This window comes from Nicotiana sylvestris, chromosome 8 (genome assembly GCF_000393655.2).
Source record: "Nicotiana sylvestris chromosome 8, ASM39365v2, whole genome shotgun sequence".
Taxonomy (NCBI): domain Eukaryota; kingdom Viridiplantae; phylum Streptophyta; class Magnoliopsida; order Solanales; family Solanaceae; genus Nicotiana; species Nicotiana sylvestris.
Genome location: NC_091064.1, coordinates 16012889 through 16084977, shown reverse-complemented (window position 1 = coordinate 16084977; position 72089 = coordinate 16012889). Strand labels below are relative to the sequence as shown.

General features: G+C 36.9%; 1 protein-coding gene, 2 long non-coding RNA genes and 2 other non-coding genes across 5 annotated transcripts; 1 reads left to right on the top strand and 4 right to left on the bottom strand.

Annotated features, from left to right (window-relative positions):
- Positions 1 to 2829: 2829 nt before the first annotated feature.
- LOC104246228 (uncharacterized) lies at positions 2830 to 3615 on the top strand. The gene is made up of 2 exons (XR_715912.2): positions 2830 to 3135; positions 3245 to 3615. It is a non-coding gene; the product is annotated as an uncharacterized lncRNA (long non-coding RNA).
- Positions 3616 to 5413: 1798 nt separating this feature from the next.
- On the bottom strand, positions 5414 to 6559 carry LOC138876466 (uncharacterized). The gene is made up of 3 exons (XR_011401753.1): positions 6147 to 6559; positions 5639 to 6003; positions 5414 to 5560 (listed from the first exon to the last, which is right to left on the bottom strand). It is a non-coding gene; the product is annotated as an uncharacterized lncRNA (long non-coding RNA).
- A 26570-nt stretch (positions 6560 to 33129) lies between these two features.
- LOC138876620 (small nucleolar RNA R71) lies at positions 33130 to 33236 on the bottom strand. The gene has a single exon (XR_011401965.1). It is a non-coding gene; the product is annotated as a small nucleolar RNA R71 (small nucleolar RNA).
- A 12030-nt stretch (positions 33237 to 45266) lies between these two features.
- On the bottom strand, positions 45267 to 56494 carry LOC104248198 (uncharacterized). The gene is made up of 14 exons (XM_009804410.2): positions 56166 to 56494; positions 53375 to 53536; positions 53034 to 53099; positions 52743 to 52886; positions 52547 to 52660; positions 52226 to 52327; positions 51921 to 52106; positions 50122 to 50211; positions 49922 to 50056; positions 48411 to 48533; positions 48224 to 48309; positions 47536 to 48148; positions 47311 to 47388; positions 45267 to 46747 (listed from the first exon to the last, which is right to left on the bottom strand). Exons 1-14 carry the CDS (start codon positions 56430 to 56432, stop codon positions 45704 to 45706), a joined length of 3210 nt encoding a protein of 1069 aa, XP_009802712.1. The 5' UTR covers positions 56433 to 56494; the 3' UTR covers positions 45267 to 45703.
- LOC138876593 (U6 spliceosomal RNA) lies at positions 54699 to 54803 on the bottom strand. The gene has a single exon (XR_011401939.1). It is a non-coding gene; the product is annotated as a U6 spliceosomal RNA (small nuclear RNA).
- Positions 56495 to 72089: the final 15595 nt, after the last annotated feature.

The window sequence follows — 72089 nt, the reverse complement described above, 5'->3', positions numbered from 1 at the left end:
ATATGATCGCATAAGGGGGGAGGGACGATACTGAGAATTAAACACACACCTCTTAAGTGCTAGATTATAACAGAAAGATTATTTTGCAGGATGATCAATAAGGAAAAGACTATTATGCAGTGATTAATATTGAAAAGTTTGTTATATATAAATTATTATTTTTGAGTCACGCTGGAGGGAAGTGTGAAAAGATCCCCAAATTTAATTTGGGAGGGTTTAAAAAAAATGATAAAAGGGTATTTTTATCTTTGAACCGTGTAATATTTGTCCTCATTGCTAATACACGAGTGTTATTTTACATTTTATGTCGCATCCTAGATTCTGCATCATGAGATTCTTTTCGGAAGTTGGGGCTCAACACCTTTTCTCTATTTGGGCTTTCGGAATTATACTGCTAACAATTAGTTCTGGAATCGTAATTTTGAGTAAAAATGGCGTGTGGTAGTCACTATTGAATGTGATATTTATTTTTTATCCAGCAATTTTAATGTTAAGCAAAAATAGCTACTACTCTATTAAAATTAATATGAAAAGATATTTTTACCTTTTCTTCCATTGCTTTTCTTCTCAAACCCTCGCTTCTCTCTGAACTTGGAATTCCGGTTGAGATGACTTCGTCGTCGGCAACAAAATTCGAAAGCTTTTCTCAAAGTTGAAATTCTCAGTTCTCAGTTTTATCCTCGGAGCCCCTGTGCTCTCATTTCATTTGCAGGGGCGAAACTTCTGTAGAATCTCGCTCAACTGCTACTGGAGAAGAGGAGCATTACTAAAGCTATTTGCTTGAGAGTTCATAACGGGCATCCAAAGAAGCATCTAGACTACGCATTGTGTTATTTTACAAATTATAAGTTCCTAACATGAGTTAACTGCAACTGCAACTATGACTAATTTGACTAATTATGAATAATAAACATCCATGTGGAATCACGTGTCAAAGAGTCAGATGAAAATGTTACAAGAATAGAAATTAAGGACATGTAGTCCTTAACTTAGAGTTCCAAGTTCAAAAGTTAAGGACACTTGGTCCTGAACTTTGAGTCCCAAGTTCAAAAGTTAAGGACAATAGGTCCTGAAGTCCTGAACTTAGACTAACAAGCCCAAAAGTTAAGGACAATAGGTCCTGAACTTAGGCTAAGAAGCCCAAAAGTTAAGGACAATAGGTCCTGAACTTACAGTTACAAGTTCAAAAGTTAAGGACAATAGGTCCTGAAAACTTAGACTAACAAGCTCAAAAGTTAAGGACAATAGGTCATGAACTTAGGCTAGGAATAAACCCAAAAGTTAAGGACAATAGGTCCTGAACATAGACTAACAAGCTCAAAAGTTAAGGACACTTGGTCCTAAACTTACAGTTACAAGTTCAAAAGTTAAGGACATGTAGTCCCGAAGTCCTGAAGTTAAGTTCAAAAGTTAAGGGCATGTAGTCCTGAACTTAGAGTTCCAAGTTCAAAAGTTAAGGACATGTAGTCCTGAAGTCCTGAACTTAGAGTTACAAGTTCAAAAGTTAAGGACATGTAGTCCCGAAGTTATGTTCAAAAGTTAAGGACATGAGCAGAAAGGTATTTTCGTCCGGGCAGTTAAGGACATTTTAAACAATGGCTTAAAAGTAAATATATGTATTAGTAGCTAACCGTGCACTTCCCCCTAATTTTGAGGGTATGATCTGGATAAATTGGATTAGGCCATATAGTGACTTTTAGCTTAAGCCTTTTGGGTGAGGGTCCAAATTACGTGAGAAATGTATATTTTTGGTCATTTTTCAAAAGAAAAAATTTCACTTTATACCCATTAATTCCAAACTATTTACCATTTAATGTCCAGGTCCAAACTATTTACTACTCCTACTCATGCGGCCCAAACTATTTACCCGATTATTCATTTGGATTTTAGGATTTTGGGAAAATCATAGTATAGCAATTTGGGTGCGCTAGAAACTAATTTTTACATCTGGGTGTTGTCCAAACCGGTTTGTTTCAAGAAATTGAGGACTAAATCGGGATTTTTTAAGGATTTCCATAAAGTTACCTTGGAAGATGTAGAGGTTGCTTCTTCTTTTGAGAATCCTAGAGAATTAACCAGGTATTTTACCAAGAAATGTGTCGGGGGAGGAGCTGGGGTTGCACTTGTTGAGTAGAAATATTGAGATACAACTATTGCTTTGCCTCTGAGTCTGACGAGCATATCATTTATCTATTGTTGTTAAGGATTTTGCAAGAGTAGAAAATACTTCTACCATTAACAGAAGAGTTGATGGGTTTAACTGTTTAGATATTTATTAGTTTGAAAAAAATGGGTCTTAAACTGCGAAATTTTTAGCTTAAAATCGAAGAAGAACACAACTACCCAATAGTATACTGCTATGATATATAATATGTTGTAGGAGTATATAGCTAGAATGCAACAGTATACTATTATAGTTTACAATATGCTATAACGGTATATTGTAATAATCGATGAATAACACATTTACCTAACGGTATACCGCTACAATATACAATGTACTATAGGAGTATATAGTTATACTGCAACAATATACTATTATAGTATACAATACATTATTATAGTATACTGTAATAATATATAATATACGAAAAAGGTCCAAATATGCCCGTGAACTATGCGAAATAGGACAAATATGTCCGTCGTTATTACTTTGGCCCAAATATGTCTAAATCGTCCAATAGTTGTGCAAATTTGCCATTATTAGACGGAAACCATATTTTCTTCTTTTTTAATCTACTGATACCAAACCCGACTTAAAAACACCCGACCCGACCCACCCTAATTCTAAAAGACCCAAACATAATCCCCTAAAACAGACGCTCCCCAGCCCTAAAACAAATGCTCATATTCCTTCTGTCATCTTCTTCCTAAATCCCAACTAGGGTTCTTCTTCTTTCTCCTCTTTTTTTTTTTATCCTTTAATTTTTCAATCCAACCAGTTGTTTCCTTCTTGTTTGATCCACTCACTTTCCTCTCTTACTTCTTTCATTTGCTTTGAAATGTCGGAATGTTCGAGTTCTTCAAATAGCCGTCGAAGGATGTGTGGATGTGGAGTTGCTGCACTCCATCTCACATCGCGGACTGAAATGAATTTCGGAAGATGCTTTTTCAAGTGTCATAAACCTACATGATGTAAGTTTTCTATTTTTTTTCTAATTAATGCTTATTCCGACAGATTTGGATCAATGATTTTGGAATATTTGTAATCGATTTTTTTATGATGTTAATGTTTTATTTGCAGAAAACTGGATGTGGTTATTGGAAATGGGAAGACGATGAATTTCCACCAAGAGCTATTGTTGTCATCAACAAATTGAAAAGGGAAAAGGATGTTCTTCTTAAAGAAAGACTTGGAAACAGGGGGGATAAATTATTTCTTATGTTTCTGGGTTTCATTATTGGATTTGTGGTTAGCTTCATGTTTTGAGGGAAGACTTGAAAATATGGTTGTAATTATTTATGGTTGTTTTAGTTGTATAATTTATTTGCATTGTATTGTAATGGTTGGATGAAAATGATTGTAATATGCAGTTTATTATTTCTGATGTAATGGTTGAAAATATGGTTGTAATTTAAATGCATTGTAATGCTATGGTAGTAATTCGTTAGCAACATTTGTGTGAACATTCTGGTGTTATATAATTGCTCAATAACATTATGATCAGGTAGTAATATGTGATCCATATAATTGCAAAAGTTTGCCTCAACTATGAGGAGGATTGCAAAAGTTTGCCTTTCTCTCAGTGCCTCAACTAATGTTGACCAACTTCTATCTTTTGTATCATCTAGTCCTAACTGTCCATTTGCACCTTTTCCCCATGTGTAAACGTTTCCCCTTGATGTTAGCACAACAACATGATAAGATCCTGAGGATATCTCTGTAACAAATTCCTCTAAGTTTTCCTTGCACAAGCACTAATGATTTGTCTTTGGATTATGGATTTCCCAGTTGACCGTGCATTGCACTTCCCATGGTAAAAACTTTTTCTGCGCTAGATAGTGCAGTAGTTAGGGTGCTTGCGTAGGAAACAACTTCCTTTATCCCCATTGCCCCATGTAAACAGCTTCCTAGCTGGATTATTGAATTTAAGACGATCAACAATGATTTCCACTACTACAATTGTATACATACTGGAATAACCACATATTTACATAATACCAATACTGCTAAATGATTTCCACTACTGCAGCAATAATACCAATACTGCTGAATAACCACATGGTTATGGTAGCAACACTGCTGAATAACCACATATTTACATAGCCACATTGGAATATAGTTAAACAAACAAACATTCATATCCACCAAACCAAGATAACATGCATATCAGTTAAACCAACATAAAATTCACCAAAAATCAATCGTTTTGTGCATAATAGTTATCCATAAACTAAGTTCCTTAAATTTTTCACAAAAATAATTAGCCAACTTATGCTAAATTTCAGCATTTGGTACAGGGACTCCTTCCCCATTTGGCTTCATCTTCTTTTTCTTTTTTCTTACTTCAGCTTGGAGCTGGCTAAGTGTAACTGCAGCTTTCCCCTTCCAAGTTGCCTTAGTTGGTGAGTAAGGCAAGTTTGTCGGCATAGACACTCCATCTGCCCTCCTCCCCCCCCCCCAGTAAATTGAATCCTTCTACTCCCAGTTGGTAGTTTTGCTTTCAGCCTTCTTTCCTTAAGTATTGATTGTGACTCAAAGATGATTTGTGGCCTCAACACTGGATCTTCCTCATCACCAATATCTGGACCATAGGCTTGTGATTGTTGTATTGTGACTTGAGAAGAGTAATCAGATTGTTGTGTTGTGACTTGAGAAGAGTAATCAGATTGTTGTGTTTGTACTTCAGTTTTAGATTGTTTTGTTTCCTCATCGCCAATATCTGGACCATCTTTGCTCTGTCAACCAAAGAATGAGTTAATAAGAAATTGTCATACTTTAAATTTCCATTATAAATTTGTTTTACCTTGAAACAAGTCCTAGAATTGTGGTTCTCTCCACCATATTTGTTGCATGTCATCACAGTTCCTTTCCTTGAATAACTCCACTCCCTTGCTTGCTTCATCAGGTTCTCTATTTCTCTTTACCTTGGGTCTGCCCACAGTCTTGGCAATTTCAGGTGGATCCATTGCTTGGCTAAGTTCAATTTTCCAGAATTTTATACCCCTAACTGGTTGAAACGTGTGCTTGTAAGTCAAGGAATATGCTTCTTTGCTATAGTACCAATGTATTTGTTCCTTAGTATCACCCTTTCAAAAGTAAGAAATAACACTAATTAGATAACTTGGAAAATATGAGCTTAAGTGAGAAAACTAACTTAAAATATTGCATACCCTATCATATATTATAGCTTTGATAGCATGGGGGCAAGGGATACCAGAAAGTTACCATAATCTACAAGTGCATTTTTTATGTTCAAGATCCACAGTATGTCTATCATCACCTTCTGTGATTTCGTATCCAAAGTCACCATTAAACTCAACCTTGCAATAATGAGAAATTGCCCTATAGTCATTGTATAGAATCAAATCACTTGGACTATAGTCACCATTCCATTTTCTGACAAAATAGATATAAAGAGTCAAATACAAGGAGTGTAAAATAGAAGCAGAACAGTTCATTATAACTAGCCATTACCTAATTTTATCTTCATTGATAGCCAACAAATTCATAACCTTTATTCTAATCTCCTCGAGCATCTTGATAATTGGCATATGTCTAGCTTCAAGAATCTATGCATTAAACGACTCGGTAAAATTATTATCAACCATCATGTTTTTACATTGAGTGTCAAAATATGCTCTATACCAAGATTGTGGAGGATAATGTAGGAGATCTTTGGCAGCAGAGGCATCTTCATCCTCACATAGCTCTCCCATCGTTTTAGTTGATCTTTGAAATCTTCTTCATAAGTGCTCCAGGTACACCACCACAACAACTTCTTCATATGTCCACTTCTCCACTTCTTCTGCTAATTTTCCTCAATATGTCTTACGCAATACCTATGATGAGCTTTAGGAAGTATATTATGCACAACATCAATTAACCCCTATGATAAAACAGGAACAAACAATCATAAAAGGTAAAATATATAAGTGTATACAAGAGAATAATATAAATCAGAGATGAAAGTTGTAGTGTTTACCTTTTGCATATCTGAGATGAAAGTCACTCCTTGTCCATCATTTAGCTCCAGAGAAAGCTTCAAACACTCTAAAAACCAACCCCAACTCCTGGCAGTTTCCTTGTCTACCACAACCCATGCAAGAGGATAAAATTGGTTCATACAATCTTGACCAATAGCCACTACCAACTGACCCTTAAATCTACCCTTACGAAAGGTACCATCCAGCCCAATCAGTGGTCTTAAGTCACTTTTCCACCCATTTTTCAATGCATTGAAGCATATGTACATCCTTAAGAACTTTCTTTTCCCTTCTTCAAGAGCATTCTTTGATAAATTGATCACAAAATCACTGCGCGGATTAGATTGTCTTACTTTTTGTCCATAAGCCTCGAGTTTGTTATAGTCATCAACAAAACTGCTCTCCAACTTCTTAAGAGCCAAACCCTTGGCCCTTTTGAGCTTACTTTTGGACATATTTAAATCAAAACCACTCTCCAACTCAGCTTTCATATCCTATAACTTGTACTTAGAACTGTATTGCACCTTTCTCTTAAAAAATTGGGCCAAAGTATTTTGATCAGCCCAAGCATTTTTGAAAGATGGATCACATGTATGTTAATCTTTCAATGTTTTGATTCTAATGGTAGGACACTTCTTATCATTTGAAATATACAGTCTAAAAGGGCAGCCGTCAACACACTTGTAACTAACCCTAGTTGTATCAGTTTTGTGCAATTTCAACCCTTTTTTATTTACTAGTGCATAAAAGTTTACTGCCCTTCTAGCTTCTACAATATCCTTAAATGTCATACCTACCTCTAACTCCTTAAAATGTTCCAACTTATCAGTTACAACCATCTTCTTTTCTTTGACAATACCATCAAGTTCTATAGAATCATCCTCAAAACAATCTGATTCATCAAAGTCACTTCCCCCAAGACTATGTTCGCATTCAGAAGCTACATCAATGTCTATAGAATATGCCTCTGTATGATGAGTAATATTTTGAGCAAATACCTTTAAGTCAGATTCATCAACAACAAAGAAATTAATCACCTTGAAGTTTTTAGAAAACAAGCACTGAAGAGTCTTCACACCTTCGTCATCAGCTACCAAGTAGTACCTTCCCGAAGGTCCAGTCACTAAAAGTTATTCGACAGAGCTAAACCCTAACTTTTTTGTAAACTCTTCACAGATAAAATCATATTTAACAAGATAAGAGACATAACCAGACAAAGTGTGCACTGACATCTTGTTATATTCTATCTCAGGGGAAAAGACCCAGTTACCCCCATAGTGAAACACCAAATCCACTTTATCAATCATCTTCAATGGACTTCACATGTAAAGATATAGAAAAAGGGACCAAAAAGGGACCACATCAGTATATATAAATAGTCATATTCAAAACGCAGACCAAAAAACAAATAGCAAATCCTGTCCAAGATTTTTAAATTAATGTATTAAAATACAAAAGGCCCCAACCACCCGACAAAACCATCAATCCGCCCAAATTAACTGATTGTATTTTGTTCCTTAGTGTATTAAAATACAAAAAGATATCAGAAACAATATCTCTCTTTAATTGAGTCTAACAAAGCATAGTTTGTCCCTACATATGAAACACGTAAGAAAAAACTCGAAATCCCATATACAACACACAAAGAAAGAATAAAGTAGTCATACCTTAGTCAAAAGATGGAAAACCCTAGCTTGTCATACTCAAAGATGGAAACCCTAGACAGCCTGTTTAGGAAGAAGAAGACGGAAGGAAGAAAATGGGCGGTTTAGGAAGAAGATGGACGGTTTAGGAAGAAGAAGAGAGAAGATGGGTGCACCCGTCTATTTGGAAAGGGGCGATACAGTGCTGGTTGTGTTTGGGTCTTTTAGAATTAGGGTCGGTCAGGTCGGGTCGGTTGTTTTTAAGTCGGGTTTGGTATCAGTAAATTAAAAAAAAAATATGGTTTCCGTCTAATAATGGCAAATTTGCACAACTATTGGATGGTTTGGACATATTTGGGCCAAACTAATAATGACAGACATATTTGTCCTATTTCGCATAGTTCACGGGCATATTTGGACCTTTTTCGTATAATATATTGTAATAGTATGTTGTAATAGTATATAATATACTATAATAGTATACTTATTACCCGTAAATTCACTTACCATTTCTCTTTTAATTTGCTTTAAGCTTTTACTCAGCGTGAGGGGCAAATTGAAAATGCAAAAAATAAATAAATTATAGTACGCTATATAATGTAACGGTATACTCTTACAATTAGATCCTTTTAGAATTTTTTAAAATTTTTATTGACAACTGATATTATTTCAGTTTAATAATTGAATTAATTTTTTTTATCTCTTTGAGTACAATTGTATACCTTGTTGGTATAGCTATATACTATACTGGTATCATATATTAGTTAATATTTTTTTTATTGTATTAGCAACATTTAATTGGTACACAATTTGATTTTTCTTTAGTAATAATATAAAAAAAGAATAATAAAAAATAGTAAAAACAGTAAATGAAATTAGATTATGAAGAAAAAAAGAATATAAAAAAAGAAACTAAATAAAATTAGAAAAGGAAAAAAGACAAAAATAAGAAGAAAATGAGAAAAAAGAAAGGAGAAAAGAAAAAGAAAAGAAAAGAAGCATAGAAATAAAAAAGAATTGGAGAATAAAGAAAAAATTCCCCACAAAAACTACTATGGGTAGAAAATGTAATTAGTTTATGGGTAGAAAAATAATTGGGTAGACAAAGGTAAATAGTTCTATCAAAACTTTTGAGAATGGAGAAGGGTTGCAACTGCAGAGGCGAAGCAAGGATCTAAAACTTATAGATTCACTATTCTAATTCTTTTAAGTTATTGGGTTCAAATCAATTATAATTTGTGCATAATTTAATAATTTTTTAAGATAAATATAGAATTTGGACAAAAATTACTGAGTTCAGCCGAACCCGTATCGGAAGGGCTAGTTCCGCCCCTGGTTGCAAGCATGACAATCGCATAGCTAATTGATGTTCGCTAACGATTTCTTATTTTGCCATTTAAACGTTAACTTCGAATATAGTCACTTTATCCAGATATCGCTTGGGTTTTCTTCTTATTATTATTCTAGTTATTTATATCACGTGGCAAGAAGATAGAGGAATGGGATGCTTTATTAACGAGGCTTTCTTGTTTTGTCTATACTTTCCCCGTCTCAATTTATTTCCCCGTCTCAATTTATATGAACATATTACTATTTGGACGGTCAATATAAATAAAATTTGCTTTGCTTTTGCATTCAAAGCGGGACTGGTAAAATAAAGCTAGGAAAATATTGGACTTTGTAAAATGATGAACAGTAATATCTAATAAATGACATACTTTAACAAAAAAAAGTACAGTTGTTTTCTTTAGTTGTCAAATCAAGTATGAAAACTTTACAACAAGAAAATGCAAGGAAGAAAGATATATAGTCCAGAACGTCAATTCTGAACTACAGCGAAGAAAAAACCAAAAGAGACAGACTTATATAGAAGAGTATATACGAAATGAAATGATCAAATTAATAGGGTTGACCTTTAAGATTCATAGTATTGAACTAATTATACTTTTAAAATTATGAGTTGAAATTTATTGTTTATTAAAAAAATTGTGAGTTTTACGTAAAAAATCACATCCATGCATTAAGGTAAAACCCTAAAACCAAAACTTCCTCGTTAAGCTCTTGGATTACGTTTCTTCCCTGATAAGCTAATTCGTTTCGTTATTTGTAGTATATAACATGAACACCAATTTGAATAGACAACTAACAAAAAATATCCTAAACATGTCGGCTGGTACAAGGATTTATAATGTGAAAACCAAGAATTTTAATTTGTATTTTCAAGTCTCCCTCTCTTAATCCAGCAACTGCCAGCTTACGTAATAAATTCAAAATGAGTATGGTCTTACTGTTTATAAGAACAAAGATGATATCCAGAGTTGTAACAATTATAGGGGTATTAAATTACTGAGTCATACCATGAAAGTGTGAGAGAGGGTGGTTGAAGCGAGGGTAAGGATGACAGTGTCTATATCCGACAACCAGTTCAGATTTATGCCGGGTCGTTCAACTACAGAAGCTATACACCTTGTTCGGAGGTTGGTGGAACTGTATAGAGAGAGGAAGAAGGATCTGCACATGGTGTTTATTGACCTAGAGAAAGTGTATGACAATGTTCCTAGAGAAGTTCTCTGGAGGTGCTTGGAGGAAAAAGGTGTGTCTGTCCCGTACATTATGGCGATTAAGGACATGTACGATGGGGCTAAGACTCGGGTTAGGATAGTAGGAGGAGACTCTGACCATTTTCCGGTTGTAATGGGGTTACACCAAGGTTCTGCACTCGGTCTGTTCTTATTCGCCTTAGTGATGGACACGTTGACGCACCATATTCAAGGGGAGGTGCCATGGTGCATGCTATTCGCCGATGACATAGTTCTGATTGATGAGTTACGAGCCGGTCTTAACAAGAGGCTGGAGGTTTGGAGACAGGCTCTTGAGTCTAAGAGTTTCAAGCTGAGTAGGACGAAGACGGAATACCTACAGTGTAAGTTCAGCGCTGAGCCGGGAAAAGTGGGTGTGGATGTGAGGCTTGAATCACAGGTCATCCCAAGTAGAGGCAGCTTCAAGTACCTTAGGTCGATTATCCAGGAGGAAGAGAGATAGACGAGGATGTCACACAACGTATTGGGGTAGTATGGATGAAGTGGAGGTTAGCGTCTGGAGTTTTGTGTGATAAGAGAGTGCCATCGATTCTCAAAGGTAAGTTCTATAAAGCGGTGGTTAGACCGGCAATGCTGTAGGGGGCTGAGTGTTCGTCTGTTAAGAACTCACATATCCAGAAGATGAAAGTGGCAGAAATGAGGACGTTGAGGTGGATGTGCGGGCACACTAGGATGGATAAGATTAGGAATGATAACATTCGGGAGATGGTGCACGTAGCTCCCATTGATGACAAGATGCGGGAAGCGAGACTCAGATGGTTCGGGCATGTTCAGAGGAGAAGCCCAGATGCTCCAGTAAGGAGGTGTGAGCGGCTAGTTGTGGAGGGAACGAAAAGTGGTAGAGGGCGGCCTAAGAAGTATTGGGGAGAGGTGATCAGACATGATATGGCGAGGCTTCAAATTTTCGAGGACATGACACTTGATAAGAAATTGTGGAGGTCGAGTATTAAGGTTGTAGGTTAGGAGGTAGTTGAGTCTTGCCTTACTAATACCGCTGTGAGACTAGTCTGGTAGGGTTTTTGTCTAAGATAGCTAGTGGCAATGTTGTGTCTTACTATTTTTCAGTGCATGACCTATTTACTAGCTATCGATTTTGCTTTGCATCTTTCTTCCGTATTTCATGTTCTTATTTTTCTTATGACTTATGATTTTTGTGGTGATACTAATATTGTCTACATTTGTCTTTTGTTTTTCTGAGCCGAGAGTCTTTCGGAAACATCCTCTCTATCCCTTCGGGATAGGGGTAAGGTCTGCGTATTCACTACCCTCCCCAGACCCCATTAGTGAAATTTTACTGGATTGTTATTGTTTTAAAAATACCAAGTAGAGGTATGTTTTAAATAAGGTAGGGGTATGGTTCAGATGAGAATTCCACTCGAAGAAAACAGAGTAGAAAAATACAGAGTAGGTAGTAATTCACCGTTTGTTACTTTCACATTTGTTGGTACGTTTACATACACACCAAATCTCTTCCCGTATAGCTTTAATAGCACTCTAGTTTGACACTGCAGCTAAAGCTAGGGGCGAATATAGACTTTCGGCTGTAGGTTAAATACTCATAACTTTTAATACGGAGTATAAATTTATATGTAAAACCTATTAAAATTTCAACAAATATTAGAATCGATGTCATAATTTTAACATCATAATGAATGCAACGCTAAATATTAAAAGTTGAACCCATTAAATTTAAAATTTTGGATCTAACTATAGCTAAAGCCCTATATCTCCTCTTACTTATGTGGATCGTGGGCTAAAAAGAGGTGAAACGTCCTAAAAGAATCGGTCTTTGCCACTTCTCTACTCTAACCTTCTCTTCTTATTGCTACTTCATTTAGTAGTCTTTTGTTTACTTTGTTAAAATAGTGATGGATAAATACAAATTAAGTGTATTGATTGTTGAAATGAGACTACTTCATCTAAAAAATTGAATTGTTAGAAAAACATACTTTTATTCGTTTAATTATCTCTTCAACACGCACCTTACGTGTACCTATTTTTTCTTAATAGTCCAAGTAACGTTCAACCACGTATTTTTTTTTTTTTTGATAATTGGATGTTGATGAGATTCAAACCCAGCATATCTATCTTCTCTAATACCATATTGAAGTGTATGACCATTTCATCTAAAAAATTTAGTTGTTAGAGAGCTAGAGAACACTTTTAGTTACTTAATTATGTCTTCAAATTGATTGTGTAAAGAACATATTTTACACTATGATTGTCTAAAAATAAGTTACAAGTTTAACCGTTCATTAAAGGAATTAATAATATAAAAAATAATCAAGTTTATATATATATATAAATCTTAGTTGTTAGAGAGCTAGAGAATACTTTTAATTACTTAATTATGTCTTCAACATTGATTGTTTAAAGAACATATTTTACACTATCAGATTGTCTAAAAAATAGTTACAAGTTTAACCATTCATTAAAAGGCATTAATAATATATAAAACAATCAAGATACTTGTATCAAATAAGGCAATAATATCCAAGGTAAATGACTTATTGACAATTAGGATGACTCTCATGTGCCATTTTCTTATGGAAATTCGGGAGAGGTGGTTGCAAAAAACTTCTTGTTCAACTGGCTTAACTTCAGTTGGTTTGAACTAATTCTTTGAAAAAACCAAAGAAGGTCTTAGGGCTGCTAATGGCGGGAAACTAAGAATTAGCTTCAAACTCTCCAATGTTGAAGTTAGAACCTCCCTAGAAAATTCTCCATTGTTAGCCTCAAGTTCTTTCCTATTAGTAAAAGACCTTACTAATCCAGTTATATTAGGAACTACCTTTATCGAAGAGCTCATACCTTTTATGGTAGCAAAACAACGAATTCTAATCAAACGCATAGGAGGTAGAACCTTTCTTCCTTTCGATAGACCTCCAATGGAAAAGTTCTTGTCTACCATAAAAAGTAAAGAAGCCCAGATCAATTTTCTCAAAGAAGAAGTAGTGTTCCAAAGGTTACAACAGCAGTTTCAAAATTCTTCTCTCCAATCCAAGATAAAAATTTTAGAAACCAAAATCCAGGAAGAACTTTGTGCTGATTTACCTACAGCCTTTTGGAATCGCAAGAGACACATTGTTAGGCTCCCTTACGAACCTGATTTTTATGAAAAAACAATCCCCACAAAAGCTCGTCCTATTCAGATGAATCACGAGCTAACCATTCATTGTCAAAAAGAAATCAATGATCTTCTTGAAAAACGCATCATCTCTCCAAGTAAATCCCCTTGGAGTTGTGCTGCCTTTTACGTCAATAAAAACTCTGAAATAGAACGAGGTGTCCCTCGATTAGTCATCAATTATAAACCTTTGAACAAAGCACTTCACTGGATTAGATACCATATTCCAAACAAAAAGGATTTACTTCAAAGGCTTTATGCTGCAACTATTTTTTCAAAATTTGATCTAAAATCAGGATTTTGGCAAATTCAAATTAATCCCAAAGAAAGGTATAAAACCGCTTTTACAGTACCATTTGGACAATAAGAATGGAATGTAATGCCATTTGGTTTAAAAAATGCTCCTTAAGAATTTCAAAGGATAATGAATGATATTTTTAATCCTTTTTCAAATTTTATTATTATCTATATTGATGATGTTCTAGTATTTTCTACTAGCATAGATCAACATTTTAAACATCTAAAGGTTTTCTTTAATGTTATCAAAGAAAACGGATTAGTTTTATCAAAAACTAAATATAGACTTTTTCAAACCAACATCCGATTTCTTGGGCACAATATCGAGTAGGGAACCATTGTCCCTATTCAACGATCCATACAATTTGCTGATAAATTTTCTGACCAAATTTTAGATAAGACCCAGCTTCAAAGATTTTTAGGATGTATTAATTATGTATCAGATTTTATCCCAAGCCTTAGCAGTTTGCTAAAACCTCTCCATGATAGGTTGAAAAAACCTCCACCTCCGTGGACTTCAGTCCACACCAACGTTATCAAAGAAGTTGAAAGTCAAAGATCTTCCTTGCTTATCTCTCCCTGATCCTTCTGCATTTAAAATAGTTGAGACTGATGCATCAAACATTGGTTATGGTGGCATTTTAAAGCAGAAAAAAGATAACAAGGAACAAATTATTGCATTTGCATCAAAACATTGGAATAATTCCCAACAAAATTATCCTACAATTAAAAAAGAAATTTTAGCAATTGTTTTGTGCATTTCTAAATTTCAAGCTGATTTATTAAATCAAAATTTTTTGTTAAGAATATAATGTAAAGCTGCGAAATCTGTTTTACAAAAGGATGTACAAAATCTTGCTTCTAAATATATATTTGCTAGATGACAAGCTATTTTATCTATTTTTGATTTGATATAAAGTATATCAAAGGGAGCTCAAACTGTATTCCGGATTTTCTTACCAGAGAATTCTTGCAGGAAAGATAAAATGCCAAGAAAAAAGTAAGCCGACTTTTCAGATCCTCCAATACATTCTCTTCCTCCTCCGGAGAAAAATATTACTGAGACAATACCAAAACAGTCTGATACAAATGTTGTTTCAACACAACAAACAGTTTCAGTTGCCTCCAAGCAACTCCTAAAGGGCACAGCTGGACCAAACCAACCTAAATATAGAAAGCCATCAGACCATGCCATGAGCGGAGTCCCCCAAGTTTGTATAATAGAAAGTTCAGGACCAATCTCAATTTTCAGTCCAAAAAAATGGGCAGACCTAGTTGAAGAAGAAGAGTCTCAACAATTTCAAGCTCAACTAGCTCAAACCATGTCTTCTCCTTGGACAGAAGAAGAATTCATGCAATGGCAACAACTCATGGGCATTAAAAATCAAATGACCATGCCTTCCTTATTTAAAAAACAACTGAGAGATCAGTATCAATTGTATAAAAATTATTGTTCCAATGTGGCGGCACAAAGCCACGCATCTTCTTTCAACTCCGTGGCGGCCTAAAGTCACACGGCCTCTTCACTTCATGTGGTTGCCAGAAGCACCACACAAAAAATATTGGAAGCTAAAAGCCCCATTGCAGGTACAGGGTGTCCATCCAATATCCCAAAGACTGCAACCAATCAGGCACTTTCTTCATCAGTGCCATAACCTATTTCTGTACACAAGGGCTCCTCCTCCAAGGAACCCACTTATATTAAGAACAAAAGTGTTTACTCACTCATTCAAATTAAACCAGAATTCTGGCATTCCAACCCCCAAAAGGTAGCTAAGAAAATACTTAGCCCTTCAGCCAATTTCGTTCAAAACACCCACCAACATACCCAAAAATATTATGAGTTATTCTCACAGATACCAGATCTTGCTTGTTTAAGCCCCACAAAGAAAAACAAACCCAATCATATGTCACACATACTACGGTGTGGATTAACAAAATAATCTCACCAAAAGAATGGGGAACCCATCCAGCCAAAAAAAAGACTTTCTCAGCCCTTTGACCCATAATTTTACAATTACTATGACTACCAGGCAGCAATGCTTTCACCTTCCAAAACCAACTTGGAAAGCATTCATGGTTCATCCTCTGGAGTAAACAATTAATCTCTGAATTCCCTCAGTGGTTTATACATCAATGTTGGCCTATATATGGTCATAGAGCTGAAATCCTCCCAGTACCAGCAAAAGAAGGATATGATTATTTCTGTCTTAGGTTTTCTAGTGAATAGAAAATACCCATACTCCTCCAATATTTCCACCGATTTCATATCCCATGGATATACTCCCAGAAGTTTTCCTTCCACAAGCCAGAAGGACATAAAGGACTACCGTGGTTAGCCCTCCAAGGACATTGCAAATGGTATAAAATGTGGGATTCATCTGAAGCCTATGTACATGCGGTAGACAAGTGGTTTCTATCCCATCCGCAATATCTAGCTATAACATATGTTGCTCAAATTTTATTTTTACAACAAAAGTCCATTGCAAGTGCACAATTAGCCGGTTCCAGCAGCGGGCTTGATTTTATTCAGCAAATGGAGCAAATTCTTGATACCCTTAAGACACAAATTCCAGGTCAACAAAATCAAGCATCTTTGTCTGACAAATCATCAGAGGAAGAAGAAGAAGAAGACCTTGATTTAATGTTCTGAAAAATTAATCAGAAATTACATCAACATGACACCACAATGACATCACAGCTGACATCATCTATGACATCAGCTAGCACTTAGTCCTAATGACATCATGAATGACATTAGAAAATATTATGTAATTTTACTTTTTTTGCTATAAATAGCCTCCCATATCACTTGTAAGAAACTCACCTTACACTACCACTTGAGAAAGAATTCTCTCCCTCTCTCTAGAATTGGTTAGAGCTCTCTCTCTGGTTTATTAATATAAGTTTTTAACTTGTATTATCAATTTTTCAGTTTCAATAATAATCAAGTTTATATTTATTATACTCTTGTACAAATTTACATTTACATTACTCTGCATTATGGTCGGTTATACCACCTAATTTACTTTATCGCATTTTATTTACATGGTCGGCTCTGCCCCATAAATTTATTTACTTGCATTCTAACTATATCTTCTGCAAGTTTAATTATCATATTATTACTTGCTTCCTGTCCTTACATCTATTTTATTATTTTCCCCTAATATATATATATAACAATTGAATTTATACGCGGTTAAAGGATATGTGATTTAAGTTAACATGAATGAACTATGAACAATAAATAATTGAATTAAAAGAAATCGTAGCGATCAAACCAAATGTAATGGATGAACAAGTCTAGCTTTGGAATGGACGTTTGGAAATCGGTTCCGATTTAGCCCTCGGAATGAGCTTGGTTAAAACTTAATAAACAAGCAGCTGAAGAACACTTTGAACAATTGCTGAAGAACAAAAATTAACTTTATTGCCTTGATATGCGTGCCAACAGTGGTCTTAAAATGAAAATATTCTCCCCTTTATATAGTAGGGAGTTTCAATCCTAGTACCAGTCTAAATAAGGTAATAAAATCTTCTCCTTCTAGTAAACGTTGATATATAGTTGATGTCGGACGAGATTTGCACTGAACATTCGGTTGAGGGCAGATATTACGGCTCCCCGCTTATCGTGTCTAACCGTCTTTTCCCCTAGTCTCGGCTCTTCACTCTGCTCGAACCCGATGTTGGACCATGTCCGGTACCATGTGCACCATTCATCCTCCCTGGGATCTGAGACGTGGAACCCCTCGTCTTTACTCGAGGTCATGCCAGATCGTGCTTTCCTCTCGTTTCTTTACCGAAAAATTGAGGGTAATTTTATCGATAAATTTTACCCGTACACAGATAGTCCCCTCATTTTTCGGAGAGATGGTTTATCGAAATGACGAGAAGTGACTAACTGACCCCACTTCCTTCCACCGTACGCTACAAACGGGCTGATGAGTAAGTGAAACATCCCATCAATCGCGTCGTTCTGACTTCGGACATATGTCAGCTGACGGTTGACCGTCCTCGAATGCGAAATGGCATACATTAAATATTTCCCTCCTATAAAAGCTTCGATTTCATTTTTTCACTTTTTTACTTTCCGATTTTGAATTTTCTTGAGTTACTCTTGAAATTTTTACTTGATTATCATTCACCCAAATTTTTACGAATTGTTCTTTACATCTTCATTTCTTTATCCTCAATCTTTAAATCTTCATATTGAGCCTTAAAATCTTCAAGCCAAACCTACAAATCTTCATACCCATCTTCAAACCTTTATGCCCAGTCTTCAAATCTTCATAGTCCTGGATAACAATTGCAAAAACTTCAAAATCTGTGCATCTATCACACTGCCCCGGCCGCTAATGTCGAAGTGACTCTCCCATATGCAGCCCCAAAACCTCTTCTTAAGGATTTTATCCCTTGAGGCTGCTCCATAGACAACGATTTTAAGGTCGAAAAGGCCTCCAAACAAAGAGATTGGTGAAGAGGTATGGAGGTATATCCATTTCATCACCGAGGATACACTCTAGGCAGTTCGGCAGGACTGCAAGTGGGAAGGCAAGGAATCAGTCATCCCCGTCCCTGATGAGGACATCACCACACATGTGGAGGGTACTTAAGCGTCTATAAGTACCCCTTCATGCTTGGCCCGGTGAATATGATAGTCCTTGATTTCTACAAAATATATGAGGTCTGGCTTGGGCAGATCCATCCATCTTTTCGGAGGATTGTGATTCTCCTTCATCAGTTTGTCAACAACATGGAGGATCCCCACTTCACCATCGACCATCTGCTCCGTATATAGGACCCCGAATCTTCCGAGGAGGGGGGAGGGTTAATCAAGCTTGCCCGTCCGACAAAGAAGGCTCGATTCTCGAGCATTGATGAAGGCAGGGATCGAAGCTGGCAGAGGAGATTCATTTGGGTGAAGATCGAGGATCTCATTCCCACTAGTTCATGTCATTCCCTGAGAAGTGAAACCTAATACGTAAGTTTATCTCTACCCAAGTTACTAAAATAATTCTTTGAATTTATATTTTTTTTGCATCTCCCGGCTTTCCCGTTATGCAGCAGTCGCTCGAGTCCACAATACAGTCCCTTATTTCAAGGAGTGGGTTGAGTGGATCTGTAAACAATTGACATACTTCGAGCGCAAGTGGCATAAACTTTCAAAAGTTAAATGGGAAGCCTGTTCCCAGGATGAGTATTCCCCTTCTACCTTTTTGAATTTCCCATCCATTCCACTGTTGTTTTGACTAAGTCCTTTTCTTCCTTCCACAGGTTTGCCTAAGACCAGCGAGCTTCTAGCGGCGGATGAGGATGAGGCCTCATCCCCATCTATAAAACCCTCTGCTTCAAGACAGCTTGTCGTTGATGCTGCTGTAAAGAAGGAGGAGAAAAAGAGAAGAAAGATGCGGTCTTCTAGCTCCTCGGATGCTCCATCTGAGGCTAAGAAAAAGGGGGTCATGGGCAAGTCCAAAAGAGCACCAAGAAGATTACTCAGACCAGGGTACCAGACCCTGATTCTCTTTACCGGCTCAAGAATTACCCTAAACATGACAATATGGAGTTTTCCGCCCATGAACCGGCCATCGCTGCAGACAAGCAAGAAACACTGAAAGGAGGCGACCATAAGGCTAAACACTCTTCAGTTCGGGAGCCCGAGGGAAAAGCCGTGGCTACTGCTTCTTGAGAAGCTACTCTGGTTCCGAGAGAAGCCACTAACGTCATTGACATTCTGGAGTCCTGCCTAACACGGAGTCCCTATTTGGCGAGGCCCGGGCCATTAGAGAAAAGTCGACTGAGGCATCACGGGTTGTAGATGAGGCCCATAACCTATTTTTTGAAGGCATGTACGTCGGTGCGCTGGAGGACTACTCCGAGTTTCGCCACCTAGAAATCCCGAGAACAGACGTGCTGCTGGAGTTAAGTGGGCCGAGCTTAAGCCCAAAGCTTGTGAAGTAGTTCCCTGCCCTGAGCGAGACAATAAGAGAACGGCCAAGGTTATGATTTATGATACCGGCGGATACCAAGGTGCTAACCGGGCCGGTTGGCGTGGCCAACTACCTTCGTTGCTTGGTAACTGAAGAGGACCATGTGAAGATGAACGGAGTGGATGCGCCGAGCCTTTTCAACGAGGCAAAAAGGCGCTGAATAGGGTATGTTTCCCTTTCTTTATACCCTCAAAAGTTCATTTAGCCTTAGCATACTTTAATGATTTCATCATTTTTAATCCTTAGGCCTCAGTGCTTCATCTTGAGAGCTTCCATCGGTCTCGGATGGAGTTGGGTCATCTTGAGTTCGAGCTCAAGGATCAAGTTCAGCAGAAGGACACGTACAAAGCTCGTAGTGGGCAAAAGAATGAGGCCCTCAAGGACCTCCCTGTTCTCCAAACCGAGATGGAAAGAGCTCAAAAGGAGGCCTCGATGGTGAAACGGGAACATCCATTTTGGTCGAAAAGATAAGGGTGTTTGAGATTAATAACAAGAAGATAAATGGAACTGCTAACGCCACAACCTCGTAGCTCAAAGAGAAGATAGACCTAATCGACCAGCTTAGGGACGAAATGAACGAGGTCAAAGCCTCGGCCGAGAAGTTGAGGAGCAAAATGGATCTCCAGGCCTCAGAACGTGATGCCACTAAAGAGGATTTGGCATCGGCCAAGAATCAGCTCCGGGTGATGAAAGATAAAGTCAATAAATAGTCTCGGCTGAACGATGAGCTCCGAGCACAACTGGACTCGACCGTCATGAAACGGAATACCCTCGGCCAGAAGTACACCGCACTGAAGTCCAATTTGGAGGTGGCTTCAAACGAGTCCTCCGAAATTTAGGATATGCTGACCCAATATAAGAACGATGTGGAGGTGGCCAAGGCCCATATAATTATAAAGGCTAAGTACGTGAAATGGCTATCCCGGAGGGAAACTCTCGAGGAGATTCATGCCCCGGGGTTCGATCTAGCAGCCAAGATCGAAGAGGCAAAAAGGCTTGAGGCCGAGGCTAAAGAATGATATGAGCCTGAGGGTTTGGGCAGCGAGTCGGGATCCGGTGAAGACTAGGCGGGAAATGCCTTAGTTTATTTTTTGTTTTCTCTTGTACATTTTTTTTATTTGGGGCTGCTTCACAGTGCCTCTATAAATACTTTTTGGTACATATATAAAAATTTCCCTTAGGCTACATTGTGTCCTTTTCTTTTCAGTATTTTCTTTATGTTCGAGACTTATCACTTGTGTTTCAGTCTTCAAAATATGCTATTGATGCCTTAGCATAGAATTTGACATAACTTAGACTATTCGTTCCCCCAAAGCCCAGATGAGGCATGGGTTAAGTAATAACTCTGAGTTGCTCTGACTTCGGAGGATCCGATAAAAATGAAGTCTTTATTAAATATTTGAATATTTTAACATGACACGATTATTGTTTGCTGAAGGCGACTTTTTTCATGGCCGGATCGGAAGTAATCTTTTATAGATTAAAAAAAATATATAAGGACCTTACTTTTTATATACGAACTCAGACGTCTCCAAGCCGTTTTAAATCGGTCGTGGCCTTTCGTGTTTGGGCCCTGCCTTATAGGTTTGGTGCCTCCGAGGTTTGGTAGCCCAAATTTTCCAATCTTATTATCGGGTAGCAGTCCCCGGTTTGGGGAGGCCCATAAGCTTAAGGGTTTTGAACCCAATATTCACTTTAAGTAACTTAACGATAACATTGTTGGGGCAGATGTGAATTGATGAGACATAGAAGACAAACTTCATTTATTACTTTAAACGTAGTGTACACAATCGACGATACAAAAGCTATCTGCCATGGCGAGAATGAGCTATATGGGCACGATTCGTTCGGTCGTTTGACCCTTACAAATAATTATAATATTCAAACCTTGGATTTCAATATCAAATAAAAAAGAAAATGCCTTCTAAATTTCCGAACTCAGGACCTTGACTCATGGTGTGATGTGATAACTAGGGATTATAGCTCATTTTACACTCTGTCTTACTTGAGTTTTGATTAAAAATGTATACAAAATAGTCCCAAAGGCTTACATGTTGTACTTGTTTGCAGGGTTTGGACAAAAAGATGACAATTAGTCAAAACCAGCTCAAAAAGGATTGAAACATGCACAAGTACCAAGAACAAGTCCAAGCACAGTGCAACAGATCCACTGCGGCCGCATTTCATTTAGTGCGGTCCACAGTGAGGAGATTCAGAGAGGTGGATATTTTGGAAACTCAAGCACGGCGGCCGCAAAGCATTTTATGTGGACTGCAGCAGCCTCATCGCGGCCGTAATCGAGTTTGTGCGGTCCGCAAAGATGGGGGTTCAGAGAGTTGGGAGTTTGGAGGATTATGCCAATGCGGTCCGCGGTCCTTTTTATGTGGACCATAATTGAAGCCACCGCGGCTGCGGTGCAATTTATGCAGCCCACGGTGGCCATGTTCAGAGAGCAGAGACTTGAAGCCAAAATGCCTCACCGCGGCCGCACTCCATTTCTTGCGGTCCGCGGTACCCCCGTAGGGGTATTTTGTCCAGAAAATTTGGCCTAGTATAAATACTTTCTTTTCCCATTTTTAGGGCATTTTTTTTGTAATCAGCGAAAGACCAAAGCACGTGAACGGCTGTGTTAAGCCAGTTTGAGTAATATTTAGCTAGATTAACACTGATTCTTCTTTATCTTAGCTTGTAATTGAATCTTATGGGTTATTCTTCATCTATTTATTTGTTTTCTTCCATTATTTGAGTAGCTAGACCCATTAGCTAGGGTTGTGGCTCAACCCTAGTGTGGGTATTTGATGGGTCTTTTAATTTAAGGCTTAGATGTTTATGGGTAGTTGATATTTGGACTGATTTGTATTTTCCATGTTGAATTAGTGGTTGCAAACACTAATTTGTGTCTATTTGACTTGGGTTGTTCTTGAGAAAGAGAACTTGAGTCTAGGAAAATTAGTCCAACAAGGAATTGGGGTGTAATCAAGAGATTGATAGCCCCAATTAAAGGGTTAAACCTAGAGATAGTAATATCCTACTTGAGCCTATATTGCTTGCACAATTTGACACCCAATTGGTCTTGAGAAAGTCAATTAGGGCAAAGTCACTCAAGCTACCGAGAGGTATAGAGTGAGTAATTCCGTGCATTGGCTATATCACAATCCCCAACATAACGTCTTTTCCTTAGGCTTTAGATCCCGTCAAGTATTCACCTAGGAGAAAGTCACTTCCCTAGTGCTTCTTTAATTAATAGAAAACCCTACAAGCAATCATTCTTAGTTTAATTTAGCTTATCATTAGCCCAAATATTAGAAGTAATATTCAACCAAAAGATGATTGGAAGTGTAATTAAGAGCACTACGCATCTCTAGTTTAGATAGGAATCCAACTCCCACTTCTAGCTCCCTGTGGATTCGATCCCCACCATCTCGGGTAAAAGTTGCTTCGACCGCTCTTGCCACTCCATAGTGGTGTAGGGTTGGTTATGATCACTTTTTGGCGTCGTTGCCAGGGAGCTAACAATTTTAGCTATCTATCTAAATAGTTTTGTGTATTGTTCTTCTTTCCTTCTGCGTTACTAATTTGTGTGTGTTGCAACTTCAGGTACAAAATGGCAGCAAACAACGCACCTCTTGGAGATCTTCCGCCGGGGGAGGAGGTAGATGACAATATTGATGATGAGGTTCCTATTGTGCCTCAAGGAAAAAGGAGAGGCCGACAAGCCAATGATAATATTCCATACCCTCCCCCCGCAACTCCAAGAGTGGCTGCTCGAGTGCTCCCTAACCAAGGATTTGCTAGTGTAATTGTCCCACCCCGGATCCGGGTGGGCAATTTTCAAATTACAAAATGTGATTCTGACATTGTTGGAGCAGCGAGGGTATTTCACAGGTGCTCTCAATCAGAATGTTTACAAACATCTCAAGGTTTTCGTGGATGCATGTTGGGGGAATAAGCAAACTAATGTGTCAAAGGATGCACTTCGGTTGAGACTATTCCTTTTCTCACTTAGAGGGAAGGCATTGGATTGGCTTGAACAACTTCACAACCATTCCATCACTACTTGGGATGAGTTGGCGGATAAATTCATTGCAAAAATTTTCTCACCGGGGCACATGGCAGCATTGAGGGATGAGATCTTAGATTTCAAGCAGGAGCCCACCGAACCATTACATAAGATATGGGAGAGATACAGAACCATGATAAAGGAATGTCCCAACAATGATATGACTGAGGCAATGATACAACAGACATTTTACCGGGGCATTAACACAACAAATCAGTGCATAATGAACCAACTTGTTGGGGGTAATTTTATGAAGCTGTCTTATGATGAGGCTTGTGACATTCTTAACGAGATGGCTGACACATCCTCTGCTTGGCAAAGTAGAGCCAATGTGCCACAAGGTGACCCCACTGTCACTCACTTACACAAAGAGCTACATGATCATAGGCAGGCTATAGTAGAGCTGACAACAACAATGAACCAACTAGCAAAGGCACAATTACAATAGGTTCAAAATCCATGCCAAGTAAATGCTATGGAGGGTGTCAACATGCTAGTGAACAAAAGAAGACAAAGAGGTCAACAGAACCAAGGAAATTTGGATCAATATGACAATGATTGTGGTTGATTACAAGATGATGTTTATGATGGGCAGAATGAAAAAGTGTAATATGTGAACAATTATCAGGGCCAAAGGGGCAATTCTTCCAACCAACAACAATGGAGACCCCAAATAAATTGGGGCAATCAACAACAACAAGGGAATAGTAATTGGGGAAACAACAACCAAAGTTCCAATTGGAGCAACCAAAACAATCAGGGTAATTGGAATGGCAACTACAACAACTGGGGTGGTAACAACAATCAGGGTGGTTGGAACAATGGCAATCAAGAAAATCGGGGGCAAGGCTTTCAAAGGCCCCCAATGTATCAACAATCCACCCCCATTTCCATCCCAATGTCCTAGTTCTTCCAACAATGAAATTGGGAGAATTGAAATGATGTTTGAATAGATGATGAAAAAGAATGCAGACTCCGATGCTCAGTTGGCTTCCTACAATAATTCAATCCAAAACTTGGAGGTTCAATTAGGCCAAATCTCACAATCCTTGAATACAGGGGGCTCTACCAAGTGATACGGTAGTTAACCCGAAGGGTGGGAACAATCATATTATGGCGGTAACTACAGGAAGTGGATGAGGCGGTGATGTGAATACCTCCAAATAAAAAGAAATTTTGAGTGATGAAGTTGAGTTGCAAGAGAATGAGGTCTTGTTGGTGGTTGAAAATGTGATTGATGAGAACGTGAATGAGGAAGTGAGGATTGATATTCAAGATGCCGAGGTGGAGACTCAGAGTGACGTGAACCCGTCTAAGGAACACGTAATAGACATGACGGAAATGGTTGTGCCTAAAGCCAAGGCTTATTTGACAAGGCCACCTCCACCTTATCCTCAAAGGCTCGCGAAGCAGAAAAATTAGAATCGGTTTAAGAAGTTTATTGACATGATGAAGAGCTTATCCTTTAATGTGCCTCTAGTGGAGGCTCTAGAGCAAATGTCGGGTTATGCTAAATTCATAAAGGACTTGGTGATAAAGAAAAGTTCCATGGATTGTGAAACTATCAAAATGACCCACCAAGTTAGTGCAATAGTGCACTCAATGGCCCCGAAGCTTGAAAATCCCGGTGCTTTCACCATTCCTTGCACTATTAGGAGTGCGTACTTTGCAAAAGCTTTATGTGATTTGGGGGCAAGTATCAACTTGATGCCCTACTCAGTTTTCAAGACTTTGGATTTTGGACAACCGAGGCCGACTTCCATGAAATTGCAAATGGCGAATAGAACTATGAAGAGACCATTGGGTATTATTGATGATGTCCTTGTCCGGGTGGACAAATTTATCTTGCCTGCTAATTTTGTGATCTTGGATTGTAAGGTAGATTATGAGGTTCCAATCATATTGGGAAGACCTTTCCTTGCTACTGGGAAGGCTTTAGTTGATGTGGAAGCAGGGGAACTCACCTTCCAGGTGGGTGATGAGAATGTGGTCTTTCATGTGTGCAAGTCAATGAAGCAGCCCAACAGTTCTAAGGTGTGCTCCTTTGTGGACCTTGTCACGGCAGTGATAGTTGATGATACTCGTGCAATGATCAATATGGAGGACCCTCTAGAGGCAGTATTGTTGAATCTTGATATAAATGAGGATGAAGGCCGAGTGGAGTGCGTGAATGCTTTACATGGAATGGGCTCCTACTCCTATGAGCCTAGGAAACTCTCTTTGGATCTTGAGAATAGGAAGACTCCACCAACAAAACCTTCAATCAAGAAGCCTCCGGTGTTGGAGTTGAAGTCGTTGCCTCCACACCTCAGGTATGCGTTTTTAGGCCCTAGTTCAACTTTTCCAGTTATTCTTTCCTTTTGTCTTACTAACATGCAGGTTGATGCCACATTGGCGGTGCTTCAAAAGCGATAGAAGGCAATTGGATGGACCTTAGGTGATATTCTGGGGATAAGCCCCGCATTCTATATGCACAAGATTATTATGGAAGATGATGCAAAGACCTCCTTGGAACATCAAAGGAGGTCGAACGAGGCAATGCAAGAAGTTGTGAAAAATGAGGTGATCAAGTGGTTGGATGCCGGGGTTATGTACCCCATCTCCGATAGCACTTGGACTTCGCCGGTGCAATGGTGTGCCGAAGAAGGGTGATATAACCGTGGTTACAAATTTGCAAAATGAGTTGATTCCAACAAGGACTGTCACCGGGTGGAGGGTATGCATGGTCTACCACAAGTTGAATAAAGTGACCTGCAAGGATCACTTTCCATTGCCTTTTCTTGATCAAATGTTAGATTGACTTGTTGGGCGTGCCTTCTACTGTTTCTTGAATTGGTATTCTGGGTACAACCAAATCTTGATTGCTCCGGAAGATTAGGAGAAGACCACCTTCACTTGTCCATATGACACCTTTGCCTTTTCTAGGATGCCTTTTGAGTTATGTAATGCACCAGCTACATTTCAGCAGTGTAAGATGGTCATTTTCACCGATATGGTGGAAGAATTTTGGAGGTGTTCATGGATAACTTTAGTGTTGTGGGTGACTCGTTTGATAAATATTTGAAAAATCTTGATAAAGTGTTGGCCCGTTGTGAAGAAACTAATCTTGTTCTTAATTGGTTGAAATGCCACTTCATGGTTGAGGAGGACATAGTTTTTGGGAATAAAATCTCAAAGCATGGTATAGAGGTTGACAAAGCAAAAATTGATGTGATTTTGAAGGCTCCCTCCCCCTACTTCTGTCATGGGAGTTAGAAGCTTTCTTGGGCATGCGGGGTTCTACCAGAGATTTATCAAAGACTTTTCAAAGGTAGTGAATCCCTTATGCAAGTTATTGGAAAAAGATGCCAAGTTCGTGTTCGATGAAAGATATATGCAAGCCTTTGAACTTCTCAAGCACAAGTTGACCACAACTCCTATTATTACTGCACCCAATTGGAGCTTGCCTTTCGAGCTTATGTGTGATGCGAGTGATGTGGCAGTTGGGGCGGTCTTGGGTCAAAAAGAGAACAAAATATTTCATCCAGTGTACTATGCGAGCAAGACAATGAATGATGCTCAAGTGAACTACACGGTGACTGAGAAAGAGCTTTTGGCTATTGTGTTCGCGATGGAGAAATTTCGGTCATATCTCATGGGTGCCAAGGTCATAGTTCATACCGATCATGCCACACTCCGGTACTTGATGACGAAGAAGGATTCCAAAGCTAGACTGATGCGATATGTCTTGTTACTTCAAGAGTTTGATTTGGAGATTGTGGACCGGAAGGGTAGTAAAAACCAAGTGGCGGACCACTTGTCCGCTTGGAGGAGGAGGGGAGGCCTCGTGATGGCCTAGAGATCAATAATTCATTTCCTGATGAGCAACTCCTTTCTGTGTCGGTGAATGGTATGCCATGATTTGCGGATGTTGCTAATTTTCTTGTGACTGGTATAATCCCGTTAACCAAAGGAAGAAGGTAAAATAGGATAGTTTGGAATTTTATTGGGATGAGCCATACTTGTTCAAGATCTGCACGGATGGTGTGATCTGAAGGTGTGTCCTGGAGGAGGAGCAATTGAGTATTTTAGAGGCTTGTGATTCCTCTCCCTATGGTGGCCATCATGGCGGGGCAAGGATGGCTTCCAAATTTCTTAGTTGTGGGTTTTATTGGCCAACTTTGTACAAAGATACAAGTGAACTTGTGAAGAGATGCGACGAATGGCAAAGAGCGGGTGGAATTTCGAAGAAAGATGAGATGCCTCTCAATACCATTCTTGAAGTTGATATTTTTGATGTATGGGGCATTGATTTTATGGGCCCGTTTGTTAGTTCGTGTGGGAACACATACATTCTTGTGGCGGTTGACTATGTTTCAAAGTGGGTTGAAGCCATGGCTTTACCCAACAATGAGGCCCGGAGTGTTGTTATGTTTCTCAAGAAAAGCATTTTTACTAGGTTTGGCAGTCCTCGTGCAATCATAAGTGATGGGGAGTCTCATTTTTGTAATAGAGTTTTTGACACTTTACTTGCAAAGTATGGTGTCAATCACAAAGCTTCTACTCCTTATCATCCTCAAGCGAGTGGCCAAGTTGAAGTCTCAAACAGGGAAATCAAGAGTATATTGTCAAAGACGGTCAATGCAAATAGGACCGATTGGTCAAAGAAGTTGGATGATGCTCTATGGGCTTATAGGACTGCTTACAAGACTCCGATTGGTATGTCACTGTATCGGTTGGTGTATGGTAAAGCTTTTCATATACCGGTTGAGTTAGAGCACAAGGCCATATGGGATTTGAGTAAGTTGAATCTTGAATGGGATGTGGCAGCAAATCTTCGTGTGGAGCAGCTTAATGAACTTGATGAATTCCGATTCCATGCCTACTCCAGTTCGTCCTTGTACAAGGACAAGATGAATTACCTTCATGATAAACATGCTCGTGTCAAGGAGTTCAAAGTGGGTGATTTGGTTCTCTTATTCAATTCTCGGTTACGTCTGTTTCCGAGAAAGCATAAATCTAAATGGAGTAGACCTTTTGAAGTGGTGTTTGTGACTCCGTTTGGTGCACTTGACTTGAAGAACAAAAATGGGGAGGTTTTCAGAGTTAATGGGCACAGGGTCAAGCACTACTTATGTAAAATTAATGACAGCCACGTGGTGGCACTGCTCCATCTAAAGTGATTTGATGGTAACCTGCGTCGTGCCGCCACGTTAAATCACGCGCTTCTTCGGAGGCAAGTCATGTGTCTTTCTTTTCATTTTTCTTTGATTTTCTTTGTAGTATAGGATCTACTTTTGGACTAACTAGTTGTGAGATGTGTGTAGGATTGTTTTGATGCAGTGCAGGACCAATTAGGAAAAAAAACGTACACTCTCTGAAGTTTGCACTGCGGCCGCATTGCATTTTGTACAGCCGCAAAGGCCTTAGTGCGGGGGCAACATTTCAATGCGGTCCGCAGAGTTAATTGGTCAAGAATGGGGTTCTCTGAAGTTTGTCACCGCGGCCGCAATATATTTTGTGCAGTCTGCGGTGGACCACTGCGGCCGCATTGCATTTATTGCGGTCTGCAGTGGACGTCTCCTTAGTGATTCATATTTGTGAGCACCGCGGACTGCGGTGCCAATTTGTGCGGTCCACAGTGGGCAGGTGAAGTGGGCCCCGTGTCCTTTTTCTATAAATAGGGCCCGAGGCCTTCATTTTAAACTTTTCGCTCTTTTGCACACTGAATAGAAAAAATCATTGTTCATCACTCCTACCTGCTCCAATTCAACTGTTGTCTCATTAATCTACATTGCATCTCATATCCGGTACTTTTAATCTTTGCTTAGCTTTTAAATGTGTTTTATTTTCTTTTAAATGGGCAGTTCTACATTTATTCTCCCCTTTTTCGTTAATATTTTAGCTTAGGGTTTCATAAGTTGTTTAGATTAGGACTAAGTAGTTAAAAACAGTGATTGAACACCTAGGGGATCAATAATAGGTGAAAATTAGACTAAAAATGCGAAGAAAATTGAAACTCTAGGTTGGTGTTGCTAGGTATAACTCACCTCGGTTCGTAGTGGATTTATTGCGGTCCATATTGCTTCTCCGCGGTCCGCAATGCCATTTTGTACAGACCGCGGTGGTGAAACTTCAGAAAGTTGAGAATGGAGGACTGCGGCCGCAGTGAATTTTGTGCGGTCCACGGTGCCTTAATGCGAACCTCGGTACGATTTTAGAAATCAATGTTTAGTCTAAATTAGTGGAGATAGACATAAAGGGCAAGACTATGGACAAAAGATGAAGAATACTAAATGTAAATGATCATAAAGTTATCAATTTCAGAGAAGTCTCAAAAAGAAAGAAGGTACAATTTTTGTTGAATAAAAATAAAAATAAAAAAAGGTAAAGATTTGATGAATATAGAAAATTTATAAAGTTTGAAAGCATGATAGATTTTATTTGATTAAATTTTCATTTTACAAGAGTAGCCATAATTTTAAACAAAAAAATTAGTAATATATTTTTTTTTTTTTCAAAATTCTTTTCCTCGAGGACGAGCAAAAATTTAAGTGTAGGGGTATTGATAGATATATATTATTCTTATATTTTAATAAAAAATATAATATTTTAGATATACAATATGACCAATTTATATCCAATTCTCGCACATTTCTAACAATTCTTGCAGGAAAAAGAATACATAGAAAAAGGGAAAAAGAAAGAATCTACAGTTCAAGGAAGAAGGATATATCCGTGACAATTTCATCTAAGACTACACAAAGTTAAGAGATATAAAAGTTATGGCAAATTCTCACCAAAATTTCATGACAAATTGCCATGTCAATTTCTCATCATGGCCATATGATATATTGATATTATCAAGTAAATTCTCACCAAGGTCTTGTAGAAATTTTCCTATAAATAGGCATATGTTTGTAGAAGAAAGAACATCCCACTTTGTATCCAATTTCCTATTTAGTTTTTCTTAAGTTCTAAAGAGAAAGAGAAGAGTAATCTTGGTCTCTTTCTCTAGTCTCTCTTTGTAGTAAAAATATTCTTAGTCTTTTGAAAATATTTTTTAGCTTTTCTTACTTCATAATGGAGTAATTTCTTTTTGTTGGGATAGTTGATGAAGCTTGATATAATTATAATACTATTTTAGTTTCAATACATTCTTGGCCTGAAACTCTATTTACATTTTATATTGTGATGGTATGATGATTTTTTAATCATTATTATCACATCTACATATTTTATATCTAAGTTATTCTTATATTAATTTTGTAATTTTCACGAAGCAAAATTAATATATAATAACTGATGAATAGAATATTAGAGTGAAAGTAATTTTTAGTAAGATTATTATTTCAAGTCTGTAATCTTGCTTTCCTCAGTTTAAATTCTTACGGAGGAATTGTTGAAGGCAAGATTATTGATTTTTTAGTAAAAATATTCTCATAAAGTTTTTACTACACTTGAGCACATAATATTAGAGTCAAAGTAATTTTTAGTAAGATTATTGTTTCAAGTATGTAATCTTACTTTCCTCAGTTTTAATTCTCACGGAGAAATTGTTGAAGGCAAGATTATTGATTTTCTAGTAAAAATATTCTCACGAAGTTTTTATTATGCTTGAGCACAATTCAGACAAGATATTTCAGTTTAATCGTCACTAGTTTAAATCAATTAATTGACATAACCTCATGGAGTGTTAATTATTTATTTATTTCTTAGTATAAAAATATAATTATATTAGCTATAAGCAATTATTCTTTAGAGAAATACGTATGAAACTGAGATTTTATTGTAATGATACATTCAACGATTCCCAACTCTTTTTAAATATAAACTTTTCAGAAGAAATTTGTCTTAATTTATAATTTAAAACACACCTTTCATCAATTTGGTTCTCTCAAATAGGAGTCAAAATATTATAAGTTTGTAGCTTAGATTGTCCAATCTCTGTGAGACGATATCATAAACTATACTAGAATTTGACAGAGTACGAGCAGAAAATCCTATACACACAAGCTTCGTCAAATTTTTGGCGCTGTTGCCGGGGATTGGCACACATCAACTTCAGATTAAATATTTTATTACTAATTTGAGAATTTATTATTATTGTTAATTTTCCCTTCAAAATGTTATCTCCTACATAATGCTATCATAATTGTACTATTATTAGGAGCAATTCTATATAATATTGTAAAAAAGCATCTAAAAAAAAATCTCTCATAGTTAGTACTTCAACCTACTCTATTTTATATTTTATTATTATTGTTAGAACTAACATCTATATAATAGTATACTATATTAGTTTTGTGATCCACAATCTCATTTTTTTTATTTGTCATTTTTTAAGTATATTTTATTATTTTTATATTATTATAATTGTAAGTACTTGTTTTTACTATTCTAGTTCCAAAAGTATCTTTTGTACTATTCTATATTACTATTATAACTATTACTTTTACTATATTTCTATAAAATAATATTTTATTCAACTTTTTTTAAGTGATAGTACTTTAATCCTTCAACATACTTGATTTATTATTGATTTTTTTTCATATAATATAATTAGTATTATATTATTTCTTTGATGGTTAGTTACAATTTACTGATTTAGTTAACTATAATATTACCGTACTATTTTTTTAATTCATTTTTAAAACTATCTATTACTATTTTAGGAACTATCTTTATTTTACTTTAATTTCAGATAGTTTATGACCTGCTCTTCTGCAAAAGAGTTGGCCAATTACGATCCTGAAATTGAAAAAACTTTTGCGATTGTGCGGGAAAGGACAAATATCGTCTCAAAACATAACTTGTAACAGAATGGAGTACCAATTAGAAGATGATAGCAATCCACTACAAATTCCACCACCAGCTTATGTAGAGGAGCAGTTTGATGAAATGGCGCCAAGACAAGCAAATAGAATCCTAAGGGATTATGCTAGACCTGATCGCTTTAACTGTGAATCTAGTGTCAGGAAACCTCCAGTAGCAGCCAATAACTTTGAAATCAGGACAGGCCTGATTCAAACAATTCAACAATCTTGCATTTTCACTGGTGATCTAAGTGAAGATACACATAGTCATTTAATTGACTTTTTAGAATTGGTTGAAACTGCAAAATATAATGGAGTACCTCCTGAAGCAATTAAGTTAAGGCTATTTTCTTTTTCTTTAAAAGGAGAGGCCAAAACTTGGTTACGAAGTTTGCCGCAAGGGTCTATTACCACATGGGACCAAATGACTCAGAAAATTTTAAATAAATATTTTTTTCCCTGCTAAAACAACAAAGTTAAGACAGGATATATCTAACTTCTTGCAGACTGACACTGAGTCAGTTTATCAAGCTTGGGAAAGATTGAAAACAATGTTAAGGAAATGTCCACATCATGACATTCCTGAACATATGCAGTTGTACATTTTTTATCATGGTTTGAAACCATCTTCTAGAAATGTAATAGATGCAGCTGCAAGAGGTTCCATAATGGGAAAAACCACAGAAGAAGCATTGCAATTGCTTAATGAAATTTCTGAAAATGTCATACAGTGGCCATCTGAGAGTGTAATCATTAAGAAAGCTGCTACAGTAAATCAAGTGGATGCTTTAAATACACTAACACAACAGATTGTTTCTTTGGCAGAAAAATTTGAATCTTTTCAGGTAAACACACAACAACCAAGCCAGTCTGAGGCTTGTGACTTGTTTGGAGGAAGTCATCTAAACCACGAATATCAAGCAACCAATCAAAATGATGAACAGATCAATGTCATCGGATACAAGATGTATCAATTTGGAAGTCCATTAGCACAAAAACATCCAGGATTTCAATGGAGCAATGCAAATGGTGCTGAAAACTCTCAAAACTACCAAAAGCAACAGGTATAGAGTCCACCCGGATATCAAAATCAAAATCGTGGACAACAAAATTTCAGGCCTTATCAGCAAGCAACTCCATATCATCAAAGGCCTCAACAAGGCCATCCAAGTCTTGATAAACTTTTGTACAAGTACATTAAGGTTACTGATGAAAAAATGAAAAGCCAAAATTCAGTTCAAAAAAATCTTGAAATTCACTTAAGCCAATTGGCAACTCTTGTGTCTGAAAAGATTCAAGGTCCTTTACCAAGCAATACAGAGAAAAATCCAAAAGAACACCATAAGGCCATTGTCTTACGGTCAGGTATGACTCTTGATGAACCCTATGCAAACAAACAAGAAAAGAATCAATCAGAACAACAGGTAGGCAAGGGTGAGAATGTTGAGACACCCTCTCAACCATCAGAAGAGAAAGAAGCCAAGAAAAAAGAAGAAGAAAATACTAAAATTTTTACTTTTTTCCCTGTTACAATTCCCTTCCCACAAAAGATGAAAAGAGAAAAGTCGGATAATCAATTTGCAAAGTTTTTGGAGATTTTAAAACAAATTCACATTAACATTCCTTTTACTAATGCTTTATTGCAAATGCCTTCATACGCCAAATTTTTGAAAGAAATTTTATCAAGCAAAAGGAAATTGGAAGAAGTTTCTGTGGTAATGCTTACTGAAAAATGCAGTATTATACTTCAAAATAAGCTACCACAAAAACTCGGTGACCCAGGTAGTTTTACCATTCCATATACTCTGGGAGGAGTATACATTGAAAAAGCACTTTGTGATTCTGGAGCTTCAATAAATTTGATGTCATTTTCTATTTTTAAAAAATTAGATCTTGGTGAAATGAAAGACACAGGTATTTCACTTCAATTTGCTGATCAAAGTACTAAGAGACCAAAGGGAATAATTAGAAATGTGCTTGTAAGAGTAGATAAATTTGTTTTTCCTGTAGATTTCATAGTACTTGAAATGAAGGAGTGTCCTGATGAACCAATTATTTTGGGTAGACCATTTCTTGCAACAGGCAGGGCAATCATAGATGTCCATCAAGGACAACTAATTTTAAGAGTTGATGAAGAAAGAGTTATTTTTTATATGCAAAAGATACTAAGATTCTCAGAAGATGATACGTCATCTTCATGCTTTTCAATTGACATGATTAATAATCTTATAGATGAATTCAAAGATGATAAATTAATTTCTGACTCAATGGAAAGATATTTGGCAAAATCTGGCACCACACAGGATGAAGATCTGACTTTCAGAAGTGATGCAAAATTATTGGAAAAAGATTATGAGGAAAGGGACATGCAATTAGAAGAAGTTCAACCAAAAATTGAACTCAAGACTCTCCCTTCTCATTTGAAATATGTCTATCTTGAGCATGAGTTATTTCCAGTAATTATTTCATCTTCTCTAACTACAGAACAGGAAGAAAGATTGATTGAAGTATTTAAAGCACACAAAGGAGCCTTGGGATGGACTGTAGAAGATATCAAGGGGATTAATCCAACAATTTGTACGCACAGAATCCTCATGGAGGATATCTACAAACCGATAGTCCAACCCCAAAGGAGATTAAACCCAGCAATGCAGGAAGTGGTAAAAAAGGAGATTGTAAAGCTTTGGGCGGCAGGTATTATTTACCCTATTTCAGACAACCCTTGGGTAAGTCCTGTTCAGATAGTACCAAAAAAGGGAGGTATGACAGTAATAAAAAATAAAAATAATGAACTAATACCTACCAGGACCGTCACAGGATGGAGAGTTTGTATAGATTATAGACGTATTAATGATGCCACTAGAAAAGATCACTTTCCTTTGTCATTTATTGATCAAATGTTAGAAAGAATTGCAGGATATGGGTTTTATTGTTTTCTTGATGGCTATTCAGGGTGTAACCAAATACCAATCGCACCAGAAGATCAAGATAAGACTACTTTCACATGTCCTCATGGAACATATGCATATAGGAGAATGTTGTTTGGTTTGTGCAATGCTCCTGCCACATTTCAGCGTTGCATGTCAGCAATTTTTTCTAACATGATTGAAAAATTTCTTGAAATTTTTATGGATGATTTTACACTTTTCGGCAAGGGTTTTGAGGATTGTCTTCACCATTTAACCTTAGTTCTTAAGAGATATGAAGAGACAAACTTAATTCTTAATTGGGAAAAATGTCATTTTATGGTTACTGAGGAAATTGTTTTAGGACATAAAATCACTGCTAAAGGATAGAAGTTGATAAGGCTAAAATTAATCTTATAGCAGGATTACCTCATCCCACAACTGTTAGAGGCATTAGAAGCTTTCTAGGTCATGCAGGTTTTTACAGACGGTTCATAAAAGATTTTTCAAAGATTTCAAAATCGCTGACTAACCTTTTAATAAAAGATGTTAAGTTTGAATTTTCAGGTGATTGTATGAAAGCCTTTGACACCCTTAAAGAAAAATTATCAACTGCCCCTATAATTGTGTCCCCTGATTGGAACCAACCTTTTGAGGTCATGTGTGATGCTAGTGATATAGCAGTTGGAGTTGTTTTAAGCCGGAGAAAAGATAAGATTTTTCGTCCAATTTACTATGCCATCAGGACAATGAATGAGGCTTAACTAAATTATGTCACGACTGAAAAAGAACTACTAGCAGTGGTATTTGCATTTGATAAGTTTCGTTCCTATCTGATAGGAACCAAGGTCACTGTTTTTACTGATCATGCGGCTCTAAAATACCTCTTAGCAAAAAAAGATGCGCGACCTAGATTGTTAAGATAGATTTTACTTCTCCAAAAATTTGAGCTCGAAATAAAAGATAAAAAGGGAACAGAGAATCAGGCAGCTGACCATTTGTCTAGATTAGAGAACCCCCCACTTGAGTTATGTGATATAAAAGAAGAGTTTCCTGATGAACATATTTTTTCTATCAACTCAGTTGTGACTCAACCACCCTGGTTTGCAGATATTGCAAATTACTTGGTTGGGAAATGGACACCCCAAAATCTTACTTACCAATAGAGGAAAAAGTTGATATCTGATGCTAAATATTATTTGTGGAATGACCCTACTTGTTTAAAATTTGTGCAGATAATATTATCAGAAGGTGTTTACCAGAAGAAGAAATGATCAAAATTTTGTATCATTGCCACGATGGAGCAGTTGGAGGACATTATGCAGCAAATCGAACTGCCTTTAAAGTTCTAGAAGTTTGATTTTTCTAGCCAACACTTTTTAAAGACGCTCATGCCTACGTTGCACAGTGTGACAGGTGTCAAAGAACAGGTAATATCACTAAAAGAGATGAGATGTCATTGCAATCAATACAGGTATGTGAAATATTTGATGTTTGGGGAATAGATTTTATGGGTCCTTTTCCTTCATCTCATTCTTTTGAATATATCCTTGTGGCTGTGGATTATGTTTCAAGATGGGTTAAAGTCATCCCAACAAGGAAAAATGATGCTCAAACTGTGTGCAATTTTGTCAAGAAAAATATTTTTACCAGGTTTGGTACACCACGAGTCATCATTAGTGACCAAGAGTCTCATTTTATGAATAGACAATTTTCACCATTATTGTCAAAATACGGTGTGACTCACAAAATAGGAACACCATATCATGCTCAAACACAAGGTCAAGTCCTGAAAAAACGGTTGGAATCTCCAGAAAGACTGGGCTTCAAAATTAGATGACACACTGTGGGCATATCGAACGACATTTAAAACGTCAATTGGTACGTCTCCATATCGATTAGTCTTTGGAAAAGCTTGTCATCTTCCAGTTGAATTAGAACACAAAGCTTTTTGGGTGTTGAAAGCATTGAACTTTGAATTAACCTCTGCTGGTAAAAATAGATTTTCTCAGGTGAATGAATTGGAAGAACTCAGATTAGAAGCCTATGAAAATGCCAAAAAATTTAAAGAAAAAACAAAAAAATGGCACGACAATTTAATCTGACAGCAAACTTTTAAAATTGGAGATCATGTACTTCTATACAATAGTAGACTCAGGCTATTTCCAGAAAAATTAAAATCCAGGTGGACAGGTCCTTACAATGTTACAGATGTTACTCCATACGGAGCAATTGAAATTCAACAAACCAATGGAGGAGACAAATTTAAGGTAAATGGTCACAGGTTAAAATTATATTTTGGAGGGCATTTTGAGCAACAACCATCTGTCACTTTGATAGATTGATGAAGTCTACAATTAATAAGTCGAGTTGGAGACAACTATGGTTCCTTACCCGTAGCCATTAAGGGTGAAGCAATGGAGCCTTATAAGTCCAACATAGATTTAAATAGTTAAATGCTTAATCAATTGATCTGGTTAATATCCAGGTTATTGTACAACCAGGACATCTCATGAAGGCCTCTACAAAAACAGAGTCACCTATACAGGAGTAACTCCATGGTGATCGGTATGCCTAAGTAACTGGTTGGTTAACCATTTAATAATGTAATTAATATGTTGGCACAGGTAATTTTCTAGTTTATATACAAACTAGACTTGTTATTTATACGCAAAAGGTGTGGGGCTGCAGTTTCTTTCAAGCTTTCTTCTGCATTTGTATATTTGAAAGCCAAAAAGATTTTTACCTATCTATCTATTTATCTATATCTATCTCTCTCTCTCTCTCTCTCTATATATATATATATATATATATATTAGATTTTTTCTTATAATTATGCCCCTTATAAAGTGTTAATTTATCAAAATAAAACTCTTATCATTCTATATCAAATATATATTTTTATATTTACCACATAACTTCCTTGTTTTTAAGTTTATTTTTATGAAGGCAAGAACAAATATCTTCAATACTTGGCAAGATATTCTGAGATTGAGAAGCATTATGATCAAAAAGCAAGTAGAACTTATAATCTATATGCTAGAACTTGCCCCAAATGTCTTTCGAGGCGAAATCCTATACAACACTGATTTTTGAAATATGAATTTAGGCTTTCTTTGTTTACCTCAGTCTTTTCTAGATATTGCACAAAAATTTACTACAAAAAAAAAATTGTAGCACCTATTTTGAAGCTTGAAGACCTATTTTTCTTCTTCTTTAATACCTAAATATGCCCAAATTTAAATATCACACTCATGCTTATGATTTGAAAAGTCCTTTTTCAGAAAATAAGTTTGGAGCTCATTTTGAAAAAGATAAAGAAAAAAAAAAAGGAGAGATTGATCTTATGTTCAAGCATTATAGGTACAAAAAAAAAAATCAATAGCAAATATTTGGAAAGTCTGACCTTAGAAATATTCTACTTCAAAACTGAAAAAGGCAAGCCACTACAAATATAACATTTAACCTACCAGCCTAAGGTCCTAAAAGATTTTAGAAATCAGTGTTTAGTCTACATTAGTGGAGATAGACATAAAGGGCAAGTCTATGGACAAAAGATGAAAAATACTAAATGCAAATGATCATAAAGTTATCAATTTAGAGAAGTCTCAAAAAGAAAGAAGTACAATTTTTGTTGAATAAAAATAATAAAAAAACAAGGTTCAGATACCAATAAACTCCTCTAATTAACGAATTCATTCCAACCATTGATGGAGAAAATGGAATTTGCTACACTCATCCAGAGAAACTACCAGGTAATTTCCATTATTTATTAATTGAAATTCTACGACCTGTCAATGAAAAGAATAAACCAAAAAGAGAAGATTCATCATGTTTTCTTGTCCTAATTTTATTCCTTTTTTATGGATTTATATTCGGATTATTGTTATTTAAGGCAAAAACATATCTTATCCGACGTGCTTATGTATAACGTTTAATAGAGTTTAAGTTCATGGTGTAAAAGATATTTGTACGATCATGTTACTTATAAGGTTATTACAACTATATTTATGTAGTAAACATTAATTGGTAACCTAATACGGTAGAAAATAACACGCTCCTAGAAAGGTGAATTTATACGGATAATATTAAAAGAAATTACATTGTTAATAAATACAACTTATATCCTTTTTAATATAGGGTAAAAAGTGGTGATAATTGCGTGGGGTGTCAGTAACTAGTTTGAAGTTATAAGTTTTCCTAATTTAGCTAGCCCATAGTCTCTTTTACGTACTGTTATTCTTTCCTTTTCTTCTTTAATCTTTCTTTCGTGTACATGGTCGAACCAAATTACTTTGGTTCAATTAGTTTTAAAAAATTCATTAAAAATGTTCAAATTTCTAATTTAAAACTTAATAACTTAAAAAAACTAAAAAATCCAAACCCAATAACTTTAAATCTTGGTCCCGCCTCTACATACAGTGGGAATTGTGTTATGGAACTTGGCTAGCTAGAAGGTGAGGTACCAAGTAGCTTTGTTCGAACTATATATTTATATTAAAAAATTCATAAAATATGTTACAAACTTTAAATTCAAAAAACAATCACTAACACGTGATGTTACTATTCTAGAATCTAGAAGCTATAAAGTTCAAATTCTGATCACTCCTCCGAAGTACTAACCAAGTAATGGTTTAATCACCATGTACGAATATATGGTTTTGCTTGCTAACTTATGCTTTTTTCCATTTGGCCAGAGTAGCTAACTTGTTTCAGTTTTTTTTTTTCTTTCTCAAAGTCCAGCCCTGAAAATCTGTTAATCTCTTCTTTTCCCCCTATATTCTGGCTTTTATTCCACCAGATTTTATGCACTTTGGTCATTTGATTTAGAAGTTTTATAACAGAAAATAGCCATATACTGGCTGCAACTGAATTGAGAGGATTTTGTTATTTCTTTGACGTTCCAAAAGTGGAAAAATAATTGGTTAAAGGAATCAAGTTACCAATTTGGTAAAAAGATATACAAGATTAAAAAAAAAAAAAAAAAAAAAGCAATATAATGATTAAAAATTACCATTTGTTTTTCCTGCGGTTTGTTTCAAATTAAGAAAACCGTAGTAATTTGTTAAATTACTGGTAGTTCGTCTGTACATCTTTTTGAATGGTGGTAAAGTTTATTGAAAACTATATGATTTATGAGTTTAACATCTATATGCTAACGATGATTAAATATAATATTATTAATGTATATAAGTGACCTGCTCTTACAGGACATGCAATTGCATGACACAATATATAGTTTGAATAGTACTCCCTTTATCCCAATTTATATGAAAGTGTTTGAATTTCAAGAGCCAAGTGAATTATTCTTTGACCGTAATTTTTTCATATGCCTATTAAACATTTTGAGGTACTAATTATTGTGACTTATGGTACTTTTTACGTAGTTTTCAAATATGTAAATTTTATTTCAAAATACCTAAAAAATCTATGTCCAAATTAAATATACGATCAAAATCAAAAAGTTTAAATATCAAAAAAGCGAAAAGTATCACATAAATTGTGTCACGTGGAGTAAATTTTATTGGTATTTAAGTTATATGCACTAACAATGTAAAATTTATCAGATGCGAGTTCAGGATATAAGTTCTATAGGTTCAACCTTAAAATTATAGATCCAGGCCTATTATTTATTATAATTTTAATAGATTTTATACATTATTTTAAGTTCTGCCTCAAAATTAAATATAGATTTTTATACATTATCTATAATTTTAATAGATTTATTGTACTTAGTTACTAACTAATGCTTGTCATTGAAGTTTACTCATCTTTATCTATGGCCTGATTGCATATGTAAATATATTTTTACACAGTCAGTGCATTACTTAGACTCAAATTTACTTTAGTCATTTTTTTTACTTCCAAGAAACACTAATCGTCTTTCCTATGTTTTTTTTTACCCTACGTAGGAGTGAATATAGAAGGTCAAATCCGTCACTTTTTCACAGGCCTTCAAAAGCATACACAACAGGAAATAGAAAAAGGAGAAAAGTTGATACAAATACTGAAGGTGGAGGTGAAACAAGATAGCATAAAACTGGAAAAACAAGACCTGTTTTTATAAGTGGAGTTTTAAAAGGTTACAAAAAGATTTTAGTACTTTACACAAATTATGGAAGGCAAAGAAAACCTGAAAAAACCAATTGGGTAATGCATCAATATCACTTAGGTGATAATGAGGAGGAAAAAGATGGTGAATTAGTGGTTTCTAAAGTTTTTTACCAAACACAGCCTAGACAATGTGGATCAAGAATATCTTTATGTAGGCAAGATCATAATCCTAGTATAAAAACCCCAAATTTTATTGATTATTATAACCCTCCTTTTGTTTCATACCAAGATGACAATTCATCTATTTTTAATGTAACTTCAAATAATGCAAACAAAGAATGAGGGAGTTGTAAGGGAAAGAAATTAATGTTATTAGGTTAAACATTGACATGAACAATTTGGGTGGGGGTTGTTGTTGCATGAATAAGTTAAGATTGAGGTACGGAAGAAAATGGAGGAATAAAAATTTATGTTGCTCGGATTTTTAAAAATGCCGCAAAATATGTGTATTATTCTCTAAAAGTAATGCATTTTGAAGGATACAATTCAGGTACAATGGTATTTATGGAAAGTCTGAGCAATATAAATAAATTTTTAATTTTAACCAAATACTTAGATGCTTCTAACATTCCTTGTAATTATGGCTGTTTCTGACGACTTTTTTTTTTAAGGGTAGTGAATAGAGTGTTCATTATTTATAGTCTTACTATTGAAGAGTTGATGTACTTAAAAATGTAATGTGAAGTGTGAGTTATTTACCTTTGAAAATTTCATCATGTTTGTTCACGTTCATGACTTGTACTATTTTGCTAATTGGGAATTCTTAGCTGTATAGACCATATATTATTTGCTGCCAACTAAAAAAAGGATCAAAATTTTCTCTGTTTCTATGCCACGTTATCCAAATATATCTAATAGTTAGATGGACCATGACACCCCTACTCTATCTTCGCATTCTAGCATTCCATGCTTTGCACAAGCAAATATCAATTAATGTTGACAAAATGTCCTCTAATATAGATATGAATGCCAACATATATAAGTCTTCGTTTCTATCATCAAGAGTCGTAGTGAGATGGTTAAGATTTTTTCACCTTTAACCAGAGATTTTAAGTTCGAGCTCTGACAATAGAAAAATTCTGATATGAAGTGCTTTTATCTTTTAATGGGTCTTACACAACGGAAGTCCAGATTAGTAAGAGTCTCAAAGCGGATACACTGTGGAAAACAGAAAGAAGAAGCCTGCCCAAACAGTAGCATGCCCACTAAACATGTTAACATTTTCACTATATTTCTCTTCAAAGCACATGTCGACAGGGTTGTAAACATATTCATTTCTGCAGTGTAACTCTGTCTAGTGGCGTGCTGACTAAGCATCCACGTAGATTATACACACTTCCACGTGTCATGCAGACATTTCCACGGGCTAAGATTTGTCCACTTGGGTCATTTGCCTACACACCATGGGCGAAGCTATGTTGATCAAAGAGTGATCAACTGACATCATTTGTCGAAAAACTATACTACTACGTATAAGGTAAAATATTATTTGTTTTTGATTTAAAAATAGACTTTGAATAATTTTGCATAGCTCATTGACAAAAGTTTGAACACCCTTATTGAATTTCCTGGCTTCGCCACTGTACACAGCAAGCTTAAATATATATATACAACCTGTACTTAATTCACTTTCAAGACTTTATTCTGTCGTTTTAATTTTTCTAGTAAACTTTAAAAGGTTGAAACACTTGAAATAAGGAGGAAATTGCATGTGGGAAGAGATTGCGTTATGAGAGTGAGGCCAGCAACAATCTTTAATGATGATTTTTGATTTATATGCATGTTCTTTTTAATGGATTTTAATGGTTTACTGAAATCCACACCCACAAAGCGAGAGAGAGGTAGAAAATAGATAGAGAGAAGGTTTCTATTTCCATCAAGATGGGGAATATATACGTGACCTTTAACAATACTCATCATCGGACTTTATCAACAAAACAAAAAAAAACACTCATCGTCATTAGTGGTATAATTACACTACTAAAAATTCGACCAAAATCGACCGCAACAAATCGATCGACTTCAGTCGGTCAAAAAATCGATCGAAAAACCGACCAAAATCGGTCGGTATTTTAAAAAAAAAATTCGCGAAACCGACCAACTTCGGTCGATTTTAAAAAATGGTGCATTTTTAATTGCATAATTAAAATACCGACCGAAATCGGCAGATTTTTTCTTTTTTGGTCTCTTGTGAAATTTTACTGACCGACCGAAATCGGTCGGAAATTGCGACCGACTTCGACCAGTATTTATCACTGACCAGCCTAATTTCGACGAATTAAAGTCAGTCGGAAATCAGTCGATTTTTTTCCGTTTTTTCACCGATTTTGATCGGTATTTTTAGACAATTTTAGATAGTTTTCTTGTAGTGGTAGAACCAGAATTTTCACTAAATAGACTCAAATATAAATAAAGAAACACATAAAGTATTAGCAACAACTAATTTTATTACGAGACATCTAATGATATTTATACACGGAATCTCCATAGCCAACTTTCCAGTTCAATTTTTTTGTGAAGGAATTTCGACTGAACCCTTTGTGCCCCATGCTCCGCCCCTACTCATCCTATTTGATGGATGACATGTAAAGTGAATTTTGGATGTGCAGCCCCAAAGATAGCTAAAACGCAGTCAAGCTTATGGTTTTGCACATTCTTCAGTTAACATAACACACTTTCTAACGTGCCAACATCCATCGAAATGCGTACATAGTTGGCTCTTATGTACCTTTATATAAGCAAATGCTTTCTTCACCAACCACACACCCAAAAACCATCCCTCAAAATATCCTACCAAAGACGTACACCACCCACTATTTCCTATTTCTATACATATTAAGAGATAGTATTAACATCATAACATGTCTTGCATTTTCAAGATTATTGGGTTCCAAAAGAGAAGGTCATATTCAGATAGAGACGATGATGGAGATGATGGCTATGATTATGCTCCAGCGGCATGCTTAGAAGGAGGTGGTGACGACAATGATGGAGACTATGACTATGCTCCTGCTGCATGAATTCGTTGAAGGTTCTTACCAAATAGTCACTACAAGAAAACATATAATTAGCTACAGATTCTAGCGACACAAGAAGTTTAGTTTTACTTAAAACCAGTTTTCGTTAATATTTAGGTCTAGGTTTACTTGAAACCTTTTGCAGCTTATTAGATGTGCCCCCTTTTTGACAATATCAAATTGAACTACTTATGCAAACCACTGACATGCATTGTACTCAAAACATATAGTATCACGTGATGATGTGATAGTATTCATATATATTCTACAGTCAAAAATTACTTTGTCTGACCCACTCAATATATGTACATAAACTAGCTAATACCATGAGTCTCTATGAGAAGAAGCAAATTACTATTGCTAGTCAAAGACAATATGTTTAGCAGGTGCTATTGTATATGTCATGTAGTTCCAACTTTTTTCAAGGAGAAGTATGAACCTTGACCTTGGAATGACCAAGGCATACGACCTACTTTACTTACTTCCAACTAATCTGGGATCTAGACGTAATTGATTGCTAAACAGCGTGAAAGGACAAGTGAAGGAAACAAGGCATGAATCCTGAAAACAAACTAAAAAGAAAAACAAAAACATATTACTATTCTCTTTTTGTAAGCGAGAAGACATAATATTACTAATCACGAGAACTAACATCAACCCCGACTAACCATCAATACTGCACAAATGCACGAGAATAAGATCTGGAAATTACATAACTAACTTTTGAACCTCTAGAAACCATCTTTTCCTAACACACCACACTGGGAATTTCGAACAAAATCCCTAAGTTAGAGCGCACACCAGAATGAAAAATATTATGTCACATGAAAGCTCCGGCAGCAGCAGCATATAGCAAGCTTTTGTAGCTACCTGATGAGGATATAAACTTTCCATTAAGAACTCAAAAAGATGTTTGTTAAAACCAGCGCACAAATCCTTGACCCAGAAGTTGTATGCTTTTGCCTATAACGGAGCTACTAGCTTTTCTACACAACTAAGCACGCTGAAAACTATGATTTCTGGAGGACACATTTCTCATATAAAGCTAGGATATCCTTCTTGTTAGGATTCTTCAGTTGGAGCAGTTCATCCCCAAAATCATGCTTTGTGAGCTCCTGCCTTAGTTTCTGCACTGTAAATTTCGTATAATCCTCACCATTTGTTTGTTGACTATGAGTATCATCATCTCCTCTAAAAACGGAGCCTCCATCATCTGGGGAAGTAAACTTTAGAGGACTGGTTGTACTCCTGGACTTCTTATTTCCCCGTGTTACTCTATCATCTGTGTCCATGTCATGGACAGATTCAAATCCAGCTTCACATTCATCTATCCTGGTACGTTTGCCATGGGAAGCAGTTCTAAGTTTGCTATCCAGTGCAGTCTCATTCAGCCGAACTGCAGTTAATTGTTGCTGAAGACGATCTAGCTTTCCTTGGGTAGCTTGCAACTGAACAGATAGTGCTTCCGCCCTGTTGGTTGCTTCAGCACGTGCCGCACGCTCGGTCTCCAACAGACTCTCAAGGACTTGCACAGTACTGGCCCTCTGTTCATTATTTGATTTCAGTAGCATCTCAATTTCTTTTTCCCTTTCTTCTACTCGGGCCTCCAGCATTGTAACTTTCGACCTTGCATCGTCCTCAGCAGCACGACACCTCCGTACTTCATCAGCCAAGTCATCTCTTTGCCTCTGTAAGTTTTCAATAATTCTATCAGACTTCTCAATCTGAGCTAATCTTTCCATAGCTAATCTCTGAATTTCGTTCTTTTCTTTTAAGGCCGTAGCTGCTTCGGCCCTTGCTTTATCAGCCAGCTCAGTTGCCCTTTTAGCCTCTCTTTCAGCTGATTTATATCTATCCTGAATATCCTCAAATCTATTGAACTCTGACCGGTACTTCTGCTCCAGATGAACCTTCTCCTGTTCCAAAATTCTAGCTTCTCTTTCAAATGATTGTGCAGTAGCATTGATATTCTCTAACCTTTCACCCAATTCCTTGACTTCAATCTTCAAAGCCGACACTTCTAGATCATAGTTCCTTACCTTTGATTCAGCGGCCTGTAAGAAGAATAATCAAAGAATAGTCATTAGCACTAATATAATCAACCAACTATGCCTCAATCCCAAACTAGTTGGGTTATATGAATCCTCTGTATCCTTCTACTCCATTTGGGCAGTCATTGTACTAATACAAATCTCTTAAAAATTAACACATACATAATGAGCGTGAATATCCTTTTATTTACATAGTCTGGTTACCCAGTTGTATTGTCAGAGACAAGTTGGTACCAATCATAAAAATTGACCTAACGTGAATTGCCATTCATCAGATCTAATTGGCAAACTTTCCTTTCAATTCACAAGCAACACATAACTGAAGGTTATTAGACTTCCAAATAAAAGTCCGTCACTCCAAATGCGTGCAAAGGGTCAACACAAAAAAACATCAGAAGCTCGGGCAACCCGAAATCTCTTTTCGGCAAGCCCACTTTAAAATAACAGAGAGTGAGCAACCCCCCCCCCCTCCCCGACTGTTACTTAAAGCCATCCTGCCAACACCTTTTTTGTACACAAGATTGGTGCAAATGCAGTTATGTTGGTTTAGAAAAGCAGAAACTCACCCTCAACTCCAGATTCAGTGTCGCTAAACGCTGCTCAGCCTGCTCAAGCTTAGATGCCTTGTCTTTTATTTCTTCTTCCTGCAGTTTCATGAACAAATAGAACTTTAACTATCACCTTGGAAACTAAGAAAGCACACAACAAATGACACTTCGAAGAGGGAAGAGAAGCAAACTCAAACAAAGCAGCACATTGAAATTGAACCAACATTAGTAGCAATATTTCACCTTATCAGCCAGAGCGCTTGAAAACTCATCTCTTAAAGCATCTTCTCTTAATTGGGTTTCCTTGTTCGCGCGCTCTTGAACAGATGCTGCCTTCTCGAGAGCATTCTTAACTTCCTTGACGGCAATGTCATATTTACGTTTCCACTCCTCCGCCTCCTCCTGAGCTGACTCAGCTTGTTCTTTGGCAGCAGCCAGCCTTGCTTCAGCAGCAGCAGTTCTGGACTTCAGAACAGATACTTCTGCACTTGATTGGTCCTCATCAGCCTTCTGCTTTAACAGAAGTTGTTCATATTTTCTTTTCCATTCTGCAGACTCATGTTTAGCAGAACTGAATGTTTTTGATAAGCTGGAATATCTCTCTTCCAATGAACTATATTTACTCTGCAAATTTGTAATACGACTCGTGTAATCATCTGCAAGCTGCTTCTTGTCATTGATGGCATCTTCATAACGCTTCAAATACTCAGATTTATACTTCTCACTAGCTTCCAGTTGTTTGTTAAGTAAGTTCATCTTATCCTCGATGGAGCGGCACTTCAATGCAAGAGTAGTTTTCTCTGATCCAATCTGGTCAATTTTCTTCTTGATGAGATCAAATAGTGGACCTTCCAAGCTGGAAAATCAATGTAATGTGACATATATATTCCCAATAGCAAGTGCTTCAACAAAGAATAATTAATATGCAAACCTTTGTTGTAAGAAGACACTCAATTTTCTCCACTTTTCAGGACCTTGGCAAGTTGCTTCATACTTGGACACTGAACGATCAAGAACCTGCATATGGCATATGCATTTCAGGACGTGGGTAACCAATATGCCTAAATTCCAGTTTAGCCACAAAAAGTTGGCTAGTAGTTATTGTGAAAAAGGCTTACCTTAAGCACACCATCTATGTTTGCATCAGGAGCATGACAAGCCATCCTCAGTTCCTTTTCCATGTCCTGAATCGCATTTGAACATTGTAGATAAGCATCCCTAAAGGCATCCTTTTTAAGCTCCTGCATCAACATAAAAACCAAATGAACAATTCAAAAGAGCTATTTAGTAGCATAGCAGAGATACTCGCACCCATAAACATCCTGACAACTATCTAGGTCAACAAGTCATTCCATTTGAAGGGACCAGAAACCTTTAACTAAACTCAGCTAGAATGTCAAAGAGCTATGTCGTGTGAGCAGATGGCCCGTGAATAGATATTAAACAGATAAGAACTGATATTACACAGGGACAGGCACTTATCTGGGGAAAAACAAAGACCAAATACACTACGCCTAAACTTTGACTCAAATATCACCTGGTTAGCAGAGAAAAAAGCTGTAAATGAAGGAATTAAATCCTTATTCCACAGGTCACTACTACGAAGAAAGAAGCTATCATAATTTCATAACCAGGTAGTTGACTGAACTCAATATTGAAGGGCAGCCCAGTGCACATAGCATCCCGCATTCACGCAGGGTCCATCGGAAGGGCCACACCTCAAAGGGCGTGATGTAGGCAGCCTACGCTAATGCAAGCATTATTAGTGCGAATACACAGTCTAAGCAGAACAATTGTACACTTACCCAAAGAACAAAATTTTATTAAGTAGGAACTTTTCCTTATTTCATCATCCTAGAACAGTCTTGGATGTTTTCGCTAAATCATTTAGTATTTCTCTCGTCTTCTCTTTTTTACAACTTTAAATGAAGATTAAATGTCCAAAATGCTGATTTTTACATCAGGAATAATATCCTTACATTACCTATCAAAAAAATGAAGATCAACTGAAAATTCCAAAGCTTGACTTCTGTGCAAATAGGTTCTGCCATTCTAAGAAAAATAGAAAAAGCTCTCCGTATTAACATATTTAACGAGAAATGATAATCGTTCTATCCGAAAGCATTACTTGAACCATCCCTGAAAGCCAGGAGGAATTTCGTTTTCATCCAGGGCCAATCCATGGCTCAAAGACAAAACATATGCTACTAAGTTCAAAAACTTAAAAACCTCCAATGAAGCAATAATATGAAAACCATGTCCCTGGATATCGTTCAAATCCTAATCTCACTAAATAATTGTCAGCATGCACCCCCCCCCCCTTAATGACACTTTTCCTAGAACCTAGCCAGTGTTGTCTATTGGCTAACCTATTGGCAAAGATCATTAGTACCGGCCATTTAACCTATCTCTTGAATATAAGCAATGAAGTTATTAAATGCAGAAGCACACTTGTGAATTTTTTTTGTCTTTTTTTTTCTGCGGATACGTATGGCGCAGAAGCAAAATAAAAACTAGCATTAGCTCATCCTCCACTAAGGAATGTATTATGACACAAACATATTGTTTATTTCACTCATATGCACTTTATCCTCCATAGATGAAGTAAATGACGGAGGAAAAAACTAACCTCAAATGCCTTTTTTATGAAATTTTGGAGACGCTTCTCATATTTCATCCTGATGGATCCAGCCCCCACAGCAGTAGAATTAAATTCTGTCATGGACTTTTGAGCTGCATCTTCATGTGCTTCTCTTAGTGCACCCTGCAATGATTGAAATATTAGAAGCAACCAGATAATGATACCAATGAAAACAAAGCAATACTTGCTTCCTCCGGAGGCTTAGAACGATCAAAAGAAGCCATGTATCTATCAGCAGCCAAATCGTACGCCCTTTGACACTCAGCTTCCTCAACACTCTGCAGAAATCAAAATGGAAAACATGGCATACATTATGGAGCGTAAGCTGGGTACACAGAGTGAACTAACATGGTAGCACTTGGCTTCAGCTGAAAACCATTTCAGTAATGAAAACAATGCCATGGGAAGTTAAATAACATCCATAAGATTCTACAACAAATCATTCACTTGTTGGCTTGTCATGCTGTTTTACTAACCTCAGATTTTTCTTCCCTTATATTTTCTTAAGTGAAAAATGAAGAGGGACTACCATAGCAATTCTGAAGATGACTAATTCACTTGTGCACGAAGCATGATAAATAAAATAAGAACATGCAAGAACTTCCCAACCCAGACACCAAAACTACGGTTATATATCGGTATCATGTCAGATTTTTAACATTTGCATGACGCTCATCAGACATCAGTTGGTGTCCAGACTATAAACTTTCTTTTTAATTTCCAAACTTCATGTCCTTGAAACTGGACACCAAACAGAACCAAATGCGCCAGTTGTTCCCCAACATAACAATTCAAGCCATAATGATGAATGAAACAAAGAGACAGTAAATCTCATGCAATAGCAAGAAATCACAAAATTGAATTCCAAATAAGGCTAAGAACACATTCGACGAATCTCTAAGAAGAGAAGAAGAACGAGTAGCCTCTCTAAGAAACGCTTATATTGAGACATTTTATTGAGGTGACACTAAGTTAGAGTAATAACTTTTTAAATATAATCTGGAACCGTGGATCAATTTAGGGTGATCTTGACTTAATTGGTAAAATATCTTCTTAATAGTAATCGACATATTCTGATAGTATACTTAAGATGTCTATAGGATTATATCCCCTTATTTACTTTTGATGCACCCATGAGGTACCAATTTGTATAGAAGAATGGCTATCATTCATCTGATGCTACTTTTCCTCTTCTTTTTCCTTATCGTCTTTTGTCTCCCTCGTCTGTCTTTCTCCCCCCTCTTTCTTCTTCTTCTTCTTCCCTTTTCTTCCTTTCCACCTTCTCTTGAGCCGAGGATCTATCGGAAACAGCCTCTCTACCTCCCCAGATAGGGGTAAGGTCTGCGTACACATTACCCTCCCCAGACCCCAATTGTGGGATTATACTGGGTAGGTTGTTGTTGTTGTTGTTAATGGGTATCATTCATAGAAAACCATGTCCTTTTGTGAGGTTTTCTACTATTGGTATACTCCTTGTATACGGGCAGATTTTTGCCCATTCCAATGAAATTTATAAACTTAACCCAAAACAAAAATTAAATAACTAAATAGTATCTTGATGGTGCTGAGTCCTCGTTAAGAAATAACCAACCTTTACAGGAGAGGACCTGCAACTCTACTTCTAAGACTTTGTTACTGAGAAATTCTCTTTGGGACTAGTTAGGTACCTTGTAAAAGATCTTCCTTACCTTCTCCAATAGTTTTTCTCTAGTATAAGGCTATAAGACCTAGATTTAAGATCTCTATTAGTCCTTGTTCTTTCTGTTCAGGGCCACTTTCTTGGTGCCAAAAGCCAATCTAATTAAGGATTGAATAATAGCCATGAAACAATGATCAGTGGTTTCTTTTTGTCGCTTTTTTGGGTCAAGGGTGTTGGTGATGAAAAGAATAACATTACTATTGGACACACTAATTGTGCAGATACAGAGAAGAACGTCTAATGTGGAAAGGAAAAGGCAGTATATCTGCCATTAAGAATATCACTAACCTGCCATGAAGAGGTGATGGTAGGCACTGCACCATTGTTAAGAGCATCCAGGAAGGACTGAGTTATACGAGCAAAGAGCGGTCCTGTCATAATAGTCCCTCCAACTTGCTTGGGTCTTGTCCTCTCAAAAACAAATCTTGTCAAAGCATCAAGACCTGCTTTAAACTCTGGCCTCATGTTTTCCAACTGCAAGTGAAAATTGGCACCACAATTAGAATATTTAAAGAGTTTCCACAACCAGAATCACAATTAGATAGAAGCTATGATAGTAGAGAATGGAATATATGAAAGTATTAAGCACTGACTGGTATTTGATCTAGCCGCTGAAGCTCATTTTCATTGCTCAAAGGCCGCACAAGGGTGAAGCATTCTCTGTCAGGGAAAAGAGCACGAATGGATTCCCTAATCTGCAGTCAGAAGTTCCAAACGGTTACCCAATCTACCGCTAGCTCATTAGAAGACAAAAAGGGATGCTTTCTGAATTACATAAAAACATTCTTGTTTTACTCTGACATGTAAAAGACGTGCAAGTTCAGAACCAGTCTTTTAAACAGGGATAGTTATAATAGAAATTGAATAATTACATCATAGTAAAGCAAAAGAGAACACTAATGGATAGTGTATACCTCATTTTTAGCAGAAACATCCCTCCCACCACCTTGAACTGGCCTCAAAGCTAGTTCAAGGTAGTCCCGCGGAGTTATTTTGCGGTTGTCCTCAACCAAGTCCAAATAAAAATCCTTTTGCAGAGAGAAAAAATATATGTTAACAGTTACACAAGCAAGCACAGAAGAAAATATAAATAAATAAATTCAGAATTACCCTAAGCAACCAAACGAAGATTGGGGAGAACTGTCCAAGCTCAGATGCACTGGCCCTTCCTCCGGAGGCTCTAACACGAATATGTCTAGTCATTTCAGTGACAAGAGAAAGGCGGTCAAGTGCAGCTTCATCGATACCACCCATCTAAATTAAAGGATTAAAGAGATTATGAGGACACCAAAAAAACAAACTGTAGAAATTCACCGAATCATGAGGGAATAACGATAAACAGTCTAACAAGAATGTCATATCAAAACAAGCCAACGAGATCCATGTTTAAGTGCTCCTTACCTGGTTATATACAAACATACTTGAAAGAAGGACCGCCAAGGAGAATATCTGTGTGCTATATGTTCCCTGCGAAACAGCAAAACAAAACAGATATTTACAAAAGGCATAAGACAGTCATTGGCAGGACACAAGAAAAAAAGAAGACATGTTCTGGGATTATACTATTACAGTTCCTTCAGCTAGTGAAAAGTTTAGCAACACCAAATGTATAAGAATATAGTATATAAGCCATATAGCATGTGCCAGGCGAGTAAGTAGTAATAATATTGACACTTATCGGTATGCAGGTTATTCCTTCTTCATAAACCCAATAATAAATAAGCTAAATGGTAGAAACTAACCGTTTGATCATAAGCATCAATTCCTTCTGTGTCCAATAGTAACAGGTTGTATTCCGTTCCATCAAGAGCTGTTCTCCTTAAAGGTGCACTCCACAACCAAATACCTTTTGTGCATGGACGATGAGTTGGCGCCACTTGAAAGCCACTACTCCTGCCAAGAAGCTACTGGGCAAACAGCAGGCACTCAGTTACATGTTTTCAGCAAAGTAGGAAGCAGCTCTAAGTTACATACGGAAATTTACTTGAGAGAGCAAGTAAAATAGCTATAAGTAATTAGTTAAGATAGCAGTTATCCTATTGTAATAGACCTTGTTAATAACATAAATCAATTGAGTTTCTAAAAGAAGAACAGTGTCACTGTGCTATGGCTTTGATTCATGAGTTGACTGCAATTATATGCATGAAATGTACAAGAACAATATATAAACAGAGGATGACAATATTACTGCATAAGGCGACAATAAAAAGGAGTTACAGAAGAAGCACAAAGAAAACCATAGTACCTCCATATGGTTAATCAGAATGGTCTCCCTCTAATAGATTATTCCTGCAACTTTCCACCACATAAAACTAGAAAAATCGGGTGCTTATGCCTTGAACTGATACTGACGGTTAACTGAGTCTCTTTACATTAAAGTCTCTTAAAACAACAAATAAGAGAAGCCATCCAAGGTGTAAACCCCTAAATCTAGGAAACTATATACATCCACCTATAGTGAACTCCAGTAGAAAGTTGAAACCCTCCAAAACATAGTTTCTTATTCAGACATCCTTTTATTATGGTTCATCTCTCTTTTGATCCTCAGAACAAAGGTATCTTTCTTTGATATTGGGCAGATGACTACAGTAAGCAGAAAATGACAGTGAACTCGAACTCCAGATTCCTTGGTCATTATCTTTTTTCTGGAACTTTAACAAACAATTTAGATGAAAAAATTGCAGCTTGGTGCACAAAGCATCCCGTGTTTACGCAGGATCCGAAGAAGGGTCGCACCCCAAGGGGTGTGATGTAGACAGCCTACACTAATGCAAGCATTAATGGTTACTTCCACGGCTTGAGCTCATGACCTATAGATCACAGAGAGACAATTTTGACGTTGCTCAAAGGCTCCCCTTCAAACAATTTAGATGAACTGAAGCAAATACTTGTTGTGTCGTGTAGATAAGCATGTTGAACTAACTCAATAGTTAAGGTCATACAGTTTAACTCCTTCAACCAATCCATTTATATATTTCCCAGCATTCTAATCCCAGTGTATTTTGCGGATTCTTCCAAACACGTTTCTGCTCTGCCTCTTTCTTTTTTTAATGGTACAATGGAAGAAAAAGTCCATTGTTTTGGCACTCGATTAGTGCGTGTCATCCTTGTGCAGGGCCCATGCTAATTTTCGCTATATAGTTCCAGTTCCAATTTTTAACTGACATTCAATAGAAAGATCCGTATATGTGATATATAGTAGGGAGGAATAAGATTTAGTCTTATTCGAGAACTTCTAATATTATTATTATGACTATTATTTATGTATGTATTAAACTAACTTTTCACTTTTAATTTTAATTGGTATGATGATGATATGAATTGAGCTTAAATGAACTGAGGATTCATATAGCCGATTCCAACATTTGGATGGTATTTGGGTCAACTAGCAAACCCCTCGACTAATTCCACAACAGTGGACTAGGCGAGCAGCTACCTCTCAACAGCACAAGTACCATGTAATTCTGTCCACCAAAGCTTAGACGGATGGAAAGAAATTGCCTACCGGTTTTGTCTCCATGGGGATTAAGGCCTACCTTGATTGATTGATTAGTGATTCTGTATCTCAAGACTTAGAGCAATGTGCTTGATAATTCTAGTCCTCAAACAATTAAATAGTTGGATACTAGCTTCCAAAATCCCAATTCTAACCAGAAACTAGAAACTACAACATTGACAGGCAAAACCCTAACAAACAGGACCAGAAGACAGTCATAAACTCACACTCACTCTCATACAGAATCGGAAACAATAACACTAAACTACAAACTCTAAGAAACATAATTAACCACGAAAAAGGGCTTTGTTTTTATTTATAAATTTACTGAGTTATGTATACTTTCTAAAGGTAAAAATCTCTGATAGGTTAGACCTCCCCTAGAAAGAAACCTAACTAATCTTGATAAGCAAGTTGAGCTAACATAAAATAGTTAAGGCTGTACAAAGAACATCCTTCAACCAACTCATAAATATCTTCCCCAACATCTAATCCCATTGTGCTTCGTGAATTCTTCCAAATACATTTTTGCTCTACCTCTTTCTTTCTTTTTTTAATGGTACCATTTGATTAAGGCTCTTTTTTCTGGATGATCCAGGGAAAACATTTAGGACCAGCGACAGCCTTTGAAACTCGGTATGGGCCCCCCTCTATATCCTTCTCCACTTAGAGAGCAGGCTTAGCTCGAATGGCACAAGGCTCGAACATGTGAACTAAGTCACACGTCCCTCAACTTTTGCCACTTGCACTAAAGCCTGGAGCTAAGACATAGTTGATTAATTGATTTAATGATCCTGTATCTCAAGTTTCAGAGCAATATGCTGATAATTCTAGTCATCAAACAGTTAAATAATTGACGAATATCTTCCAAAATCCCAATTCTAACCAAAACTAGCAGTGACAAGCAAAACCCCAGCATTACCTTCACTCTCATACAGAATCGGACAATAACATTAAGTTACAAACCTCAATTAACATAATTAACTAAAAACATACAAAAAGGCTTTACTTTAATCTCTAACTTTACTGAAATTTACCTGATTAAGTATAAAGCTCTTGCCTTGACGAGCGCGACCACAAACGGAGACAATACCAACTGGCTCCTTCACGAGTTGAAGTATCGAAAGGGCTTCCGGATCGAGCTGGAACTTTCCTTTTTCATCGCAGTACACGAAACGTATCGGTCTCGCCGGACCAGCTGCAATGTTAACGGAGGAGTGAAGAGAGGACAGTGGCGGCGATGGTGACGGCGAAGGTTGCTGCGGCGAATCTCCGGCGGAACCTCTGCCGAATAGCCTCCTCATGATGTTGTGACTTTTACGAGAGAGAGAGAAAGTGCGTGTGTGTGTTTAATTAGAAAAAGAGGGAAACGAATCGGTGCGAAGAGAATGATATACTTCTTCTTGGAGCGTGCGTGAGGACGAGTCCGGAACCAAAATGTGGTTTTTTTTTTTACTCAAACTATACAAATAGGTGGTTAAAAAAAAGTTATATTTTTATATATAGCGCCACAATACCTGGCGTTATACATTAACAGTAACGGAACCGTTAATGTATATCGCCAGGTATTGTGGCGCTATACTGTAAAAGCTGACATGGCCAGGTATAGCGCCACAATACATAGCGCTATACATAGCGCATTAATGTATAGCGCCAGGTATTGTGGCGCTATACATAGCGCATTAATGTATAGCGTCAGGTATTGTGGCGCTATACATAGATTTTTTATACCCCTCCGTCTTCTTCTCCGATAAAATTGGGTCCCCCGACACATAAAACTCGAGGAAAAAGGGTCTCACATTCGAGTAGAGTTTCGTGCTATTGTTGATTTACAATTCCGGAGTCAAAATTTCAATCTTTTTGCTTTGCCAAAATTCTAAATCGAGGTATTTCGATTTATTTTAAGTTGAAACATTTATAATAATGTATATTATTTGATTTGTATGTGTTCTATTTCGGTTTGTGTTTTTTTTCGAAACTAGCATGTTAAATTTATCCGAATTTAATATTAGTGTTTTCTAATAAAATATAAATTAGTAAAATAAATTTGTCTGTTAATATCCTGATTTATATATATGTCTTTTTATTCCGTTTTGTATTTTATTTGCAATTAAATTTATTTGTTGTTTATGCTTAGTTTAGATTATTTTTTAGCGTAGTAAAATTTAGACATTTTTAGCCTAGTAAAACGTAGACCCTTATAGCATAGTAAAATTTAGAGCCTTGTAGCGTAGTAATGTGTAGTATTTTAGCTTAGAATTCTTTTTGTTTAAGTATCTTATACTGGTATTTGAAAATGCAAACTTTGTACAATTAAGTTAATAATTGTATCAACATATATAATTAGTAATTTGTACAAGTAAGTTATTAAAAAATATGAATTTAAATTATAATAAAAACACATTAGGTAAATATATATATATATATATATATATATATATATATATATATATATATATATATATATATATATATAATTTGTACAATTAAGTTATTAAAAAATAATAATTTAAATTATAATAAAAACACATAATTATATATATATATATATATATATATATATATATATTTATACAATTAAGTTATTAAAAAATAATAATTTAAATTATAATAAACACATACACACACACACACACACACACACACATATATATATATATATATATATATAATTTGTACAATTAAGTTATTAAAAAATAATAATTTAAATTATAATAAACACACACACACACACACACACATATATATATATATATATATAATTTGTACAATTAAGTTATTAAAAAATATGAATTCAAATTATAATAAAAAACACATAATTATTAATGATAGTTTAATGATAGTTTACAGTTGACTACATGGACGCAACTATACATCCCGGCCCTCGGACGTTGGATCTATTAGCCCTACAGCCCCAGCATAGATCCGAGTATATATTGGACGGACAGTTGCTTACGCAGACTTTCCGGGCTAGGAGAGTGGATCTATTGTGGGAGTTTTTGAGTCCTCCCCGCGTTCTACATCCCCACGTGGTCCATTACCTGGAGGAAATGGGATTATATAGGATTGTTAGGATTGGCCGGATACAGCTCGACTATGCTTTGATCACGGCCTTGATTGAGCGCTAGCGACCGGAGACGCACACTTTCCATTTGCCAATCGGTGAGGCCACCATCACACTGCAGGACGCTGAGATTTTATATGGCATGTCCGCTGATGGCTTGCCAGTTTTACTGCCTGCGACCATGAGATATTATTCGCGGCAGGCATATTGGGATATGTTGCACATGCTCACGGGTTTCATGCCGGAGACCGAGGAGGTAGCGTCTGGGTCCAGTCGTATATAGTTGGTCCCCATTAGAGACCACCTGGTGCAGATCCACCATACTATCAGCGACGAGTCAGCGGAGGTGAATGTACAGCGATATACGAGGCTGTTGTTGCTCTTTCTATTTGGGGGGGGGGTCTTGTTCCCGAACACTTCGGGGAACCTAGTGAGCCTCCGTTTTTTGCATCATATTGCCCGGTTCGAGGATACATCCATCTACAGCTGGGGTGGTGCTGTCATCTCATACCTGTACAGGCAGATGTGTCGGGCTTGCATCGGCACACAGAGAGATGTTTGTGGCTTTCTGCCACTTCTACATGTGACAATATATTCAAATAATATGTCCATTAGTTACAATTCTACTTAGTTATAGTTAATCTTATAATTTACGTCAACTTTGTATGTTAGGTTTGGGCCTGGGAGCGATTTCTGCAGTTTCAGCCACCTCTACCACAGCTACCGGCTAATGTAGAAATTCCGCAACTCCTTCTAGCTTGTAGGTGGGTTATGCGTCGTACTCTTGCACGAGAGTATGATGCCCATCATAATCTCCCCCTCTGCAGGGATGTGTTGGATCTGTAATGTAAAAAAACCTTACTTGTATTGAAATATTTGCTTTTACTAAATTTTGAGCACACAAAATAATTACAATGAGCCCGTTATTTATAGGCGAGAGAAGACACACATAACGTCCTATGCATATCCAAGTTGAAGTGATTACCGTTGAATGTGTCCATTTCGCATGTGTGGGTGGAAATATATTTACCCACTTTCCACATACCTGTCTTCTTCTTGGTAGCACGCAACATCCAATTACATGGCCAAAACCACCTGCGGCAAACAACTTTGTATACCATCGGACTTGACTCTCATACCTGCATCTCACGACACTCTTTTACGGTGTGCATTTTACAAGCCCTGCTTAAGCGTGCTTTATCAGGAAAAAGCATCCCCTTTGCAAGCATCGTTGGTCTAGACTCATCCCACATTGCTGTCCGGATTTCATCAAAATCCCTTGTGAGAGTTTCCACATCCGACACGGTTGGCAAGCTATCAATGTAAGAAATCTCCCTTGAATGAAACGACACTTCGGACTCGTACACTCTTCGTCTAGGTGGGTCTCTCTTCAAATCAGGTCATTCCTCCTCATCTTGTTCATCTCCATCCTCACGAAAAAAGGGTGTCTCGTCTCCGGATTCATCGGCATTGTTATCATAATCACTGTTCTGTTCCTCACTCTGTGCATCTGCCAGATCCCGATGTAATACGTCGTTTTCCGTTAATTGAGTGAGTACAGGTGGTTCAACTTGCTCGTTTTCACTGCACAACCAACAAAAATATAAGCTATTGAATTAATAAATGATATCCATATGGTTTTATATCACTTCACTTACAAGTCGTAATGTGATGAAATTCCATGATAGACGTTTTCAATTAGGTGATGACTACCAGATAGGCCACTTGTAAAATTCATATCCGGCTGGTACCCCCTATTAAATATATGAGCATTAATACAAATTCAAGTACACCAAAAATATACATAATTAACACAAATGAAAATTAAAGCTTACCACTCATCTTGTGAATTATGGAAAGCAGGGTATAAATTATTTTCTCGTTGCTCATTCACCGCTGGTGATAAGTTTAAATCAATGAAAACTCTTTCATCCGGAACCTGTCCGGCAAAAACTGCTCCAGAATAACCACCCGATGACTGAGGGTTATCTCTGCTACGCACAACCTCGTTTTTGGGAACGTCTTCGACCTTCACGTACATCTCCAACATTGTGATTACAAGAAATTTCCGACATTCGTCCGGAGTCCTCAAAAAATCACTCAAAGTTTCATCATCGTCGATGTTAAACTCCGAGTAAAAAACAACCCCTTGCGGAGTGACGGAATACGGATATCTTCCGGTTACTTTAACTGTAACTGAACGTTTCCTCACACTCAGTTTTTTGTATAATAACGATATCAATTTATCGTACTCTATTGTAAGTGGCAATTTAACATGACACTGAGCAGGTAAACTGTAGCCCACAGAATTATTCTACATCACAACCTCACCCCCCAATATAATGAAACGCTTATTCTACGCTCTTCAGACATAATGAAAAACTGTTGGAGAATTTAAGAACAATAAACGTTTCAATAAGAGTTAACAAATTTTTTTGGATGAATTTCTATACAATACTAACCTCTTTATATAGGAAATGGCTAGCCGGATTTTTTTTATATATGTATAGCGCCAAAAACGTTGGCACTATACGCTTTTGAATTATTGAAGTCCGAAATTATTGGTGGGGCCAGGAAAATCTATGTATAGCGTCATGTATTGTGGCGCTATACCTGGCCATGTCAGCTTTTACAGTATAACGCCACAATACCTAGCGCTATACATTAACGGTTCCGTTACTGTTAATGTATAGCGCCAAGTATTGTGGCGTTATATATAAAAATGTAACTTTTTTTTTACCACCTATTTGTGTAGTTTGAGTAAAAAAAACACATTTTGGTTCCGGAAACTGTGAGGACAACCAAGAGATACAATTAAAATCCTAAAAAAGGCTTTTGAAAGTTACAACTCTATAGGTTAACTTTTAAAGTTTTAATATTGAACATATTATATTTTTAATACTATTTTGGTAATTTTTACATATAAAATTTTAATCCGCATCGAAAGTTATGAGTTTAATTGAACGCGTCATTAATATATTATGCCCTGATTGGGTAGTAATATTTTTCAAAATACAGTATGTGAATGTTGAAGATTTGGAAATTGGTATTTACCTTGGAGTTGAAAAGAATTTACTTATACAATTAAAATCCTAAAAAAGGCTTTTGAAAGTTACAACTCTATAGGTTAACTTTTAAAGTTTTAATATTGAACATATTATATTTTTAAACTACTATTTTGGTAATTTTTACATAATTTTAATCCGCATCGAAAGTTATGAGTTCAATTGAACGCGTCATTAATATATTATGCCCTGATTGGGTAGTAATATTTTTCAAAATACAGTATGTGAATGTTGAAGATATGGAAATTGGTATTTACCTTAAAATTAGAAGAAAAAGTTTTGTAAATTTTTTAGCTATTATTTAAATTCAAATTAATTATTTTAATTGAATTTCATATTGTAAAGGAAAACGATTCAAATTTGCTCCTAGACTATAATAAATTGAAGACACCAACAAGGGTTGTGGTGGAGTGGTAAGTACTCCTTCATCCTTAACCAGAGGTCTCGAGTTCGAGTCCCTGAGTATGGAGTCGCCTTTGTTAGGGAGCTTTATCCCCCAATATGGGACTTTCCGACGCGAATCCGGATTAGTCAGGTCCCAATGTGGGTATCGAATACCGGATGAGAAACCAAAAAAATAAAAAAAAATTGAAGACCTTTGCCTTCCAATCCATTAAACTTTTTTGTCTCATTTTAACTCCATTTATTAAGAAAAAACTTGTTATTTTTCTTGATCCATAATGGAGCTTCAATCTCAGGGAATATTGAAAGAGAAATTTTCATAAAGCGCTATCTTTTAGTAGTAATTAGCCATCTATAGATACCATTTGCTATATTACATATTATAGATGCCTTTTCAGTGGTTATAAGATGTATTTGATGTATTTAAGCTATTATATTCATGAATACAGTAGCAAAAATAGGCGTGAATCAGGGAAGTCCAGCTAATCAGTTGTTGTATTCGAGTGTATTCGACTGTATTCATGGAGTGAAACATGGGATTACAGTTGGATAGATTATTGTATTCGACTGTATTCATGACATAAAATAGGGGATTACACTGTTTTTAAAACGGAAAGTGAATCAATTAACATAATAGACTCCTAATATAACTCAACAAACTCAATTATAGCACACAAAATTTGTATTTTCAGTTATAAAAAAGATTCCCAACCGAAAAATTCCCCCAAAACATAGCATTTTTCAAAGAAATTATATAATACATATGAATACATAAATTATATTAATTACAAAAACATATAAATACATTCATGACATATAGCAAGAGAGTGAATACAATGAAATACCTAGAATACAGCGGGATACATTGAAATACAATAAAAAAAGACAGTGAATATAATGAAGTACATGTAATACAGCGAGATACATTGAATTACAATGAAAAAAAGATAATGAATACAAGGAAATACATGAAAATACATTAAAATATATTAATAGAAAATCAAGTTGCTCAGCCCCAAACTCCGTCGTCTTTGTTAAAAAACAAACCCTAATTTTCGCCGAATTTGTCGTAGGTACGCCGAAGGTATAAAACTCCGGCGCGGGAAGAGAGCTATCCCGCGAGAAGGCATAGCCGAGAGGAGGGGAAACAACAGCAGCATCTACACAACAACCTAGGGTTGGCATCTCTTCTTCTTCTTACGTTCTTCCAAAACCAAATACAAACACAAATTATCTTCCAAAATAAAAATTAAGCCAAACCTGGAACATTTTCTAATCTGAATGCCATAGAGCCACTTTAATGGAATAAATTGCTAGATGAATTGTACTAACATTATTACTAAAAATAGGTAATTTCGGTACTTCATTATATGCATTACTGCATCAATTCGGTGCAAGAATTGATCGGAATGGAAAGAAAATAGTGTGGGTGAAAGGAATTTTGAGATTGAGCATCGTATTTTCGGGGAATGGGGAAAGAGAATGGGATGTATCAAAGTAGAGAGAGAAAGAAAATAGTGTAACTCAATAGCGTATTTAGTGGCTTAGGGCTAGGAGGTAACCAAAATTAAATATTTTGATATAAACCTTAAATGGTATCTATAGAATATAATTTTTTTAAATGACATTTATTTAAAATAAATAAGGCGTTAACCTTTGTTGTAGGAGGTAAAAATTCCATGTTGAAACACTATCAAAAGTTTAGCCCAAAATTGGATCTTTTCCGAAGAATTTGGACATATGAAGTCTACATATTTCATGTTGAGTCAACTATCCCAAATTATCTCCTAAAGTCACTTTTCTTTTGTTTGTAACAACAAAGTCACTTAACTATATCTATTGCACTCAGAAGGCCACTCAAATACCTATTTTACCCTCTAATTATAAACATTTATCTTCTTTTTATTTTTTTAACTTTTTAATATTATGATTTTTCCCTTTTAAATTAATATTATGGACTTACCTATAGAATAAATAAATTTTATTTATAAATTAAAAAAATAAAAAGTATTTAAGCATATATAATACTAGAATAACAAAACAATGAGCATAGTTAAAAAATTAATTAGAATAATTTGTTCGTAATAATAATTGTAGTATTAACAACAAAAATTTTAAAAATTATTTACACAATTGAGAATGAAAGAAAATAAAGGTTTTAAAATATATATTTCATGCACGTAATATAAAATTATTTAAATAAAGGTATTTTTATAATACACATTATATATTTTAAATAAAGGTATTTTTATAATACACATTATATATTCTTGAAAATTATGCTCAATTATATTATTATTCCGTCATTATATGAGCTGAAAATTATTTTTTTATTTTATAAATAATATATATTTATTCTATAGGTAAGTCTACAATGTAGATTAAAAAGAGAAAAAATTATAATATTTAAAAGTTATAAAAATTAATAATTTAGAGGGTAAAATCGGCATTTGACAATCAAAAATTTTGAAAATCTAGTTGAATGACATTCTGAGTGCAATAGGTTTAGCTAAGTGACTTTATTGTTACAAACGAAAGAAAAGTGACTTTAGAAGATAATTTGGGATTGTTGAGTGACCATTTGAGTAATGAACGCATTTCATATTTGAGTTTCACTAATGAAAATGGCGGGAAATATGAGATAATTTGCTAAGGATATGAATGAACCAAAAATTTTAAAATTAAGCAATTTCAAATAGTACATGGATAAATTTAAATATTTTTTCTATTCTAAATCAAAAATTCATTTACAAATAAAAACTTTATATGCAACTGAAATAGTTAAAGAAACAAGAACTGCAACAGGGAGGGAATTAGCGGATTTGATTGCGAATTCCAACGACGATATTGGCCTTCCTTCGTAGGTAGGTAAAAGTGATCTCTTTAAAAAGAAATTGAAGTTTAAATTAACAGTACGTTTCCTACAGGTTCATATGTAGGCTGTAACCCCACAAACTATTCAACTTGCTTTTTAATTTATTTCACAACTATCAAAGCTAGGAAGCATTTGCATTTACAAGTATTCTCTAAGTAGGCGTTTGGCCATGAATTTCAAAATAAATTTTCAAATTTGGAATTTCACTAAAATTTGAATTGAAGATGAAGTTGTGTTTGGTTATAATTTTTGCAACATATTTGAATGTCTTTTTTTGCAAAACCATGAAATATGATTTATACCACATAACTTGTAAAAATATTAAAACCGTCCCAATTTAATTATACTACTTGAAATAAACAATCAAACATGCAATTGTTTAGCAACTTGGTAGTCATCACAAGAAAAGGGTTCATTATACGCTGCAGTAACTTCATCTGATAGTCGAGAGGAAATACGTGGGTAGTTGTAGGTTAATAATTGATGGGGTCATTTTATAAATTTTAAAAGTATAGGGTAAATTTGTAAAATTAAAAATTAGTGAAAATACATTTTCAATTGAAAAACTGTAAGAACAAGTTTTTCAAATTTGAAAATGCATTTAAAAATGAAATTGAAAAAATTGGTAAGATAAGGATAACCAAACAATATTTTCAATTTTTTTTTAGAAAAAAGCAAAAATTTTATATGTCCAAACGGGCACAAATTTTCAAGTACCTAATTTAGAAAGCTTTGGGGAAGAATTTGAAATTTCAAAAACTTTAAGAAAATAGATAAAATAGCTCAAAGAATCAGTTTATTTGAATGTCTTAATATATCGATGTGGAATATTAAATATCTGGACCAACACCTACACCCCTGCCCATCCATTTCGCTCAACAACTTAGAGTAAATTTATATTTGTATTGGTCAAAATTTGACCGTCACGGTCAAGCTGACCAACGTCCCGCTCAGCGATAAGGCAGCAAAAGACGACATGACTTACTCTATATTCGGCACTCTCGATACCCATCGAGTCAGAAGGAACAATGTCTAGAGGACGACCAAGGCATACTTGGTGTGAGAGAGTGTCGGACCAAGTAAATTGCAAAGGAACTTGACTATGTATAGATGGGGAAAACCTTCGATTAAAGGGGGGCTCCTTTCCATCCTATCTCCGAAGTTCTCTCCTTGTAATCTTCATAAGAAAGAAGTTATCTCTGGAAAAACATGTAAACTGCCTCTCCCATTGATTAATGGGAGCCACAATGAAAAGTTTCAATAAGATCGATTATCTCTATTTTATCTCATATATTATTCTTCCAATTAGCTCATTGATCTGTAATTTATTATGTCTAACTAAGATTTACCCCTTCACTTTCTTTTGATTGATTTATTCAAAAAAGTTCCAATATCTTTTGAGTCAAACAATTTCGCGCCATCTGTGGGGATTTCTTAGTGAAGTTTCCTAGTCTCTTCCAGATCAAAGACAAGAAACACGATTACCCACCAGAAAGAGTGTTAAGGCAAAACCCAACCCACGTAAGACAAAGTCGCAGCATAGAAGGGGAAAGGGAGCTAAATAGAGTCACTGAATTTAGAAATCCTCGCCCCATCAACCGTCGAAATGCCAAACAAAACGAGCAACGTTACAAACCTGCTTTCATTCACCGGTCAATCGGATGGGTGTAAGGAAAATATCATTTTAACTCACCTTCTGCTCTTTGCTCAAGCAGGAACACAAATGCCGCGTGGGCGAACGAGCAAAGAAATATCTCAATTAAAGAATGAGAAACTACTACAAGACAACCAAAATATCACCCGTCGATAACATCTTCAGGCCAAAAGGCCAGAATCAGGCAAAGGAACTCCAATATGGGCACAAAATGAACATAAGAGAAATAGCAACGTTTCATACTCTCCAACATTATGCCCTCCAATGCAAACAATATCAAGCAAATCGGGACTCCCCCGAAGGATGCCTGACTCTCAAAAAACTGGGACTGACGACGAGGTACTATTTCGATAAGTTAAAGGCTAAGGGCCTTCGCCAAAAAGAAGAGTTCGACCTCGATCGAATGACGACGGGTTACTATTTCGATAAGTTCGAAATAACACCCTTTAAGGCCAAGGGCCTTCTCCAAAAAGAAAAGTTCGACCTCGATCGAACGACGACGGGTTACTATTTCGATAAGTTCAAAATAACACCCTTTAAGGGCAAGGGCCTTCGCCAAAAGGAAGAGTTCGACCTCGATTGAACAACGACGGGTCTATTTCTATAAGTTCGAAATAACATCCTTTAAGGCCAAGGGCCTTTGCCAAAAAGAAAAGTTCGACCTCGGTCGAACGACGACGGGTTACTATTTCGATAAGTTTGAAATAATACCCTTTAAGGCCAAGGGCCTTCGCCAAAAAGAAGAGTTCGACCTCGATCGAACGACGACGGGTTACTATTTCAATAAGTTCGAAATAACACCCTTTAAGGCCAAGAGCCTTCACCAAAAAAAAGAGTTCGACCTCGATCGAACAACGACGGGTTACTATTTCGATAAGTTCGAAATAACACCCTTTAAGGCCAAGGGCCTTCGCCAAAAAGAAGATCTATTTCCATAAGTTTGAAATAACACCATTTAAGGCCAAGGGCCTTCGCCAAAAAGAAGAGTTCGACCTCGATCGAACGACGATGAGTTACTATTTCGATAAGTTCGAAATAACACCCTTTAAGGTCAAGGGCCTTCGCCAAAAAGAAGAGTTCGACCTCGATTGAACGACAACGGGTTACTATTTCGATAAGTTCAAAATAACACCCTTTAAGGCCAAAGGGCCGTCGCCAAAAAGAAGAGTTCAAACGACGACGGGTTACTATTTCGATAAGTTCGAAATAACACCCTTTAAGGTCAAGGGCCTTCGCCAAAAAGAAGAGTTCGACCTCGATCGAACGACGACGGGTTACTATTTCGATAAGTTCGAAATAACAGCCTTTAAGGCCAAAGGGCCATCGCCAAAAAGAAGAGTTCGACCTCGGTCGAACGACGACGGGTTACTATTTCGATAAGTTCGAAATAACACCCTTTAAGGCAAAGGGCCTTCGGCAAAAAGAAGAGTTCGACCTCGATCGAACGACGACGGGTTACTATTTCGATAAGTTCGAAATAACACCTTTTAAGGCCAAGAGCCTTCGTCAAAAAGAAGAGTTCGACCTCGACCGAACGACGACGGGCTACTATTTCAATAAATTCAAAATAACACCCTTTAAGGCCAACGTCCTTCGCCAAAAATAAGAGTTCGACCTCGATCGAACGACGACGGGTTACTATTTCGATAAGTTCGAAATAACACCCTTTAAGGCCAAGGGTCTTCACCAAAAAGAAGAGTTCGACCTTGATCGAACGACGACGGGTTACTATTTCAATAAATTCGAAATAGCACCCTTTAAGGCCAAGGGCCTTTGCCAAAAAGAAGAGTTCGACCTCGATCGAACGACGACGGGTTACTATATCGATAAGTTCGAAATAACACCCTTTACGGCCACGAGCCATCGCCAAAGAGAAAAGTTCGAAATATATCTAAGGCCAAGTGCCGTGACAAAATAAAAAGGGAAGGGGAGACTGGGTCTCACCATACGGGAACCCATCCCGTACCAAAATCACGAAAAGCGAAAACAAAGATAAAGTACAAGGCAAATAACAAAAAAAAAAATCTTCTTTATACAAAGTCACCGCGCTAACGGTCGCAAATTACATACGACCCAAGCCAACTATAAAAAAAGAAAAAAAAAAGAGGAACAACGACAACCTACGATGAATAGAAAAAAACAAACAAACAGAAAGCAGACTAAGACATTTCATGGGAAAAATTGGGTGTTTTGGGTAGAACCTAGGTTTTTAAAAAATTGGGGATTTGGACCTCGATTTGAGGTCCGATTTCAAAACAAATTATATATTTGAGTTCGTGGGGGAATGAATAATCTAGTTTTGGTTCGAACCTCGGGTTTTGACCATGTAGGCCCGTGGGCGATTTTTGACTTTTTCGGTAAAACTTTGGAAAACTCAGTTTCATGCATTGGGGTTTATTCATTTAGTGTTTATTGATGTAATTAAGTAACTTGTGGCTAGATTCGAGCAAATTGGTGGTGGAATCAAGGGGTAAAGTTAAAATTAAAACGTGAATTGTGTTCGTGGCATCGAGGTAAGCGTTTGGTCTAACCTTAGCTTGAGGGATTAGGAGTTGTGTCTATTTGCTACGTGTTAATTGTGGATACGTCGGTGTCAAACATGCCCGTGAGTCTTGTGTTATAATTTATTATGACTCCTATGCCTCACATGTTATTATCACTATTGTTCCCTTGCCGGGATGTTTGTTTGATATTATTGTTCCCTTGTCAGGATATTGTTGAGATATCATTGCTCCCTTGCCGGGATTCCTTGTGATTATTGTTGGTTTGTAACTGGGAGCGGGTGGTACGCCTACCATAAGATATAATGAAATGGGAGCGGGTGGTATGCCTACCACAAGATATAATAAAATGGGAGTGGGTGGTACGCTTACCACAAGATATAATGAAATGGAAGCGGGTGGTACGCCTACCACGAGATATATAAAATGGGAGCGGGTGGCACGCCTGCCACGAGATAAATAAAATGGGAGCGGGTGACACGCCTGCCATAAGATATGAGGTATGAGATCGGGTTCACGCCTGCAACAAGATGTGAAATAAAAGTGAAATCTGCCTTTGTTTTCCTTATCCTGGTTAGTAGTTAGATTTTGGTTCCCTATAATTCTCTTGATATTCTGTTTTTACCTGTTGTTCCCCGAAGCATGTTTCCCCTTCCCATCTTTATTTGTTTATTCTGCTTTACTTTCCACTGTATATTATATAACTGCACAGGTTTATTTGGTAGTTTGGTCCTAGCCTCGTCACTACCTCGCCGAGGTTAGGCTAGACACTTACTAGCACATGAGGTCGATTGTGCTGATGCTACACTCTGCACTATGTGCAGATCTCGGAGCAGCTCTTGGACCGTAGCTTGGAGGCTTCCTTCGCTCCACCCGGAGATCCAAGGTAGACCTGCAGGCGTCCGTAGGCCCAGACGTCTCCCTCTATCCCTATGTTCTGTTTCATTTTCTTTATATTCCGAAACAGTGTATTGTTGTTTTCTTCAGACCCTGTATGTAGTTAATCCTAGACAGTCTGTGACATTGTGACACCAGGTTTTGGGTAATTAAGATTTAAACAGTTGTAATAGGTACAAAGTTCAGCTATTTCATTGTTTTCTTCCGCTTCAAATTAAATTTCCGCTGTTATTACGTTATCGCTTTATGTTTGCTAAAAGGAAATAATTTGGTAATGAAGTAAGCAGTTAAAAGATCGACTTGCCTAGCTCTCATCAGTAGGCGCCATCACGAATCCTGAGGATGGAAAATCAGGGCCGTGACAAGTTGGTATAAGAGCTCTAGGTTACATGGGTCTCATAGTTCACATACCAGTTTAGTAAAGTTTGAGGGATCGGTACAAAGACATCTGTATTTATCCCCCAGAGGCTACAGAGTTAGGAAAAACTCCACATTCATTCTTTCCTGTCATGCGATTTTGTTCTCTCAGTGCTAAATTGAAACCCCTACTCTTGTCCTTACGCGAATGGCGAGGTCATGTACCGCTTCTTCAGCCGAACAACATCACAGACCGGTGACTGATCAGCTACGTCTTTGGAGGCTTTGTGGAGGTTGGATAGGTTTCACCAAGCTCTTCACTATTACTTTCAGCGGTGCATCTACTGAGGATCCCCAGGATTATCTAGACAGCTGTCACGAGGTTCTTAGGAACATAGGGATAATTGAGACCAATGGGGTCGATTTTGCTACTTTTCGCTTGTCTGGATCCGCCAAGACTTGGTGGAGGGATTTCTGTTTGGTTAGACCAGCCGGATCGCCAGCTTTGACTTGGGAGCAGTTTACTCAGCTATTTTTGGAGAAATTTCTCCCTATCACTCAGAGAGAGGCCTATCGGAGGCAGTTTGAGCGTCTCCGGCAAGGTTCTATGACTGTTACCCAGTATGAGACCAGATTCATCGACTTGGCTCGTCATGTTCTTGTCATACTTCCCACCGAGAGAGAGAGAGAGAGAGAGAGAGGGTGAGGAGGTTCATTGATGGACTTATTCAGCCGATTCGTCTTTAGATGGCTAGGGAGACTGGGAGTGAGATATCTTTCTAGGAGGCGGCCAATGTGGCCACGAGAGTGGAGATGGTTCTGTCACAGGGAAGTGGTCAAGAGTCGGACAAGAGGCCCCATCATTCAGGTAGATTCAGTGGTACCTCTTCAGGAGGTAGGGATTCATATGGTAGGGGTCATCCTCCTATGCCTTTTCAGTCAGCACTTCAGGTTTTTCACGGTGCTTCAGGTGGCAGTGGTTCTTAGATGCAATATTCTGATCAGCAGTCCTACAGTGCACCACTAGCTCCTATTAGTGCACCGCCGCTTAAGAGTTTCCAGGGTCGTCAGCCCCAGCAGCCGAGGACTTGTTTTACTTATGGCGACACGAGGCACATTGCTAGGTATTGCCCTCGAGCACCGAGTAACTCTCAGCTTCAGGGTTCCCGTGCCATGGTTCAGGCACCGAGTGTTCCACAGCCCGCCTAGCTAGCTAGGGGTGGGGGTAGAGGTGCTAGAGGTGGAGGTAGAGGTATTAGAGGTGGAGCTCAGGCCGCTAGAGGTGGAGGCCAGCCAGTAGCAGGCCGTCCCAGAGATGTAGTTCAGGGTGGTGGGGCCCAGCCCCGATGTTATGCTCTTCCAGCCAGGCCTGAGGTTGAGGCTTCCAATGTAGTTATTACAGGTACGGTTCTGGTTTGTGATAGAGATACTTCAGTGTTATTTGATCCAGGGTCTACGTACTCGTATGTGTCATCTTATTTTGCATCGTATCTGGTTATGCCTAGTGATTCGTTGAGTGATCATGTCCATTGTTCATGTATAATGGTGATTGGGGGTCTTGAGACTCATGTAGATTTGCTTCTTCTGGACATGGTCGATTTTGATGTCATATTAGGGATGGACTGATTATCACCTTACCACGCTATCTTGGACTGTCATGCCAAGACTATGACCTTAGTCTTACCGGGTTTGCCTCGTTTAGAGTGGAGAAGGACTCCTGGTCATTCTACCCGTAGTGTTATCACCTATGTGAAGGATCGACGTATGGTCAAGAAGGGGTGCTTGGCCTATTTGGCATATGTTTGTGATTCTAGTGCTGAGATTCCATCTATTGATTCTGTGCCCGTTGTTCGTGAGTTTCCTGAGGTATTCCCTTCAGACCTGCCGGGTATGCCACCCGACAGGGATATTGACTTTTGCATTTCTATCCCGCCGTATCGTATGGCCCCGCCTAAGTTGAAAGAGTTGAAGGAGCAGTTGCAAGACTTGCTTGAGAAGGGTTTCATTAGGCCGAGTGTTTCGCCTTGGGGTGCGCCAGTATTGTTTGTTAAGAAGAAGGACGGATCGATGAGAATGTGTATTGATTATCGGCAGTTGAATAAGGTTACAATCAAGAATAAGTATCTATTGACGAGGATTGATGATT

Coding starts and splice junctions, on each gene's coding strand:
- LOC104248198 (XM_009804410.2), bottom strand. CDS start 56,432: ATGAGGAGGCTATTCGGCAGAGGTTCCGCCGGAGATTCGCCGCAGCAA. Junction 50,057..50,121: donor GTTCTAAGCCTCCGGAGGAA/GCAAGTATTGCT, acceptor CAATCATTGCAG/GGTGCACTAAGAGAAGCACA. Junction 47,389..47,535: donor CAAGCGCTCTGGCTGATAAG/GTGAAATATTGC, acceptor ATGAAACTGCAG/GAAGAAGAAATAAAAGACAA.